This window comes from Echiichthys vipera (genome assembly GCF_963691815.1).
Source record: "Echiichthys vipera genome assembly, chromosome: 10".
Taxonomy (NCBI): Eukaryota; Metazoa; Chordata; class Actinopteri; order Perciformes; family Trachinidae; genus Echiichthys; species Echiichthys vipera.
The window spans coordinates 20,948,505-21,013,134 of NC_139835.1; the positions used below are offsets into that span (position 1 = coordinate 20,948,505).

The 64,630-nt window shown below is 39.6% G+C and overlaps 6 protein-coding genes across 7 annotated transcripts in view; 3 read left to right on the top strand and 3 right to left on the bottom strand.

Annotated features, from left to right (window-relative positions):
* The window catches only part of LOC310952930 (cell surface glycoprotein CD200 receptor 1-B), a 4,347-nt gene extending 3,806 nt beyond the window's left edge, over nucleotides 1-541 (top strand). Inside the window, exon 6 of the mRNA XM_083921775.1 lies at nucleotides 1-541. This exon is cut by the window's left edge and continues 3 nt beyond it. Coding sequence (XP_083777901.1) covers nucleotides 1-87 — 87 coding nt within the window. The 3' untranslated portion in view covers nucleotides 88-541.
* A 2,196-nt stretch (nucleotides 542-2,737) lies between these two features.
* LOC310952733 (uncharacterized protein) lies at nucleotides 2,738-4,595 on the bottom strand. The gene is made up of 4 exons (XM_083921423.1): nucleotides 4,491-4,595; nucleotides 3,822-3,841; nucleotides 3,694-3,734; nucleotides 2,738-3,352 (listed from the first exon to the last, which is right to left on the bottom strand). The coding sequence occupies exons 1-4, from the start codon at nucleotides 4,508-4,510 to the stop codon at nucleotides 3,161-3,163; spliced, it is 273 nt and encodes a 90-aa protein (XP_083777549.1). The 5' UTR covers nucleotides 4,511-4,595; the 3' UTR covers nucleotides 2,738-3,160.
* Nucleotides 4,596-12,160: 7,565 nt separating this feature from the next.
* Nucleotides 12,161-21,363, bottom strand: LOC310952690 (OX-2 membrane glycoprotein). The gene is made up of 7 exons (XM_083921368.1): nucleotides 21,195-21,363; nucleotides 20,483-20,596; nucleotides 20,066-20,386; nucleotides 18,337-18,666; nucleotides 15,782-16,066; nucleotides 15,258-15,359; nucleotides 12,161-13,993 (listed from the first exon to the last, which is right to left on the bottom strand). The coding sequence occupies exons 2-7, from the start codon at nucleotides 20,562-20,564 to the stop codon at nucleotides 13,986-13,988; spliced, it is 1,128 nt and encodes a 375-aa protein (XP_083777494.1). The 5' UTR covers nucleotides 20,565-20,596; nucleotides 21,195-21,363; the 3' UTR covers nucleotides 12,161-13,985.
* A 1,683-nt stretch (nucleotides 21,364-23,046) lies between these two features.
* Nucleotides 23,047-28,424, top strand: LOC310952627 (Golgi pH regulator). Of its 2 annotated transcripts, XM_083921290.1 has the most exons (14): nucleotides 23,047-23,254; nucleotides 24,090-24,149; nucleotides 24,268-24,371; nucleotides 24,449-24,555; nucleotides 24,669-24,770; nucleotides 24,890-25,010; nucleotides 25,154-25,234; nucleotides 25,329-25,438; nucleotides 25,538-25,626; nucleotides 26,834-26,926; nucleotides 27,065-27,160; nucleotides 27,626-27,715; nucleotides 27,826-27,891; nucleotides 27,987-28,424. In XM_083921290.1, the coding sequence occupies exons 1-14, from the start codon at nucleotides 23,213-23,215 to the stop codon at nucleotides 28,191-28,193; spliced, it is 1,368 nt and encodes a 455-aa protein (XP_083777416.1). In that variant the 5' UTR covers nucleotides 23,047-23,212; the 3' UTR covers nucleotides 28,194-28,424. The 2 variants fall into 2 exon arrangements, with proteins under 2 accessions (XP_083777416.1, XP_083777417.1); XM_083921291.1 differs by lacking the exons at nucleotides 23,047-23,254; nucleotides 24,090-24,149; nucleotides 24,268-24,371 and having other exon boundaries at nucleotides 24,536-24,555; nucleotides 24,674-24,770.
* Nucleotides 28,425-29,211: 787 nt separating this feature from the next.
* Nucleotides 29,212-32,726, bottom strand: pdzk1 (PDZ domain containing 1; the record flags this gene model as incomplete). Its single annotated transcript, XM_083921059.1, is given in 7 exon segments — nucleotides 29,212-29,256; nucleotides 30,303-30,617; nucleotides 30,690-30,914; nucleotides 30,993-31,187; nucleotides 31,266-31,606; nucleotides 31,974-32,187; nucleotides 32,520-32,726. Coding segments are annotated over 7 exon segments (1,542 nt in total).
* Nucleotides 32,727-41,415: 8,689 nt separating this feature from the next.
* Nucleotides 41,416-60,496, top strand: cckbrb (cholecystokinin B receptor b; the record flags this gene model as incomplete). Its single annotated transcript, XM_083921209.1, has 5 exons — nucleotides 41,416-41,578; nucleotides 50,291-50,542; nucleotides 55,205-55,466; nucleotides 58,354-58,481; nucleotides 59,952-60,496. The coding sequence occupies 5 exons, from the start codon at nucleotides 41,416-41,418 to the stop codon at nucleotides 60,494-60,496; spliced, it is 1,350 nt and encodes a 449-aa protein (XP_083777335.1).
* Between the last annotated feature and the right edge of the window lie 4,134 nt (nucleotides 60,497-64,630).

Consider the following 64,630-nt stretch of genomic DNA (forward strand, 5'->3'; position numbering starts at 1 on the left):
GAAGATGTGGAGGAAGTGGAGCCCTACGCCAGCTATGTTCAGCGTGTGAACTCTATCTACTGCTCATCTGCAGATTTGTTCACATAAAATCGTGCACATGCATCACCGTCGCGCACACTTAAATGCACATGGCTCCTTGCGAGAAACTGAAGGCTGTGAAGCTGTGAAACTGAGAGATGGTGAAGTTGTAAAGACAGAGGAGAGTGAGATAAAAGACTTCTGATAAGAGAGGGAGGCCTCTCAGTTTAATTCTGCCTGAACTAAAGTTTTGACTGATGGAACAGGGGATATACCTGATGTCACACACTGGCTCTCATGTATGGCATACAGCCCACTTCTCTGTACGTGGGTATCATGGAGAAGATTAATAATAACTACAAATGCAAAGAACCTGTGATTTGGAAAGAATACTGCCTTCAGTCAGATTCCGCGTGCCACGACTACAGAACGTTTGATGATATTAATTAACTGTCATAATGATTATTAGTATCATTGTTACTATTCTTATATCACATATTTATAGATAAACTCATAAAGAGATGCTCGCCTTTTAATTGATTGTCGATTAATGTATAATTATGTAATTACATGCATAAAACTTCCATCTGAATACATTGGTTTCATTCATCTAAGGTTAACACAATTAGAAAGAACACTAAAATAGTACTCAAGAATAAGTAATCAAGTAAAGAGTGTTGTTTTGGTTACATTGGATTAAAATTTTCCATTGCTGTCATTAGTTGCAGTAATGTGACACAAAGTGTGAAAAGTAGTCAGTGGTCTACACCACATTGATTTCCTGCTATGGTTAAAAAAAGACTAAATATCCAGTTGACTTTACATCATTTAGAGACATGCAGTAAACTGATTCTTGGTTGAACGCCTTGTCACCTGATTATCAACACTGGACCATACAAATAAATGTATTGTAGTGAGTTTTGAATTTTGCAAGGGGGGGGGCTGGAAAAAGGGGGCTGTTCTGCCATCTACTGGTGGAGTTCAGAACATAGCCCATCATCATAAGCATGCACTGTATCATAGACCATGTTAAGATGTCTGAATAATACGAATAATATGCAGTCTCAAAATTGTCAGGTGCCATTGAAACAGGTTGTGCTTGCTGTAATAATTTCCAATCATTAAGAGATACCTGCAGTCCCTACGCAGCCAGGGTTCACAATCTTCCCTAGTTAGATTGCTAAAGTGTCTTACCTTCACATTGATTATATAGTTGTGTTCAAATGTATTTCTGTCCACAGGACTTGACACCTTTGCCAATTTCTGATAACACAATAACATGAAAACCTCACTGAAGTTTTGGCCTTTAGTCAAGGACATTATTGCCATGACTTCTTGCAATTTGTTTCTGTAATGCAATCGATTAATACAACAGAATTACGAACAAAAGTGATACTTTGTAAACTTTTTATCAATCAATCAATAAGAAACTTACACCCCTCTACCATTTGCATCCAGTCAAACATAAATAATATTGTAGGTAGATACAGGCATAGACAAAAAAAGTATACATTTTCTGCATGCACATACAAAATATACATCCATCCATCTTCAACCACTCCCTATCGGGGGCACGGGGGGGCTGCAGCCGAAGACTTAAATTTCCATCTGCAGTATATTTGGGTGGTGCACACTGCAGTATTATGCATAATGAGCATAAACCCATAGAAAGTTAAGATGCATGTTCTTTCATCATGGATTGGATAATGTGGCAAAGGCACAAATTGCACACAGATTTTTGCAGTTTTTGATGCAAACAGTCAAGCTATATTTTAAGTTGGGGAATATAATCTCAAAGGACGGTTGAGGCAGCTCAAAGTGGGGTTCTGCAACTGAAACTCTGGATAAAGTCGACGCAAAGCTTTGGCTCTGTTTCAACCAAAACAGATAACGATCAAACTTTTATCTGCAGGAGAAAATCATATAGAAACAGCAGATGTGTTCATCTTCAGTGTTTGCTTTCTGTTGACAGGGTTTCATACAGTAGCAGCTTTTTCCTTTCATGGTGGAAAAAGAATAGGATTAATATTCTTATTCTTATTATTCAGGTGGTGTTTTTAACTAACAGTGGTTTATCAGAAGCCATGAGGTTCACTATTTTAAAACAATGACCTCTTGCATGAGTGGTAAGAATATTCAAGCCCAAACACCAAAGCTATGTCCAAAATTCATGCTACAATTCTACACCCTTTACAGTATTTACTACGTTCTAATCTTCAAAGTATACTCATAGGAACAGGAAATTACACAATACATGTAAACATCATACATCCGATGTCATCAAACTATGACTTTGCTAAGGTAGTTAGCCAAATGAACTCTACGAAGAGAAAGCAAACATGTTTCCGCCAAGATTTACTACTTGTTTTAAGCATTTACACCACCAACCACATTTCCTTCTTTTTACTTTTCATATGTGAGCAAATCATCCATTTCCTTTGTACATTGCATTGAACACATTGGTGAAGCTAGCCTTTAGGGCTTTTTGCCAAAAGGGGTCTATTTTTAATCCAAACCACGATTCTCTAGACTTAACAAACTGTAGATAAGAAATATCTGGCAGAAAAGGCTTTCCGGCGAAAACCCTAAAGCCTAACTTCTACCTTGTGCACAGCACACATTCAACCGTATTTAGTAGAAGAGTTGACTTTATGTTGTGACTTTTCCAATGTGAACACACATACCGCTTAGAACATGTAGTATGAATTTGGGACAGTTAAGTTTAATTTGACTTTGCCTTATACTTCCAGACAATGTGCCAATGTCACACTGTTTCAGGAATCTGTGTGGTGTATACTGTACACACACTACACCAATTTGTTTGGAGCTGTTTGGAGACGTTGTCAAACATGATTGGCAAAAAAATTCTTCCAGCCAAACATTAAGTCCAGTTTCCTTTGACTTAATGATTCAAGATGATGTGCTAATCCTGAGGTCAAGTTTCTTCTGTAATGAGATCAAATGTGATGCAAGTTTGTGTTCGTGAGGAAGATAACAGCGTTCAAGCTTGTTTTTTTTCATTTTGTCATGGTTTCTTCATTGAAGATCAAGATTTGATTTACAGAAACGTTCTCCTGTTTGTGATATTATGTACAAGTCCTGTCCCATTTTACAATGGTCTGAATTAACTTCTCCTTTCTGTTTACCCCATAAGCACATAATCGTCTACACATTCATCTTTAGACGAGCAGTCTGACACACGTTCATGTTGAAGTGCTGTTGGGACTTGAACTGTTGCGTAGTCACAATCATCATCATCAGTGGTGGCTTTGGTTCTACTTGATCCTTTGGCAGTGCTGTGGTCAATAGAGGCATACGTTACATCCTCGGTAGGCTGTTATGAGATAATACACAGAGTGAGATGTAATTGTTGGACGTATGTTACACATCATTAATTGTACTTTTTAATACAGCACTACTGCAACCAGCATTTTTTTTTATGTGGTTAGTGGTTATGACTTCCTGCGGATGAAGTAAACAGCCTCACAGTTTCTTTTACAACAGAGGCCTCACATTAATGTTCACCTAGTATGCAAATCTAACAAGGCAGCACCTCTGACTGGGCTTTTATAAAAGCACAGGGACGCACCCATGTCCAATGAAAAGCTGAAACTGATAACTATGATGATTTATGCTCAACAAAAATAGACTCAACATTGACGTGGGCAGGTCTACCTTATCATCTCTGCTGTTTTCCCCATCTGGTGCAGAATTCCCTGAAAGAGAAAATGCAAATATATTAGATGTAGCAACAGTATGATTTAACTAAATACTATAAATATTATTATAAATGTGAGTTTTACCTTTCTGTTTCCTCTTTACCCTGGCAGCAGAACAAATGAAAGGACACAAACATCCAAGCAAACAAAAAGACTGAAAATGTTAATTTAACTTTTACATCATAAATTATCATCAATAATCATATCAAACATCAAAGAATTTCTGCAACATCTTTTTAGAGGTTTAACCCCACAGCAGTGTTTCCTTGACAGTTTAACATATGACGTGTGCTGCAAGAGGAAACACTTTACATATGCTACCCACATCTGTCTATGACCAACCCTCATAGCGGCGCTTGGAACTTGTGGAACTTTGTTTCTAGGTCAACATCTCACATCACGTTGTAACAAACACATACAGTAATGCATTGTTCTGTAGCCTCCTGCCATTTGACACTGGCTGAAACTAATTCGGTTCTAAATGACTATTTCCTTACTGAAGCAAATGCAGAAGCTGCTTGACACATGGCCAAAATGCAACATTGTTGCATTAAAACAAGTTCTTACAGATCTTATATATACTTTTTAATTATTATTGTTAAATTGTCTCTGCCACATGTCTTCTGATTTAATACCTCGTTTAAATGCTTTCTTTATAAGCAGTACTTGCTTTAGAGTGTAATTACCAACGACTGAAAACTTGCTTTTTGTGAGAATGCTCTCTACTATGTGCATATAAGGATGATTACTTACCCGGAAGTGCAGTTTCCCATGATGTGCCCAGAGAATCTTTATGTCCACACTGTAATTGTCAGCAGGAGGCAGGTACCACTGCTTGGTCACTGTCACAACCCTAAGCTTGTCACTGTTGACAGTGATCTCACTGATCTTCCTGCTGCTGAATCTGTGTGCACACAGGCCAGAGAGAGAGAGAGAGAGAGAGAGAGAGAGAGAGAGAGAGAGAGAGAGAGAGAGAGAGAGAGAGAGAGAGAGAGAGAGAGAGAGAGAGAGAGAGAGAGAGAGAGAGAGAGAGGCATACAACAGTCTTTTTGTGCCATCAATTTTTATAAAAGAAATTGTCCCAATAAAACATGTTGTTGGTAATGCCTGTGGAGTTGACAACTGAAGACTTTTATTCTGAAGACATTTTTCAAGTCTGGGCAGCAGATATCCTAAAACATCTGTAATTTAAACCAAAACTATCTGCATTGCTTGTTAGCTAGTTAGGGTGAGCTAAACCTATAATAGTGTAATGTTTGCTGCTGTTGCTGTATTAACTCATTTGCATGATTGTGCAAATTTGCTGGCGAATATGAGGAAGTTGCTGACCTCCTTTCTTTCATGTTCAGTGGAAAGTCTAATTTACTTTAGACACTGAATGCATCTTTGTTAACAGTAGACTGGACCTATATGGATGTAATGATCATTCAGATATATTCCTTTAGTATGCAAAATGCAGTAAAATCAGATTGGAAAGTCTCAACAAAAGTACGTCAGAATGAGGACGATTCACTTTAGTGAGAGTTTTGATGATATCAGCTGTCAAATAGCAGATTATTGAGATTAGGTAGATTTAAAAAGAAAATTTACACTGTATATTCACAAATTCCAGACTCAACCATGTACAACTATGTTACACTGGAGGGCACTGTTGGAGCAGTTTGGGCCCGCAAGAACATCAGTATACTATCAGGTGAATGTCATAAATGAAATAAAAGATGCTTTGCCATGTACAGTATCAATGTACCACATACCTAGTGTATACACAAGATGATGCAGAACCTTCACATCCCCGAATCATCTGTGAAAAAAACTGTAATTTAAACAAGTAATTGCCATTTAGTTCTTTTTCCATCCAAGCATGATCCCCTGCCCTATGATAAGTGACAAGCCCACACAATAACCTTCATAACTATATGTCTTAGTTTTTTTTTTCAGGGATGACCTATGTGTGTGTTTCTGTAAGTGTGTGTTGCAGAAATAAATTACAAAAATAACACACAACATGCAATTTTTCTGTATGCACATTGTTGCAGATGTGCAGGGTGGTCTTAGAATATATGTGGGATGACAGGAAGTGGTGAGCTTGTCACAAGTGAAATGAGCCCAGGCAGTAGCTACACTTAAAGATAAACTGTAAGGTATCAGGTCACGAGCACATCACGCAGAATGAATAGAGTACCACACACCTATCTGCTTATACTTTGCTGTTTTACATTTGTCTGCGTCTATGGAAGAAGACAAGGTAAGCCTTAACAGTCTTTTATCTTGTGATATAACATTCAAGAGAGCATGACAGAGTGTTTTGAATAGACCTGAGTCATTATTGCCAAAGAGAAAACAGTTGAGAAGTATTGGGTACTTAAATATAAGGGAAGAAGATATGAGTTTGGAGAATGAGGGGTTCAATTCTTTGTGTTTTAGAGGGACTTTAAATACATGGCAGGAACAAGGAATTGCCCAATTGTGAACATTGGGTAGATGGTGTTGATATTGCCTCAACTGCATAGTTTTTGAATTAGTTTCAATATATTTTGAAAATGTAACTATATTTCTTGCATTGACGGTATAAACAAGCACACAGCACATACCCTTTTTGTTATCTTGTAATCATTTCTGAAATAATAACAGTTTTGAGATGAAATAAATGATTCAAGGCAAGATGAGTTTTGGATGAAATGTGATTTTTTTTATTTATTTAAATTTTTTAGATATGACTCCTTCATGTAAAGTTTCGCTGATGGTCCGGAGAGGCACGACATGGAAATCCGTCCCACAACAACGCCTGACAGTCGGCTGTCCTGTCAAACACTGTGGAGAATCGCTAAATCTCACCTGGTGTAAACTGCTTGACACAAACAAATGTGAACAGATTAACCACACAGTCACTGTAGAAATAACACAGAATGAAAAACATGTTAAGGATAAACTGATCTTGTATTTGACTTTCCCACGGATTTCCGTTGATGATGACGGCCTGTATAGATGTCATTTAAAAGGATACAAATTTGAGGAGATCAGTCACATCATTAACATCTCAGTTTCAGGTAGGCAGTTGCTCCCTCGGTGCCAAATTATTGATATATGCTGTCTAATTTCAGGAAATACTTACATATATTTTCTATTAATCTACAGATTTAAACCAAGGATTGAAAAACTCTGATAATAATGCAGGTAAATACACTCAATTTGTTGATTTATACATTTTAATGGATGAAGACTAAAACCGACTCATCTTCTTTCGTAGATGAGCTACCAATTCCTGCTAGTACTGAGGATGTGCCCTGGCTGCCCTATTTCTTCATCTGTGTTGGCATAGCTCTTCTGGTTGCCACGCTGACGGTGTTAACCATCTTGACTTTTTACGGCTGCAAATGTAAAAACATTGAGATGTATTCACGTTCTGAATTACTGCAATGATCTTGCCATCTTACCATCTAATAAGGAAGCATGTGTTTATGTCTTCTTTGCAGGTGTACTGACCTACAACCACAAAAAGGGACAGGTAATGCATATGACGCAGGAATCGTTAAACAGCTTATGTGCTCACTTTCTTTCTGAGAATGAGACAGGAAGATCAATAGGCGGCAGCCACTGCTAGTTAGCTTAGCATCTCCAAAGCCTACTTATTAACACATTCCATAGCTTGAACTCTAAAAGCACTAGCACCAGACAAGAACAGCTCCTAAGCCTCCATTTTCCTAAATAAATAATGCTTTCTGCCGCATTTATCCAACCTTGCCCCATCTACTTCTTCTTCTGTTGAGTTTAAAGGCGGACTGCATCCCTTACTGTGTCTTAAGCGTTGCATTATCACCATCTGCTTGACTGTCCCTCGCCCCATCAATTCCGGCATTTTCTGTGCATGTGTGAAAAGGTGCAAGTATAAATAGAGAAAATAGTCTAAAGACTCTTCAAGCGTGAAAATGGTATGGATCTTCTAAATCTTTTAATTCTTGGAAAGAAAGGCACATTCCCAAAAAGGTTGAACTATTCCTTTGACCCAGATGTCAGAGATGTAATGGTGTCAAGCAATAGAAATTATTGGTTAATTTAATCTTTTTCTGTGTCATAGGAAATGTCCACTCAAATGATACCTGACCTACCCCAAGGAAACACTCCCTCCACTGTCCTGCATGACACCTATTCTCCAACTACTGCAGAAAGACCAGCGTCACAACCTCCCGTGATTACCAATGGGAACCAGCCTGCTGTGGCAAACATTTCAGATGAAAGTCAAGTGTCAGATCGTGCAGTTTATGCTGTCGTCAACCACCGACAGTGTGCCAGAGAGCAGCACAAGGCGACTAAACCAAATAAAAAGTCAGAATATGCTGCCTTCAAAGTTTCCTGAAACACTTTGGATTCATCATAGACATGTGCAGATTAAAACATGGATGGAAAAATGTACACAAGTATGTGGCGGGGTCATGGAACAGGCAAAGAGGTTAAGCAATCAACCACACTGCAGAAAAGGTGAACGGAGGAGGCTTGTGGTCACGCAGAAGCACAGTATAGTCATCTTAGATGAACCAGGCTAGATCAGAAGCAGCATCGAATGTATTCTCTCACACACCCTCGGGTTTATTCCAGGCAATGCTGCTTTCTTTAATACATGTTATTTCCCCCTCCTCAAGTTGTTTCATTTACGTGACCTGGAAGACTTTTGAGTTATTTCATTTTGTTGGCCAAGTTGTGGTGGTTTGTGTAAAAAAAAGCCAGTGGGTAAGTAGATTTGTCATGTGCAGACTCACTGATAACCAATTTTGTATTCTAAGTTTGGCGGTGTCTATATCTTGTTAAATAAATATCAATGTTGCGATATAACCTATGGCTGATCTGTCATGGAAACATTTCGTTTTTGGAAAGGATGAAAAAAAAAAAAAAAAAAAAAAAAAAAAAATATATATATATATATATATATATATATATATATATATATATATATATAAAGAAAGGATAGAAAAAATACTACTTGACAGACTGACAGAACAAACATATTTATGAGTCCAGTGTTTTTCTCACACATTTACATTTACACACACGGCCTGTTTTCCACCAATAAAAACACAGTACCTGGACCGTCTACCATACCCTGTGGTTAGGTTTAAATGTACAGGAAGTTAAAGAGGGACTCAACATATTTTTTGACATCATTTTTGGTAGCAGATGTCTCGCCTCTGCTCAACCACTCATGGTTCAGGGAGATACTGATGTTCGAGCAGTGGTCTTATCATTATGGTGGTCACACATTCAACAGGTTGAATAAGACATTTGAATTTCACTAAAAAAAAGCAACATTTACAAAAAAAAAGGAAAAAAAGGGACATATTAATATTCTCTTATACTGTTATTCATCTCGTGACCCCATCAGATTAATCTTGAAATCCCTTGGAGGCTCTTGACCCATGTTGGGAACCACACAGATGACTATACTGTATTTAATCATTTCTGTCAAGGGGCCTGTACTCAATACAAGTCATACATGTTCTTGGCCCAATACACATCTTTGTGTAATCAGAATTGATTCTGAAGTTCCTCCTATTGTAACAAATGGCACAGAAGGGCTTTATCCACTATCACACATTAGTTGAAAGTTTGAATGCACGCCTAACTCTCTGGTAAGTGTCAAACCTGCTAAAATTATGAAAAATGAAGTCCTTTTCTTCCATGGTTTATTTGTGCTGAAATCTTCCAAACATTTGGGATTACTGAAAAACAAAGCCATGACTGTGTTGCACCCAAGTCAAATAAATTCTGTATACAGGTGAAAAATGTTATTCAAAATCTGAAAGATGACTGAATTGAACAAAATCTGTTGCCCTGTTCACCTTATAAGAGGATCATAAATCAATCGTCACTGCCAATCATGCTGATAACATACAGCTGAAAACAGACTTCATATTGACAAACTGATAATCCAGTTTTCTTTAGATGGTGTCCAGCGGAGCACAGTGTTCCTTGTGCTGTAATCAATTTACAGGCGCTCACAAAAGGCCCTTTCACTAAGACATGGGTGTGGAAAGTATCATGAAATGCTCCTGAATAAATTACTTGGCTTTCATATTTCTTACAGTATACACTCTGGAGAGGAAGGTGAAAAGTTCAAATGTAGTTCACATGCTGTACATGATTCCTGAGCATCATGTGAAATGACTGTATGTGCTTATTTTCTGTATCTGAGTGCAAATTTTTCATCTTAACAGCAGTGTCCGGTAGTTACAGCCCACAAACGTTTGGCTCTCTGTCTCTCTCAGATGCACACAATTGTGTTTTTCTCCAGTGAACAAAGCCTTGGTTCAGGCAGCAGAGAGATGGAGAGCGTGTAGGCTTGTGCGAAGGCAGCGTTTGAGACGAGCCTGATAAGATCGAGCCTGAGGTCATTCAGTGTGTGTGTGGACTCTGCAGCACTGCAACCTTCTGTGAAAACCATCTGACAAGGTGTAGAGGAGTTAAGAATGCTTGTGATCTACAACTTTTCCAAAATCTCTTAAAAATACAGATGCTGTATCTGGAAGATCATTAAAGAAGGAGATCAGTAGGAATTTAAGATAAAAAGTCAAAAGGTATCTTCAATGAACATGTCAACAGCTAACTGGGAAGGCTAAATTGAAGTAAAATGAAATGATTTAATGTTATATTTTAGAAATGTATGTTTCATTTTGATCTAAAGTAAAAGACGTGAGCAGGCAGGGTTTTGCGGTTTGGTTCAAGGACTTAGGATTTATCCAGGAGAGTCCATGTGGAGAAATATTTAATATGTTATGATATCTTAAATATGTGTTTGTCTCCCCTCTAATGTGTGTACAAGGGGTTGTTTTAATATGCTGGTGCCATAACTGATAACAGGACCTTGGTTGTTAAAGGGTTGCGCTATAATATGTGATCTCCTTTTGTTTGCTGGTGTCCATGATCATGGACAGATGTGCCAGAAGCTTTTCTGATCAGATTTGTGTTATTAAACTATACATTTAATATTTTCTTCATCAGTTCCAGAGGCTTGGCCAAGACAGGCAGCAGCATAGAAACACATAGTTACAGACACAAAAGGAGGCTAAACTAAATGTAATTTAAAAAAATCAAGCATCATCAGGCTCTTCTGGAGGTTTAACCTGCAGCCCCAAGCAACAAGATTATTAGTTGAAATGTTTCAGGCGAGTTGTTGTTTCAACTTGTTATTTACACTTCACAAAGCCACTAAATGACCCATTCTCAACACCTCAACACAGATGAACTCGCTGGCTTTAATGCAGAAAATCGATGAGACATGCCTTTCTGGGGAATTAAAGAGATTTCAACGTTGCATTAAGAGGGAATATATATTAAACTTTCTGACACTCACACTCATCACAGACACTCACATACAGTACTATAAAAACACACGTGTGATATAATTGTGTATGGCTTCACTCCACAGCACTGCAGCTCAAAAACCTTTTCACACAAAGAGAAAAAGTGCAAAAGTCAAGTACAACTATGTCCCAGGAGGTGGTACGGCAGTGACAACAGTAATAACACAAGGGTAAGCTCTGGACAGGACGCCAGTCTATCGCAGGGCACATAGAGACAAACAGAGACGAACAACCATTCAAACCTACGGGCAATTTTAGAATCATCAATTAACCTAACACGTGCATGTCTTTGGATTGTGGGAGGAAACCGGAGAACCCAGAGAAAACCCACGCAGACACGGGGAGAACATGCAAACTCCACACAGAAGGGCCGCAGCCGGGATTCGAAACAGGAACTCTCTTGCTGTGAGGCGATAGTGCTAACCAACACTCCAACGTGTTGCCATACAACATAAATATATAGTAAAAATATTAAGTAGAAAATCAATATTTAATAAGCATGGTTGGGTGGTCCAGCTGACTTTATCTTTTTCTATTAGACTTCAGCAGTATGAAGGACTTTTTGTATCTGTTGGTTTTGAGTTAGTGGGTATTTGAAGCGGGACCCATAAGACAAGGTCTAAATGCACTATAGGCTCTATAAATACAGATGCCTGCAAGTTTATAACATGTTATATTTTAATAATCATCTAAATTATATACACACACACTGTAGGTGAATGGTTGTATAAGTGCTGAGTTAAAAACAAACATATATCTAACAGAATTAATAAACACTGTATATTATCCATGAGCTTATGAATACATCGCTGGCATGTGCTGCAGGCGCTGTGAGTGAGACTGTGTGCAGAACATGTGTTGGTTGTTTTTGCTCCATGAGATCCATCATAAACCATCTGGTTTGGGATGGAAAAGGCCTCAAAAATGAGCATCTGGCAGCAAGGTTTGGCACATCAGAAATGACTTTCATGTTTTTCTCTGTGCAAAGATGAGCTGAAAAAGCTGAAAGACTGGCACATTCAATGCATCATTTTTTTTAAATATTTTTATTATTCTATTTGTTGCATTCATTACATCAACTTGACATAGTTGGTCATAATGCATCATTTCATATTTTCTTCTTCTTTTACGGGACTGTAGTTGCTCTGCACAGGCTGAATACTATATGGTAATATTTCCATTTGATTTTAACAAATGTTCTGCAACCACAGAGTTATACTTATGTAAGTTCGGAGCTCATAATAAGTGTTGTATACATATAGCAAAAGTAGGAATGCTGCCTAAACTCCGTTAACCATTAATGGTGAGGAATGTGATGTGCCTGATTGAAGCAATTTGTGTGAAATAAATTGTTTGATAAACTGCATGTTGACAAATTCATATCATATGCTTTGATATACAAGATTATTTCAGCATGAAGCATGCCATTTAAATGCCCCTGTACACGTGAAAACATAATATATCCAAAGAGCCTCACAACATTAAATTTGATGTACAATTTGTGATACAAATATGAGAATGCATGGTTTTAGTTTTTTTGAAGAACACGCAGAACTCTCCACAGCCCAACCTGTAAACTCACACTCACATCTTCACAAACATGAACTCTCCCGACTCTGCACGGCAGCAAGACATGCATTCCTTTCAGGGGCACCAAAAAGGTTTCAGTGTTACTTCTTCAGCGAATTGATTCAAGCTAACAGACTGTGGAATTTAACTTCTAACAAATATGCACACAAACACTCTCTCTCTCTCTCTCTCTCCCTCTCTATCTCTCTCACACACACACACACACACACACACACACACACACACACACACACACACACACACACACACACACACACACACACACACACACACACACTCACAACAATAACAGGCTTGGAAACATGTAGAAAAGTTTGCAATATATATTACACAAAAAAGACATAAGTATGTAGCCCTCCTAGGTGAACAAATAAAGACCCCACCCAGCTTTAACAATACACACAAGTGACCTTGAAGGCCTTGGGCTGAGGTACAAGAAATAATGCTCACTTAATGGTTCCAATTACATATGTTATTTAAAGGATAAGGCTGGCCATATTCTGTATTTTTCCTATTGACAAAAATCCCATATAAATTCTAAAAATATCAAAGCATTAGTCCTTCTCTACAATACTGGCTTGGCTGTGGAGCTACGCCAAAAACACACTTAGCAGCTGCAAAGCGCCGCTCGCTGCAATTACTAAATTTTCCTGCAGCTGTGTTCATGTATTTCAAGCAGTGAGAAATTCTTCTTCAACATAGGTCAACACATCACAGTAGTTACAAACTGTGTTTACTGATTGGCTGAGGGTATTTTCTGGACACAAACAGTTAAACACTGCTTTTCATAGAAACGTGCATGGCAGCTCAACGCAGGCCGCGCTTCACAGCTACTTGGTGTTTTTGGCATTAGTATTTGAATCTTTAAATAAATGGCATGGATATATTTCAGCATGAAAAAAGGCCAAATCATTTCCTAAAACGGCTGGGCAGTCTAGTTTTTAACAAATGTTACTCAACAGTTTGTTGGGGGGAGTGTGGCCATAGACTCAATCAATTACAGAGCCAGAGAGGGGCAAAAAAGTTCTGCTCAACATTTCCTCAATGACTTCATGTGAGGACAGCCTGGAGAGTCAGACGAAGAGGCAGAAGAGCAGAGATGAATGTCGTACAGTTGGCATTCACAGATAGGATTGTATTGACATCCTATAGAAGTGAGTCAGAACATATTCCCTCTGTACCAAGATGATGATGATGATGATGATGATGATGATGATGATGACGACGACGATGATGAATATAATGAAGGGAAACAATGCTGCAAGGTCGGCTCTGAGGAGTACTGCCTCTGGTCTCATCTGAGAGCTCAATCAGCTGAAAAGAAATAGATGAGAATGAGGAGAAGCATTTTACACAAAATGGAAGATTGCATTATAAAATAAAACAAAAAAGGAAGGAAAATATGATTTTGTATCTGACTTGGTTCAGCTATGACAGCATGACAATGCTAGTAATGAGGGTCTGAGAAGAGACATATATAGAAATATCACAGCTGCGGGTCAGTAGCTAGATTCATACTGGTAAGCTTTGTTTATAAAAAAATTAAAAAAATCTGTATACTGTGTACATTGTCTGAGCTTTGACACAATCTGGAGTGAAGAGGTCTGGATCACACAGTTCTAAGAGTATTGTTAGTTAGAGATTTTCTGTGAGCGAATGGAAGAAGAGTATTGTCTCCAGGCACGTGGCGCATCAATTCCTTTTTTTGCCACAAAAGCATAAAATTTAATTTAACTCACTTTTGTAACAGTGCTCAAAAAATGCATAAGTAAATAAATAAAAATCCCAGAAAGCCACAAAAAGAGTGACATTTCCAAGTAATACTGGACGTTTGTAATTTGTATTTTACCATATAGCAAGGTGTGTGGAAAAAAAATGAAAGTAGGATCCAGTCAGCTTATATGCTGTATGCTGTTAAAGATTAGGTGTGTAACATAACTCATCACTTCAGATCCTGTTTCAGTTGTTCTGTCTATTAAGACAAGAGTTTAAGCTCTGCTTCAGCCCAGTCAAAATTACTTCTTACGGGAATGACGGTAGCGTGAATGTAAATCTCTCGACCAGGGCTCTGCGACCTTATTGATATGAAGTGTCATTTACATTTTCTTGTTAATCAGTGTACCATGTTAACATTACGTAAGCCTTTCATCATCTACCGAGCCCGCTCCAGCTGTGTTACCCCCACCCCCACCAGCGCAGCATTCTATGAACAAGGCAACAAGTACTAGCCAATCAGAGGCAGAGAAGTGCCAGTCTATGTAAAATGTGCATGGTGAATGGGTCAATCATCTGCCAATGTCTGTGAAAGAGGTCATTTGGCAAGCAGATGAGAGAGCACTTCAATATATTTCCAAAAAACTCTCTTGCACACTTACTTGTGTGTCAGTGGTTAAGCTACCGCGTGCCAACGATGCCATGCATGTCTAAGGTTGCTAACCCGGGCTGTAGACATTTTCCCAAACTTTCTTCTGCCCATCTGTATCTTAATGGCCTAAACACCATGCAGATGCCATGATAAGATAATTTGTTTTCCCGTCATTCTTGATATAAAGCTTGACACTAACAAACATGATCTCACCTTCCTTGTGCAAAAAACACTTCCAAAGGCAGAAGCAGAGGGACAAGACCAACAGGGCAGCCACTGTGGTCACTGAGATGAGGATGGTGAGAGCCGTCCCAACTAGGAGGAAGAAAATCAGAGAGCTGATCAACAGTTTATTATCTTTTTTATATCTATGTAAACTACAGTGTATAAATCTTAGCTTACAGAAACCACATTAGATACCATGACGTGTTGGTATGTGTGTCTGTGTACTATGAGGCCTGTGCTAGTCTGGACACTGCTCCCCTTTTATGAACCATCAACGATTAGATTTGACATTTGATCTATGGTGTTACAGTCTTATTTCTATAATGTGTGCACTCCTGACCCATGAAACCAAGGTCAACTAAAGATTACCAGCACACTGAAGTTGCGCATATTACGCTTATGTCCCAATAGGTTTAATTTAACAGAACAACATTTTGATCTAACAGAGATTTTCAGGTATTGTCAAATAAAAGTCACAATGCAGAACAATCTATATACAGTATACAACTCACTTTTAGTGTTCATGGATACAGCAATCGGTGACTCAAGCCCTTTGTGGTGCACCAAGCATTTGATGGACACGTCTTTCAGCAGCCCTGATTGGACGGTCAGCGTACTGATGACTAGCGTGGTCCCATCGCTCTGTGGGAGCTGTGTTGTCACCGGGGGGCCCATGGTGCGGTTATCCCTCTCCACGTTCCACACTATCTCCGTCGGGGGGCGCGACACTGAGGTGCAGTTGGCTTCGATCACACCTGGAGAGATGGTCTTGTAGCTCACCTGAGGTTTGGGCAGCACTGGGAGAAACAAATGAAAAAGACAGAACACATTTACACAAAAACTAGCTCATATTTGGGTACAGGGCACATATGAACTCCACTGTGCCAAAATATGAATTATTCTTCCTTAGTTCTCTTGTGCTGTGTGTAAAATACACAAGCAAGAAATGATCAAATACTGAGGAGATCTGGCATATGAAATGTATTATTTTAACCCAGAAATTGGCTGAAATTCAGATTTTAGTTTAGTTTGTATTTAAATAACTTCAAGATGTCTTTGGGTAAATTGCTAAGATGATTCCTGGGTAAAGACTTGAAGCCCTTGGATCAGGTAAGGCATGTGAATTCCTGTACTCTTAAGATCCATAAGTAAATCTCTGGCTGTTTTCAATTCTCTGTTCTCAAGGTTGAACGAGGAATGTGATGTACTGGAACAGAGAACATTTTTGTTGGCAAGAACACATTCAGCCACAGATATTTAGCCCTCATAGTTTCAGTGCCTTCTCAGAGTTCTAGGTGGAGAACTTTTACCGACACCCACCATCGCTCAGGATTATATCAGATTTTTGGGGCGGGTCAAACCACAACAATCTTTACAACAATCCAAACCATAATGACCTGGTGTAAAATTTGACTCTCATCTCAAATTAAATTCCACAGTTTTATTTCACTATAATTCTCACAAAAGCTCCGTAAAGCCAAAGGTAGCTACAGATTCAGGTGAGAATTTCCTGTAGGTTCATCACTACTTGTGACCTCACTTTCACATTGTCATTTGATGCATTGATAAATATATAAAAAATTGACTTAAACTGAATATTTTTTTTATTTTTTTTTTAGAAATTTAGAAATTCAATGATATTTTGTGGCTTTGTAAATTTAATTCTTAAACATTTTGAAGACACATTCGATTTTTATGACTTAGTCCAGTTGTAAATTGTTGTTAGATCATGTGCATTAGCTATCACTGTTCATGGACAGTATGTGTGAGTGGGTGTAAAGGAGGGTGCACATCACATCATCCGGGATGGGATGAGAGGGGAAGATTGTTGGCAGCAGTTGCAAGAGAAAAACATAACATTAATGCTAATCGTGCTTCACTGCTAGAAAAACCTACTGTACTGTACAGTTCAATTTCAAACAAAAGCACATCTGTTTGTTGAGATAACTGTGAGAGAAAGGGAACGGGAGAAAATGAGCAAAGAGAGAGAGACAAAGCATAGAAGGAATCACTGTGTGCTGCAAACACTGACACAGTCATGCATCAGAACCTCACTCCCTGCCTCCATCATTCTTTCGAACGGTCCATTCTTCACATAGACACACTGTTCTGTGTTTGTGTGCTAACAAATCAGCCGACATCTTAGCCTCGCTATATCATGAAGACATTCAGTAGCTACAATCTGGAAGAAAAGGGCAACATTCCTGTCTAAATCCCAGGGGTACCTGTCTTCCCTGCAGACACAAAGTCTAAGTTGAGGCTCTTTGCGCTCGCACACATGTCTGAGTCCTTCATTTTTTCCCACAAGATGCTGTCTTCACACTTTAACACCTACTGTAGGACATATTCACTCACAAATGTAAAAATGTGCCCCCTTATTTTTCTTTAGAAGAGAACAATTATGCCAGTGAGTGAACACATAAATGACATTATAGTAAAGAAACCTGAAAAAGACAGATGACTGTAATAGCAACAATAACATTAGCAAACACATGTATTCATCTGCCCTAAATGTAAGGTTTTTAGCCATTTTTGCAGCATGACTTTTAAAGATGAAAATCTGGGTCAGTGTATTGGCCCAACACTTGTGAAACGGGTCCAAAAAGTGAAATATGTACATTTGATGGATTGCCATAAAATGTGGCGTTTAATTATGAACAGACATTCAGTAATACTTCTAATAACTTTGTTGACCCTGGGAAATTGCATGTAGTGCTACCTACAGGCTACAGGTGGACACTTCCAGTGAAAGGAGATCACAAAAACTGACAAATGATCCCCAAACTATTCTTTTAAGAAAGATTTTTTGCACTTGAATTATGAACATTTGAGTTGAACTGGGAAGAACTTCACAGCAAGTATTAACAGGAGGAATGATTACAGCGACGAATAACTATTTCAGCACTCATATGGGAATGAGAGCATGTGTAATTATTTAGTAGATATTGTATATAACTGAGAAGGGCTTTCCTTTTGTGTTCTGTTCTGTTTCTGGATGGTCTATTATTTTAGGAAATGTAACACAAAATAATCATGAATAATGGTGGGTTGGGAAGATGATGCTTACCATAGGTGGCGAGGCAAACCGTGGAGCTCTTCGGCCCGTCAGGATGTGTGTTGTACAGGCAGGTGTAGCAGCCCTCGTCCTGGATAGTAACGGGCTGGATGGTGAGCTGACTGTCGGACAGGGAGGCACTCAGCCAGACTCTCCCTTGGAACGGTGGCTCTATCATGGGGTCGCTCCGCTTTGCAAAGGAGGCCACCTCTGTGGAGTCTCCTTGTGCAGAAGTGTGTCTCCATATGATCTGCTGCACCTTTTCAGGTAAACCGTAGGAGCACGAGAGGGAGGCCTTCTTGCCATTCACTGCTGTCTTGTTACTTTCAACGGTGACTTGTGCTGGAAGTAAAAAAAGAAAAGATAAGGAAAATAACAGGGCATGTATACATTTATACAGGTATATATATATATATATATATATATATATATATATTCAGAAATATGAGGCACCCAAACAGAAACCAGTCACTGGAACCTGGAACAGCTGTTTCTGCTTAAAAAACGAGCCCTCATTCCAGAGCTCTTTATTAACATGATGGCTGAGCCTCAACAGGCTTGTCAACTTGTGTTCAGAGGTTAGGGGTGCTTAGGGACATCTGTGTTCATATTTCCTCTGTAAATCCCCATAGCAGGTTGATACTGAGGTTGTAGGGAGGAGTAACTTTCCCTGGAGTCTACTGGAGAGTTCGTTTTGTTATTATTTTAAAGGGCGGGTGCAAAGGGCGAGAATCCAAAATCACTTATGCCACAATCACATAATGTTGTTATAAAATTATGAGTGGAAGAGTGGGAAAAACGGGCCACGGCGGCCTCCAAATTATGCTTCAGACTGACACCGAGATATCTTCCACAGTGGGAAAAGTGCTACAGAGGTGTCAACAAACTGTTGGCAATATAGTTTCCCCTCTTAATGCTTGGTGCAAAAGTGCCCCCTCCGATGCCCCTGTGGTAGATACAACTTGAGAACAATGTCCTATAAGGTAAACCTACAGAGAAAAATGTGCCCTCTCGGGAAAACATAGAGTTGAGCAAAAATGATGCAGCTGGTACCGTTTTTATTCCTTTTTTTGCCCCTGCCCCTCGGACAGCCTGAATCCGCCACTGTTGGTATTGCTACTTTTTGTTAAACAATTACTCAAACAAACTTCTCAAATTCAAGCTAAAAAATGGATTGATGTAAATGGTACGGCTGCTGTATCAAACAGAGAGCAGATCTGATTCAGGAATCTGATTCTGAACTCCTCAGCTTATATGTAAGGGTGAGATCTGGCTCCCTTCTGTGTGTTTAGTCACCATGAGCATAACTAAACCTGGCCTCACACGGAAGCTTCTCCTACCTGCAGGTTCAGGTTCATGACCTTAATAACTGTGTCTTAATAGCAGAGTCACTTACTGGGTTGTAGCATGAGCTAAAGAAACTCATTTATCTTCTAAATCTCTGTCAAGGTTGAATTTATCAGAGAGCCACATCTGGATGTGTTTGCCTCATCGCTGCATTTCAAGTTCTTGAACAGGCCAGCAGCTCGTTTTTAGAGTCAACAATATTAAGATGACAGGAAAGGTAATTTATATATCTATACATCACACTGCATGAAGCTGAACTACAGCCACCACATCGATACTATGGACTCTCTGGAATAGATATACATCTTGTTAATACTGTAACACAGCTGTTCTTCTATTCTCAGAAATGACAACAGTTTCTTAACATCAATCCATCATTAATGGGCTTACTCACAGGTGACAGTGAGGCACGTCTGTCCCTGCTTTGATCCAGAAGGATGCATGTCAAAGATGCAGGTGTAGCAGCCCTCATCGCGGAAGCCCACCCTGCGGATGGTGATAGACGAGGAGTCTTTCGGAGAGGAGGCGAGCTCCACATACTGCTGTCCACTCACGCTGTCTCTGTTGCCTGGTTGGTAGCTCAGCAGGGTTTGATTCTGACCATCCAGCCAACGCACCTGCCTCAGAGACTCACCTCGGTCCCGTGAAACGCTGCAAGTCAAAGTGAAGGGCTTCTCCACTGGAGCTGCCAGGCGCTCAGGTGCTGTCACCCTGCCTGAAACATTTACCAGTATCAGAAAGCATCAACATTTGGTGTGACTTGAGTTATCTATTTAAGTTTTCCCATGTCTTTTTAGCATGGCAGACTCACCCTGAAGTCTTCCCACCATCAGTAGGAGTAAACACACCTGCAGACCTTTCGTACAGGTGGCCTGGATCATCATCTTCTTCATCGCTCATTTAACAGGGAGGAGGAACAGCAGTACTGAGATGTGGAGAAAATTCACAAGTTATCGTAGTCAGCCCAACATGAACTCAAACACTCCTATCATTACTACAACTGGTGACCCAGCAGGGATACAGAAAGCAATCTGAAGAGCTTAATTTTCCCTACTCACAGAGCCAACTCAACTCATGTGTTCGCCAAATGCTGTCCAACACTTTTAATCGCATAACAACATCCAGAAAACCGGTCAATAGGATGCAACTCGGGGGAAAAAGTCTACAAGTGTATGTTCATATGATAAATAGATCAGAAATGAGTTATTCTTGGTCCACATGTTATCAGAGCTTTTGAAACATTTTAACAGATTTTTTCCTGCCACATTACGGACTTCACCGATTCTTCAAGTTAAACACAGCGACTTGCAATGAACTTAATACATAAACAAAAACAAAAACATTACAAGTACACAGCGAAGATACACAGTAATAACATAACATAATATAAAATTCCCCTTTTTTTTTTTACTTCATGAAATACTCTGTATTTAATCACTACTACGAGAACTAAATGATCTGACATATATATATTTTCTATTCCCTGTCATATACATTATAGCCTTCTTGTTTGGCACACTCACCTCTACTTATCCTAATGCAAAAGGTAGAAGACTCCAGTAGAAATCGTTCTAACTCTGCAACATTTTGCTCGTCCTATGACCCAACAATCTTTTGGAACATCACTCCAAACCGAGCGAGGAACTATTTTTACTCCTCCGTGTGTTTTCTATTGTGCGCACCAGCAGCACAATGAACACCAGCCGGCGGCAGCTCCAAACTTCAGCTCATTGGATGCAGTGTGGAGATCTCAGTGCACGCAAAGCCACAGTGCAGGTTGGCTCACAGCGCCCTCTAACGTCACTCTATGTGTATTGCTCTGTGGGGCAGGTGCAGGGTTGTGTGAATGTTTGATTCCACGACTCCCGTTTCTATGCTTTAAAAAGTAGCTTGGAGTAATTGTTTTGTTAATTATGTTTTCATTGTGGATAAATATGGCATCAGGAAAAGCCAGGCTCATGTTGCATTGCAGGATAAAATAGTGCATTATAGGCCACTAAGCCCTGCAACTTTCATTTTCAACTTTACCTTCAATGCATGAAAGATGTTAGCAAAATCTTATTGTAGGTAGGCCTACGTAGCCCTGTAGGCTAGTGTACTTGGGTAGTGCCAATTATCTCACAGATAACAGCTCTATCAGGTGAAATAATCAAAACATAACTAAAAATATTATCACTTGAACAGAAAATGCTTTTTTCGTGTAGGACTCCACCACTCATAAAGGGGTTGATTAAGAAAATTAGTTTTCATTGCCTTCAAAGACCAAGACAAATATTTTTATAGTGACATCATGAGCTAACTGTTAATCTCATAGACTGTTAATGCCATTAATGAGTTAAAGATTGAATATATAGATTCTTCATTAAAGACTATATTTTAAAAAAAATAATACACCCACTGGGCGTTTTGAGGGGTACATAATGAAAGTATGGCTTTTCCATAAAAATATACATTTATTCTGAATTATTCTATATATAAATATAACTTTTTTTTACAGGCTTGACAACGACTTTCTGTCACGTTCTGTTTCCATTTTACCAGCCAATAGCGTTGGGCATTGCGGGGTTACAAGGGTTGTCTGTTGTTGGGCGCAGCTACTGTAGGCTAGCACTGGGTGAAATGGAGTTTACCAATCTTGCAGCTGCTTTGTTATTTTCTAAGTGACCGGAGACGGGCAAAAACAAGAGTCAATATAGGCCAATCATTCACTCCTCTGCAATACTTGTTTTTATGGTGCATTTACCGGAGGCGATGGGTTTAAACAGGCTCAAACAGACTCTGGTCTCCTGTAGGCTACTGGGCCGGGTCTGACCAACCTGGCAACCTGGGTGGTGGAATTATTTTCTGTTGTTGCGACTACAATCTTGGTGGTGGTAACACTAGATGGTGTTGTTCTACTCAATTTTACTTTTCAACCTTTAAATAAAGTTTCTTTGAACTGCATTGAAATAAAGTATGCAAAGCACATAATTATTATTGTTATTATTATTGATATTAATAATATCAATAATAATAATAGTAGAAGTAGTAATTGTATTGTATAGTTAGATTGTACTATTATTATTATTATTATTATTATTATTATTAGTAGTAGTAGTAGTGGCTAATAGACAAAGTAGTAATAGTATTGTATCATTATATTTTATTATTATTATTATTATTATTATTATTATTATTATTAGTAGTAGTAGTACAGTGGTGCTATTCTTGGCGGTGGTGACTCTATGACTCAAAAACCCCCAAACCCATTTAGAAATGCTTCAGATTTTGAAATCCACGAGTCACGTGACTTACTTTTTGTATGACGTCACAGTTTTGCGACGGAAGTTTTGTCGGATTCGTGTCGGTGACGAGTCACCATGCGCCACCGTTGTAACTTGACAGCCGAATAACAAACGCAGCTAAAATGAGCTCACTCGCAAAAAAAATCGACACTTGAGGCCTGATAGAGTTTGTTTTTTTTATCTCAACATGAAGTGAAAGTGTCCTCTTGCCTGCTCATTTTATTCTGCGGACTAAAGGCTGTTTAACAAACATCACCATGTCGTTTCTGGTGGACTCAGTCATCATGTTCACCTCACAGGTAACCATGAGTTTATAAAGTTAGATAGTTGTGCTACTATACTTTCCCTGCATATCCAGCGCATTGCCTAAGAACTGCAGCGTTCTTGTTCTTATGATGAAGACATGATGAAGTGTCAATGCGTCTTTTATCGATATTGAAAACGGTTGAACACATCAGTCAACATGGTGCCACTTTTTATTTTATCCATCATTTATTGCACAATCAAAAAGGCATACATCATGATTTGGGAGAATGCAAATTATATAAAATATAAGCAACCGAGCGAATGACATCGATAACAGATAAAGAAAACCAAAATAAATAAATGACCAGAAAGAGCTAAATAAAATAGAAAATAAGAATCAGTCAACATACAAGCGGTCAGTCAGGAAATAAGGTACATGGATAGTAATCCAGATGTAGGGCTTTTGAAATATCACAGCATTTTACACATTTTTTGTATAATTTTTAATTTATTAATACATCAAAAATATCATCGATTTAAAATAGTATTTTGCCAAAATAATGAGATTATTGTTACAGAATTAGTACAAGGTACCAGGACCTTTAAGCAGCTAAATGGCCTTCAGCCGTTAATATTAAAATGTGTGCTGTTCCGACTGTGCCATGTCAGAATGTTCTCCCTGATAAATGTCACTGCAAAAAAAAAAAAAAAAACACTGTCCAAGTTCATACACTTGAGATTTGAGATAAGATGCAAAGCTAATTTGGTTTTCCAACATGTCAGCTTAATAGTTATTTTTGTATTGGGTGTTTTCTTATCAAAACATATGACAACATGATCTTCCCCTTCTCTCCTTCCTCCAAATACTTCCCATCTCTGTCAACACAGGTGCTGTTCTTTGGATTTGGCTGGTTATTCTTCATGCGGCAATTGTTTAAAGATTATGAGGTACAGTGGTATCACAAAGCATTTATTGACAAATGACCGCTAGGGGTGGATGGGGTTTAAGGCCTCCCTGGAAGTCCTCTGTGCTAACAGTCTTGAATATGTTTGTCTTTGTTTGCAGGTGCGGCAGTACATTGTCCAGGTGGTTTTCTCTGTCACTTTTGCTTTTTCATGTACCATGTTTGAGCTCATCATCTTTGAGATTCTGGGTGCCTTAAGTACTAGGTAAGTACATTATCTGTTACTGTTTTATTGGTGCTTATTGCGGAAAATTAATTTTAACCCACATGTCTTTGCTACAGCTCTAGGTATTTTCACTGGAAGCTGAATCTGTATGTGATACTCCTGGTGCTAATCTTTGTGGTGCCTTTCTACATCGGTTACTTTGTTGTCAGCAACATACGCCTGTGTAAGTATGTATAGTGATTATCTGGGTGTTGCAAATAGAATACTGTAACTAAAAATGACTGATGCTCTTTGGCAGATGCTGTTTCACACACTGTTTTCTTTGTGTCTGTGTAGTGCAGAGACAGAAGCTTCTGTTTGCTTGTATGGTGTGGTTTACCTTCATGTATTTCTTCTGGAAGTTGGGAGACCCATTCCCCATCCTGAGTCCAAAACACGGTCGGTGTTCATCCTTCTCCTCTCTGGGCACCTTTATACCTTGTTTATACCTTGTTTATGCCTTTTTTTCCCTCAAAAGGTGAGAGTCCTTTATCTCTAGTCTGTTGTCTTTTGTTTAGGCATCCTGTCCATTGAGCAGCTTATTAGCCGTGTTGGTGTGATCGGAGTCACCCTCATGGCTCTATTGTCTGGGTTTGGTGCAGTCAACTGTCCCTACACGTACATGTCCTATTTCCTCAGGTAAGGTCAGCTGTGGACTTTACCTTGAGCAGCCATATCATACAGCCTGTTCATCTGAATCTCCTTATGCATCAGACATAACTATCCTGAATCACATCCCTGTTTGACATGAAATATGCTGCCATTTAATGCATCTTTTACAGAAATGTAACAGACAGTGACATCCTTGCCCTGGAGAGGAGATTGCTCCAGACAATGGACATGATTGTCAGCAAGAAGAAACGGTGAGTAAATGAAATTGATAAATATTATTATATTTAAAAAAAAACATTTAATAAATAAGTTATTGTGCCACAACAATTTGTTCTGTGTGTGTAGAATTGCCATGACACGGAGGCAGATGTACCAGCGTGGGGAAGACCTGAACAAACCGACAGGATTCTGGGGCATGATCAAGAGTGTTACCTCCACACAAACAGGCAGCGAAAGTATCCTTATATTGTAGTAGCTTGAAGTAGCTTCTATTGAGTATGACTGCAATTGTCTATCGTATTTGTAGTACGTCAGCCTTGACTTCTGCCCTCCAGACCTGTCTCTGATCCAACAGGAGGTTGATGCTCTAGAGGAGCTCAGTCGGCAACTCTTTCTTGAGACTGTAGACCTGCAAGCCACAAAGGTAACACATGTGCATGCACATACATACATGGACGCAAAAGCCCACTATACTCCACTTAACTATGGAGTAACTTGGATCAAATTGAAAAACAAAAATAAAGTAAAAAAAACAAGCTATAGCTTACTCCTTGCAACTTTGCTGTTTTGTTTTACTCTCACCATTTTTATAGTGGTGTATTAGGCAACAGCAGGCATCTGTTCTGTGTGAAAAAGCTCTAAAAAACTATTTATACTACCTGCTCACCAGCAGACAGGCAGCAGACCGGCTTGATCACTGTCTTGTTGGTGAACAACGTGGAGCATTTAGCAGCTAAAGAGCCAAATATTTCCCCCATTTCCTTGGTGCAGACCAAAACCGAGCTAAATGAGGCTGAATATTGGACTAACAATCATCTGGTGAACACAAACATGACTAAAAAGGAATGATAATGCTGCTCTGTAACTGCTAGATGTGTAAATAAGTAACGGTTTGTTAGAAAGTTCGCTATATAAACGTCAAAAGTTCATGATAGATTAAGGTTCACAACTTGTTTCTGCTGCTCCCAAGTGTTTGAATGCATCAGTTATAGGTTTAAGCATACTTTAATTGTTGTATGATTCTTAATCTGCACAGCTGATAGCTCTACTCTATTTTATGACTCCTATAAAGTTTTATCTGTGGTGCAGTTTCTTCAACTACCGAGGACTGTCTGTCCCACCTGGGGACCCACAATTTTCTTTTTACTACATGTTATCAGTTATCAGTTTGGAGCTTCATCAGCTGCTACAGCTGCAGGTGTAGATGCTTGTTTGTGTTTCTCTTTAGTTGTTATCTTATGTTGGGATGAAGCAGTCAAAAATCTTAGTCTCTGTCTTTCTGTTGGGACTGTGAGGGTCGTCTTTTACATTATACAGTCATTTCATTCAACGATAATATCAAAACAAAGCAATTTCCTTGCCTATGCCTAAACTTAAACATCTGCAATGTCATATCACGTTCTATTTAACATGTCCAGACCTTTGTTATACAGTCTATGGTCCAGACATTCCAATTTTGTAATTTGAACTAGCTTGATTGCCCCTATTGCCACATCAAATGCAGCATATCACCACCTGCCATTGCAGACAAACCTTTATCTGTACACACTACGCCCACTTTGATTACCCCTTTTGCCTATATATGATAAATGATTGGCTAATTCTTTACCACCACCTTTCCTTATCTTTAGGAGAGAATTGAGTACTCGAAGACATTCCAGGGAAAATACTTCAATTTCCTCGGCTACTTCTTTTCCATCTACTGCGTTTGGAAAATCTTCATGGTGAGAACATTCACAGATGTATTCAGGCATCTGGCTATGTTCAAGTTATTTGATCACATTTTTGTGTTTTTTTTATTGAATTAGGATGCAGTCAAGTACCTTGATATATTTGAAAAATCCCTCTTCTCTCCATCATAGGCCACAATAAACATTGTGTTTGATCGAGTTGGAAAGACAGATCCGGTGACAAGGGGGATTGAAATTACAGTAAACTACTTGGGCATCCAGTTTGATGTAAGACACACACACACACACACACACACACGCACACACACACGCATACACACACATGCACACACGCACGCACACACGCACACACACACACACACACACACACACACACACACACACACACACACACACACACACACACACACACAAACACACACACACACACACACACACACGTGACTCCATCATCATCTGTCACATGTAAAACTGCATGAACTCCTATAAAGATAAGTGCTCTCCCGTTATCATCTCTGCAGGGAGACCGGTCATGATCACACTTTCAATAGTTTCCCACATAGACAATTATTTGATTGCGTCATATAGCCCCCACTCACAGAACATGGCAATATGTTGAAGTTAAAATAAATAAATGATTTGTTGACAGTTGTCATCCTCTGACCCTACTCTCAATTCCCCTTTCATTACTTTGTTTTTCATATTCTTTTGATCTCTTTCTCCCCCTCTCAGGTAAAGTTTTGGTCCCAACACATCTCTTTCATTTTGGTGGGAATAATAATCGTTACATCCATTCGTGGCTTACTCATCACCCTCACTAAGGTAAAACTATCAAATGCCATGGTACACGTTGAAATGGCTACAGATTTTGACCCTAATACATCTTTGAATGATACTGTGTAACCAAAGATTTAATGCGTCTTCGTTTTTAGTTCTTCTATGCAATATCAAGCAGCAAGTCCTCCAATGTCATCGTGCTCGTCCTCGCTCAGATAATGGTGAGTGTGTTGCTTTATAGTTGTTTAATAGAGCAGAGCACAGCCTACAAACAACAGATAAACCACAACTTTCTGTCTTTGTCTCGATCCACTAGGGGATGTATTTTGTATCATCAGTATTGCTGATGCGTATGAGCATGCCGCTGGAGTATCGCTCCATTGTGACAGAGGTTCTGGGAGAGCTGCAGTTCAACTTCTACCACCGTTGGTTTGATGTCATCTTCCTGGTCAGCGCCTTGTCCAGCATCCTCTTCCTTTATCTCGCCCACAAGCAGTCACCAGAGAAACACATGTCCCTCTGATCCCCTACATCTCTTCACACCTGGATGATGTGATTCCTGACCCCTGGGTGACTTTGAATCTGAAATTTTAGGATATGCAGAAATCAGGTCCTTTTTATTCAGGACATAATTATCTGCACTGCTTGTTCCTGAATCAGGAATGGCTCATTGTTGAATGCAAGCGATGGGGGACTGTTGGAGCATATATAAAGTGGACATTCTTGAATTAAACTATTTGCAGAGCAAACATTACTATTTGGAATTCAATTTTACCTGCAAATGCAAACAGTTTGTTCTCTGCACTCTTAAATTCACATTATTGTGGTCAAAATGATCTTTTCCTTTTCTTTTTTCTGAACACACTGGAGCTGTACTGTTCTCGGCACATCCCTGCTTCACTCCTGAGGTGTATATGGACTACTGAATATGAAGGAAACATTGGGATGTCACTCATGATCTCCATCCTGAAGCAAAATATGTAATTTAATTGGGAACAAAAACAAATGCCCATAAAGTAAGCTTAATTCAGATAGTATGTGTTTATTTGTGTTCATGGAATTTGCAATTCATGGTTTCAATTCCTTTTATTTTAGAACTGGGAACAACAAAGTTTAAATTATTTAAGCATTAAATAAAGGCAGTAGTTTTTTCATAGAGAAAAAGGCCACAGTATTTACTGTAAACATTAATAGTGTTATCTTAAACTCTGTAGGCTGTAGATATCTTGGTACCTCAGTCTAGGAGAGATTGCACATTAGTCAGGTCATTGTACAGGCTCATCTACAAGTATTAATTGTTTACATCAAAGAAAGACAAAAGTATTCAAGAACATGTTTTGTTCTCAGCCCTTTAATACATGAAACTATCCTGCTATTGACAGTGCATTTCAAAAGTCTTTACTGTCCCTTTTTTACCCCCTGCATCTCTTTCTCTCCTGTGATATGTGTTAAGCCCTTGAGTTGATTGTTTAAAAAAAACGATGGCTCGACATCAGATTGACAAAGGCCAAATCAGGGATCTCGTTCTTTTTGGTCGCCTCTCAGAGTCTCTCATCGAGACTGTCTTGAGATAAAGCCGATATGGTCTGGAAGAGAGAAGAAAATCAAATTACTATTATTTTAGACATTAAACATTTTCTCTGTCGGCTTCTGGTTGAAAAGATTAAAGATTAATTATACGTGCACTGATTTTAGCCCTCAGTAAAGATGCTGCAAGTAACTAACTGGCCACCCATAAACAGGACTAAAGCTGGGAATGTACTATCTGAGTGTGTAAGCTAAGTGTCAGATTGGTTTAAATGTATTCATCAGAGGGTTTATGCATAGTCTGTGCAAAAATAGAAAAATGGATGCTGTGTTTGACTGTGAAGAGATCTGTCAGATTTCAGTGTATAGGACAAATGGGAGAAATTCCAGTCAAATATTATTATAATTATATTTCTTGAGCTTAAAACAATCTATAGGCAGGCTATATAAAGAATGACACTAAGGCATGTAGATTTATAACATTTTGTATTGAAAAGTAGGCTACTTTTGCTTATATTGCTTTCCAATATAAGTCCTGTCAATAAAATTAAGTTCACAATAACGCTATTTTAAATATAAATTCAGTAATATTTCATAAAAAATAGTCACAACCATTAAGCGTGGAAACAAGACGGGGTCCGGGTTTTAGGACGGTCGAGTGGATTGCCAACATTGCTGCAGACCCCTGATGCACTGAGGACAGTCCCACTACCCGCATCACTACCATTCATGTTTAAAACAATATAAAGACAATCAAAAAGGCCGTCTATTGCGCAGTTGTGAACCACGTCCTCTGTTTGTTGAACATTTGATGTGTTTGTGGTGTCTAAGCTGTCTGTGCGTGCCGCTGCTTGGGAGTATATTAAGAGCGTAAGAATTTACAGCCATGTGTGAAAGTACTGAACCAATTAAAAGTTTATGACTTTATGATGGTGCTGAAAAACCAAAGTTCCAATTCATCCCGTTGGGGATATGCATGTCTGTACAAAATTACATGGTAATTCATTTAATAGTTGTTGATATTTTTGGACCAACATTGTCACCCCCAGAGCCATACATCTACGCTGAAAACATAACCTGTGAGCATTTAAAAAGCACCACTCACCCTCTCTCTTAATGGTTCAGTTGGGGTTTCGGATCTGACCTCATCATGTCTCTCTACTTCATCTGGAATGTCTGCGGTGTGGACCTGAGCATAAGACGTTTCTCTGAGGAGCAGGCGTGTGACGGTCACTCCGTCATCTTTGAGTTGGTCATAGATGCTCTTTTTAGCCACCAGCATCTCCAGAGAGTTGCCACTTCTGCGGATCATTTCCACCACCTCCTCGTGGCTGCTCTGCTCCACGTTTTTTCCGTTCACCTCCACCACGATGTCATCATCCTCCAGACCCGCCCTGTCAGCTGCGCCACCCGTCACCACCTGAAACAACGTGTGTGTCATCACTTTGTTTTTAAATTGTTTTGATTAAATGACTGGAATTCCTGTTCTTACTTCTTTGATGTACTGTCCAGGTACCCCCTGGATGCCGTTCAGGTGGAAGCCAAAGCCAGCTGCGGTCTTCTCCATCCTACACAGTTTAGGCTTGAGATCCTCCGTCCTCCCCTTTACAGGTGTGGATGGTTGGCCAGGAGCAGGTAAATTTAGGGCCTCTGTATAACTGGGTGGTGAGTTTGAACCCATCGTCTCCTCTAAGAAGAGCGTAGGAGACACTTTCCCCTGTGTGGGACAAAACAACAACATTATTTAGACTGTCTGAAGTCTTTATTAAAGTTCGACAGTGGTACCCTGGCTCACCTGCTTATACATTTGGTCCGTGTCTTTGTCAACCACTAGGAAGCAGCATTTGCTGCCACTCAGCCTTATCTTGTCCACCACCTGTTCATGGCTGCAGCCACCCACGTCCTTTCCGTCCACAGCTACTAGTCTGTCCATTTCCTTCATTCCTGCTCTTTCTGCTGGGCTGCCTTTGTCTATGTCTTTGATGAAGTTTCCTACATGAAGTTAATGATCACACTGTTAAAGACAGCCTTCTCTTCATTGAAATACCAGTTATTTGTAATATTAACATATAACCTTGCCTGTTTGGTTGTTCTCCTTGAGCAGGAAGCCATATCCATAACGTCCTTTGGTTATGTTGACAACTCGTGGCTTGTGTGGGAGAAATTTGGTCGTGGCTAACCATGCTCCTATCTTCATACGCTTGTTCTGGTAATGCTTGTCTGTTTCCTCGTCAACCAGCAGAAACATGATGCTGTTGCCAGCCAGCTTTATCTTGTCCACTACCTGATCATGTGTGGAGCCTTCTACGCTCTCCCCGTTGACCTCCAGAAGACGATCTTTGACATTGACCCCTGCCCTGTCCGCCACGTTTCCTTGGATAACCTCTGTCATGAACAATCCCTCCTCACCTAGAAAGGATGTTATCGAAGGTATGAAAAGAACAAAAATTCGGAAACATACATATATTTCACCTGATTTTTACCCTCCTTGTTCTGGAGGACATAAACTAACCAATTTCAGATACAAACCCCAAATTTGTTCATATCATTACCTTGTTCCTTATGTATAAAGAATTAGAAAATTATTATAAACATTAATACATCTGTTAGTCACAACCTATAAATCCTGTATTGTCATCATTCAGCTCCACCCACATGGGTAGATAAATTAAACAGGTATATTTGTATTTAGTAATTCAGATTTTTTTTTTTAATTATTATTATTACTATTAGTTGTCCTAAATTGTGATTCCCTAACCCTGCCCCCTAAGCTCACCTTTGACTGAGCGAAGGGAAAACCCATAGCCTGAGCTGGACTTAACCAGGTAGCAAAGTTTGGGTTTTAAAGCCTGATTGGCCACACCATTGGCAACTGGTGTACTCTGAGGGTTGGACAGGTTCACTCCCTGTGCTTTGGCTTGCACGTAGGAAGCTTCATCCAGGATGTGGAATGTGACAGATGGTCCACTGTCTCTCACCATGTCCACCACCTGTCCCAGGAGAACACATACATAGCAAAAGAGGTTTCAGTAACATACCTGTCACAGCATAATGCCATCAGGCAATGGAGCCCCCGGAAGTGACAAAATATACAGGTGTATAGAGATCTGAATGACGGTCAAGTTCAAAAATGGGTTTGGTCAGAGCAAATTTATTGTATCAACTGAGTGGATGTTAGAGAAAAAGTGTAAAACATTATATTTCCTTTTACACTCCATTTAATATATTACCTTTTATTACATTTTGTCATTTCCAGGGCTCCATATTAGTCTAGTTTTATTGATTGAATTAATCCATGGCAGTAATTCCACATCCTACTTACCTCTGAATGGGACAATTGATCGACAAATGTTCCATTGACCCGGAGGATGCGGTCTCCATCTTTCATTCCAGCCAGTTCAGCTGGACCTCCCATTTCCAGGCAGCGGATCAGGTGACCCTCCTCATCATGCTCCACTCTCAAGTAGAAGCCAAATGTATGACCCGGCTTCTTGGTTAAAGAAATTACCCTTGGCTTGTACCCGGCCATGTCCTAACATGGAGGGGAGGGTTAACAATATACACACAACATAATGTTATGTATCAGGCATTTTTTAACTAAAGTTAAGTATTTGATGTTCATAGTTATTACGTTTACCTCCAAATATTACCAAAGCATATCAATTGCAAAATCAATGTAATGATACAGAAAATACTCTAATATACAAATATACTGACTTTAGACTATTGAGACTGTGACATACAAAGATAAACAATACACTAAGTGCTATTTTCATTAATGTTAATCTAACTTCAGTAAAGGAGTAGCTGAATTTATTGGATTTATTTATAACCTTTTGAAAAATCTGTTCTCTCTCTCCTCCTTTTCCTGTCACTTCTGTAACCCTTTATACTATCATTTAATAGCAGATAACCCTAGACCCAAAGGAGCCATATAAGTGCCGATAGCAACAGATGAAAAGTTAATTTTCCATCTCAGCACTCTAGTGGCAGTTAATGTTTGATAGCAGGCACATAACGTGACACAGCTGACTGTGAGGAGAACTCACCTGTAAAAGACAACCTTGAACAGTAGGACTATCACTGTGATCTAATCATTTCCATACTAGGATCATAAAGGATGTGTGTGTTGGTATGTGACCAGGTGTGTGTGCCCACTGACTGACAGTTATTGTAGGATGCTGCATGTTCTGTTTTTGTCACAGCTCTTCTAATGTTCTGTAGACAGCTCAAAATGACCCAACAGAGATGAAATCCAAACAATTTGTGGTCTGGAGTCAGTTGTTTCTTTTTAATTTATGTAATTTCCCAACACCTAATGGAATAATTACAGTCTGAGTACCTTTCATCAAACCTTGTAATCTTAAATCCTCAATATTCCCCTAAACTAATTGGTTTAAATTGTCCTATATATAAGCAAAATTCAGCCACATTGAGTGTATTTGTGTCTCTGGAAACATCAAAACCTAAAGTAGAATTCGGTGGGTTAAAACAGTGCTTAGCAGCACCATGCAAATTTGTAAAGATACACCTAGAGGACATGTCAGAGATTATAAAGTTAATAGATTCAGTATCAGAATTAATAAATAACTTAAAAGCTTGCGATGAAACAAACACACCTCAAGTGAACTACTTTGCCTTAATAAAAGTCCACTCATCCACTTCATCATACCGTAGAACGATGTGTATTGTACTGCATGTTAGTGTGACCCCTCCAAAAGAAGCTGATATGATAATGGTATGATAAACTATATGCATTATAGAAGGGTGTTTTGAAATTAAACTCACCTGCTTGTCTCTGCTCAGTGTCCCAGTCCAAAGGAGGAGCTCACCTGTTACTGCTCCGTTGTTATCTAAAGTATCTTCAACCTGTCCTCCCCTTCCTCCTCCTCCTTCCCCTCCCTCCTTCCCCCTCTCCCTCTCTCTGCAGGGACTTTGACGGGCCAAAGGTGAGCCTAAAGGCTGAGTTATTTAACAGTGTCTCGTGTCAGGAATGTCTCAGGAGCCGATGGCCCTGTGCAAGCCATGAAGCAGTCATCTGTTTGCAGGTCAAAGGTACATGGCGTGGGTGGCAATAAGCAATGTCAGTAATCACGTACATCACAGTCAGCATTACATCAAGGGAAATGCAGTATGTGTACTCATTTGCATAAATCTTGTTGCTATAAAATATCGGACACATCTGTGGAAAAAAAACAGTATGCAAAGTTAAATACTGTATACAGTATATTGACAGTGTCATTTACTTTAAACTACTTAAATAACATTCCCTGTTTCTGTCCCTGCCTTGGATTATTGCTTTAATATTTTGACACCTGTACGCTCAGTTGCCAGTTTATTAAGTACATCTAGCTAAAAGTGATGCAGTCTAATTCAACATCCCTGCAATAAACCCTACCTTGAAGGTTATAATGTTCAGGTTTTGTTAAACTGATTTAGTGAGGTGATAATTCAGTTTTATGGTCACTAAAGAGGCTGTCATTTCTGCTTCTGGTGAACTGCATTGTATTTTACTGTATGTTTAAATTAGATCTTTATTGACTCCCAGGGGCAATTTACAGTAATTGCAGCAATGTGTGAACTAAAACAACTATAATGCAACTCAAAAGCCATAAGAACAAAAGCACTACTCTGTTTTGACAGTGTTTCTCCTAAAACATGGGCCTTTAAAGCCCCTTGAGACATCATGTAGGGCCAAACTAACAATGACACATGACACTTTGTAAACAGTGGTGGTCTTCCATATTTTAGTCACAAAATTAATCTGAAACTTATTTTGATAAGATTTGCACCTTCATTTCCTCACAGGTAAAGTCTTATGGCCTTTGAGCATCTCTTGCAAAATACATTTTCCATGATACATCAGTAAGAATAAAAGTCTACTTGAGGAGAACTAAATGGACACGCATTTGTAGAGAAACATCCACAAAGTTCAGGACACTGTTTAGTTCTCCGTGTTTATGGTTGTTATGGTACGTAACCATGGGAGAGTCCTTTAGTTATAAAAAGGTTATAACGATACTGTTGTTTTTCGTACTGGACAAAGGTGACAAAAGCTCAACCAAAGCCAAGCAAAACAAATCTGAAAACTGTAAAAGTTAATCTATTACTGTGCAAGACTTGTTTAATAATTGTAGGCTACTCTGAATTCAATTAACAGGATTCTGATATTATCCTTCCAGCAGCCTCGGGCGAATGTGATTCTCAGTTATGATAAAGCAATAATTTACACAGTGATTATTAACACTTTATGGTCCACAGCAGGTCTTTTCCTGCCCTTTATAAAAGTAATTAGAAATCATTTTTCAACATTAAGTCGACAGACAACAAAGACAAAACTGCTGTGGACTGAGGAGACATAATTAAGAGACATCATTTAAAATCCCACAAGATGACAGTGTGTTGGAGGTGAGAGACTGGGTGCTCTGCAAAAACGTCTTGATGCCATCTACTGTTGTCATGAAGATTATTTCTGGACTTCTTCCAACAGTGGCTAAAAATATCATTATGTTGGAGACGTGCCATTTATTTACTTTGTATGCACTAATGCAACACATATTTTGTGTGTGATGATGCATGCCTTTTTGTGTCTGTATGTGTTTAGGGGATTTACAGGCTGTGTGTGTGTGTGTGCGTGTGTATATTAGGTCTGTGTGAGTGTTCAATGGATGTAAGTGCTGCAGTAGGGGAAGTGTTTTCCTGAAGTGAAAGTAGCTACAGTACTTCACAGTAGATATACAGTATAGCAAGGAGAGAGCAGTAGGTGGGGGCAGGGCTACATGATATTTTTTTTTGATTGTCAAAGTGCTGTCAGGTTACAGTGAAAATTTCAGCAAGTAAAAAAGAACATATTTTTATGAGTCAGGCTATTTCTCTCCCAGGCAGATACAAAAAAAAAAATATATATACATGCCTTTGTCTTCAGCATGTTGTACTATAAATTAGATTCTGTCTGGTGTATCCAAGAAAACTATTGATCATTTACAGCTGGTACAGCACAGCACACAGCACTGCGTATTCTGATGAAAACCATGAAGAGAGCCCACATTGCTCCAATCTTAAAATGGTTACATTGGTTACCTGTCTTTCACAGAATTCATTTTAGAATCATTTTATTGATTTTGAAGTCATCGAATGGCTTTGCCCCTTCATATCTGTCTGAGACGGTTAAGACATATGTGCTTGTGAGTTCCCTCAGATCCTCTAATTAGAACTTCTTGATTGTTGCTGTGGTCAGACCTAAAACACACGCAGAGGAAGCCTTTGTTAATTACGCCCCAGAACTCTGGAACAGTCTGCCTGAAGATCTTTTGCTTTCTCCTGTGTTTTTAGCTGATGGTTGTTTTATATTTGCTTCTTGTGCTGTTTAAACTAAATTTTATTTATTTACTTTGTTTTTATTATCTTATCATAAATGCTTTGATTATCCATTATTATTATTATTATTAGTATTATTATTATTACTATTTATATTTTTTTTTAAAAATGGCTTACATCTCTGAGACCTAACAAAAAACTAGCACTTGCAAAGCATTTTAGTTGATGCTTGGAGACCTGCATTAGTTGCACTTTATTTTATCCTCCTCTTTTCTGGCACACTGCTACCTTTCAAAGCAAAATGCCAACAACGGTAATGTATGTTGACAGATATGTGTAACTGCTGGTGGAAAGATCATCAGATATCCATTACGATCCTCTACAGTCTGCAGAAATAGGCTGCCCCATGCACCTACAAAATAAACAGTACGGGATCCCTATCATTCAACATCCCTTTACAGCACTCCATCTTTAAAGCTGCAATCACAAATTTTTTTTGCCACTTGGGGGCAGCGAAAAAAGCTGTAAGCAGAGCATTGACTTATTTACACATCCAGTCACTGAGCAATATTATCATTCAATTAGTTGTGTTTTTGCAAAAGTGTAGACTATTTGAGATCAAAATGAAGGCCGAGTTCAAAGATGGATGTGGTCAGGGCAAGGGCTGCAGAAGTAAGGGGGTCGGAAGTTAGGGGCCATTGCTCCACCACTTCATGCCCCAGGCCCGATTTAGCACCGTGGCTGGTGTCATCCCATCACAAGATAGTCTCTAGATCTGTTTTTGGTCTCTCCTGAGGAAAACTTTTATCTCTTAACCTGCTAAATGTTTACCGGCTAGTTGCTAACTACCCTTTAATATTGAACAGGTTGTGTTCATTGGGATTTTGGAGATTCTTTCCTGAAAGCAGCTTCCTGCGGTGGCTGGATACTATGCCATAAGAGTGGTGAGAATGAGCCAAAAAAGGAAATTTGTGGACCAGACAGCATGACAATAAGCTGCAAACTCCCTATGAAGCTCTGTAAAGCTGAGGAGAGCTGTAAATTGAAGTGATAATTATCTGATGGTTCATCACTATGAGCAACCACTTTCACATTGTCATTTGATATATTATAATAAAAAATGTATCATAGCCCCTTTAAGAAAATACCAAATCGAGTAAATGCTTTACTCTCATGTGTGCTTTCACCAACAGCACTCAGGTGAAAAACATGAGGGTGCAGGACTGTCTGCCACAAGTCGAGAACAACAGCAGGAAATGGCAGAATCTGTGCAGGACTGAGGGCGTCAGTCTCCATGCTTGAACACACAGACACACACAGGTGTATGTACCTCCAGAACAGGCACTTATGACTGATGATGGTTCGGTGCTCTGAGCTCCACACACATACACATACCTCCATCTCTGTCGCCACTGCCGGCCTGGAGCAATGTTTGAACAATCGATCCCAGGGGTTCAGTAGGCCGACCAGTGGAGAGATGAAGTGAGTGGAGGGAGACAGAAATTGTCTTCAGGTTGACTTAGCACTGACACATTCTCTATCCATTACCCTCAGTCATCACCTTGTGTTTGCCAGGAAAAAATACTTTAATGTATTTCTGTGACACTGACTGCCTGAATTTGATGAATCCTCAGTGCTGCAGTTGTTTATCTGATCTAATCTTAGTGGTGTTTACAGTAACAACAGAAAAGTATGCATATACTGTCACACCAGAGGATACAGACATGAGTTGCAAAGTACCACCCCAGAAGTGATTATCTCCAACCTGTCTTCATCAGCAGTGGAGCATCAGTAATCAACACGCCATGCAGGTTTGTGATTACCACACTCAACTGGGAGCACTAGTCTCTCTCTTCATCTTGATTGGCATTATCACATGGCTTGTTTATCTGGGGTAAGTGGCCCTGCACATGACCTGCCAGAGCCAGCTAATTAGACCAGGAGAAAGATTAGGGGTGGGCCGCTTCAAATAATGGCCCCTTCTTTTTTTCTCTCTGGGAGTCATTTGAGCATTCAGAAGCCAAGCAGACGGTCCCTGCTCTCCACAGCAATAACACGCTTCAGAGAGCAGCGCGTTTCAACCTCCCAAATGTAGGCTACAGGTGGTACGGAAGAGACAGTGTATGCTCATCTCCGGCTCAATATAGCACAATGCAGCTGGACTAAAAGGCATTATCTTCAAGCTTTGATTAGGATGATGGCTTTACAAAAGGATCTAATCATAACGATAATTTACACTCACCAGCCTTTAATAATGCTATTCGTTTTGCACAGAGCAGTAGCAACAGTATGTCCCTAAACATTATAAAGAATTTCAAACATTTTACAGATTTTATACATTTTGTTCTAGAAGATAAAATATGCCAGTCTATGCCCTACTCCTGAATTTTGAAGCTTGTATGTGGCTACAAACATCATTGTGCTGTACAAGTGAAATCGGTTGGAAGCTAGTGTGGTGTAATTTGATTACAGCCTATCGCTAGCTTTTTTAATATTGGTGTCCATATGTGAAGATTGTCTTGCTCAACAAAACGTTTAAGTATCATAGACTTTTGTTCACTACAGAGCTTATTTTCTGCAATAATGCAAAATCCAATGGAAAAGCCCCATTGACTTTTGGTTGAAGAAGCCCAGGGCAGTACTGACTTCCAGGTCACATTGTAGTGGCATTTTCTACCTATATATATATATATATATATATATATACAGTAGAGTTGTGACTTCACAAACATACGGCTCAGTTCAAAAGTTTTTTTGCGTTGTGTGCTCTATCACTGCTGACATCTCTAGTAAGAGTACTGTACATGGAGGTCAGTGCAATTTCTTGAACTTTTTTTATACCTTTATGTTGAAATTGGACAGATTACAGTGAGAAACTGCAGTGAACAGTATGCCAGTGCTGGTCATAAATGTCTTAATGGCCACAGTAATGGAAGTGCCATAAATATAGCAAAAAAAAAAAAAGCAATAGTAAATCAGAACACAAGGCTATTAATAATAATATTCATAGTTGACTCCTGCAGCTTCCCTGGTATCAATGGTTAATTTAATCTAAACACCATAACAGGTTGTGTGTCCTTTCTCTCCAAAATGACACATACACCTTTTATCAATTTAATGCTCCTAACATCGGGACAAAATGACATGTAACACATATCTGTACTGATCATTAGGCCCCAAGAAATGAGTTGAGCAATGATTGCGATCATGGTTATATGAAACAAGCCTCAATTGTTTGTAAAAAGACAGAGCATCCGTAAACTGTTTCTAAGAAAGCAAGTGACTCATGGTAAAAACACAGAGAAAGGATGTGCAAGAACAATTGCAGACATTTTAATATTGGATTTAATTAGTTTCTTCTAGAGGAGGAGTTAATGGGGTAATGATGATAATTTTGATCATAAGCTAGATATAATAACCTTCTCAGATGTTTACTAAGGGCAATGATTCCCCCTGTTTAAGCGGTTTCAAATGACTGAAACAAGAATGTATTTATAGATTCTGCAGAACCTTTTCCCATCAACACTGCTCTGTAACAACATGTTGATCCTTCACCCAAAAGACAGGAAGTGCACTCACACACCACACGAGGGCAGTGGTGTGTATGTAAAACCACTACAGGCGCCTTTAGTCATACATTAAAAATCATGAGGTCATCGATCCATCCATTAGTTATATCTACTTATCCTCGTCACTGAGAGGCTGGAGCCAGCTGTCCCTGGGAGGCGGCCTACACCTTGGACAGGTTGCCAGGCTGACACCTAGACACACACAACTATTCACATTCACACCTACGGGCAAATTAGAGTCTCCAATTAACTTAACCTGCATGAACAATGCCTGAGCACGGTGTGTCATTCTTCTCTTTACACAAATATTATCTCTGAATTCTCACAAATCCTGTTCATTTACAATAGATCCAAGGCTATTTTTTTTTGTCTAAAATCGAAGGGATAAATCTTAAGGCCTGTCACTCTTTAGATAATGAAGCTTAACTGGACTCATGGCAGATAGTGATAGGGTTCTCACTTGAAAAAGGCATTAACTTATTATTCGTTAACATAGTGTAACTGCACATACTGCTTCAAGATCATTAAACTCCTTGATTACTTTTAACCTCCGCCTTGCTATCTGTTTCTTTTTTTATAGGCTAATCTGAGAAATTAATTAACTCTGCTTGTGAATGATTTGATCGTTTCATCCGATAATTCATTGTTCGCAAAGAGCAAATGGTATTTTGTATAGGCTATATACGTCCTCATTACTATCTGTAATTGTGCAGATTATTTCTATACATATCTGCCATAGAATACCAGTGGTGTGACCTGAAGTATTTTAAATCAACAATGTAATGTGACCATAACTTATGACGAGTGTCCCCAAACTGACCAATGCGAACGCACGCACGCAAGAACGCACACACACACACACACACACACACACACACACACACACACACACACACACACACACACACACACACACACACACACACACACACACACACACACACACACATACACTATATGACACTCTCCCCCTGAACTCTGCGCTCACTCGCTCTCTCCAATGCGTTTCACTTGGCAAAGGCGCAGTAGTGCGCCGCGCTCCTCCTCTCTCCGCCACCAAACCTTGATTAACGCGTGTGATGCCAAGTGAGACGCATCTACAGCAAACGTGGATAAATAAAAGAAAAATAAGTAACCTGCAGTTATTTTGTTTGTTTTAGAGGTTGGAAAGGACAACTTGCCTCCATCTCAAGTGAAGGACTAAGGATGCAGAGTCTAGTTATATCACCGCTTTAAAGGCTCTGACGAAAATTGACTAAAGGTATTGAGTCGAATTTTGTTAATTTAGGAAAACATTATATATATTTCTTTTTAAAAACAACAAAAAAAAACATGGATTTTTATGCGCGAAATGAGACATTTGCGTCCCCGGAGTGCGTCGGAGCGCAGACTGATGCGCTGCAGAACGGAGCGGGTAACGGGAGCTTGGAGACAGCAAACATCACCTGCGGCAATGTTTCTACACTCCTCATACCTCAGCGTGTGAGGCACAACGGTGAGCGGACACACTGAGTAAACATTTATGTTTTTATTTATTTATTGTAAAAAGTGCCAATATGACGAAATTCTGTATTGAATGTATTTCTGCTACGGAAAGGTGCTATATTACTGACTTAACAACTTGCCTCTAGCTGGTGATCACAAGGAGACAACCATTGTTGCTTTCCTTTAAAATACTCTCAGTTTTAACGTTTAAAGTTTAGTGAGGTATGAGGCTAAAATGATGAGGCTGAAAGGGCAGATTATCTCTGAATTGAAATGGGGATAAACTGACTTCACAATTTTGTATTCCTCTAATATAACTACAGATAAAATAAGACTTAAGGCTCATCATAAAACATGCAACTTTAAAAAGCAATAGTTCTCTTAACATCATTAATCATTCTATCATGAAAGCAGAATAGGCTTTTGCGGGATATGACTCGAAGGGATCTTTCAAAGTAAGCTTGTACTGTTAGGTTATTTCGTTTTACTTGAAGGGGAAACTGATAGAAAAAGGATAGAATAATAAAGCTAAACCTTTATTAATCCCCAGAATGAACATTCAGGTGTATGGTGAAATGGGAGTCAGAGAGCAGAGAGAGAGAGATAGTGTGTCACAGTCAGGAATTAAATCCTGTCCACACATGGGATTTATTAAAGAAAAATCATGTCATCTGGACTGTGACGCAAGGTCATGCTGTTGCTTCCTGCTGTTTTTATATTTAACATATGTTCCTATTTTATAATATGATGCCAAGCACTTTATTTAAACTGAAGATACAAAGATGTGTTTGGGTGTTATATGTATGGTGTACAGATTGTAAAGCCCTATAAGTCAAATGTGTGATTTGGGACTATATCAATAAAACTGACTTGATCGGACTTGAGCTAATGAACAAGAAAGAATATTGAAGTGCGTCATCTGTCTTGCAATTTCCTCTCAGTCTTATCTCCGCCTGCTATTTTATCAATCAACACTTGCTATTTTCACCCCTTAACTGTTGTTTGTTTCCATGCGTTCACAAGATCTGTGTGTGTGTCTGTGTGGACCACGTGTGTAGAAATCACTGCAGAGATTGAGCGCCTTCATTATGCGGCTGACTGTTGAGTTGACAGTTCTCCATAAGTGGGAGAAATGCAACACATTTTCACTCCATTAGCATGTTCATCTTACATCTTCTACACCTGCTAGTGGTGAGTAAATGTCGAGAATCCATCCAGGAGCAGATGAGCTTAATCAGTACGTTGGAAATTATGAACCCATTTTCGACACCTGTGACAAATGCAGATTAAGATGATCATGATCATGTCTATTGAGAAGTGCTGTAGCGCGTAAGTTAGGAGCTTTATCCATTTTTATGCTGCACCATTATGTTATTCCGCCCACTCTCTCTGTCACTCACAAACAATCCATTCTCTTCAGTTTGGCTTTACACTGCCTTATTTCTCTCTTTATAGCATTCCCACTGTATCTTCAACAGGACCAACAAAACCCTCTTCTAGAGAAAATTGAGGATGTCCGACCCTGTAAAGCCACTGTCACCCTAAATACTCACTCAATCACTGCAGTTTGATTACTTCTCCACCCCTTTCACTCTCTGTCCATCAATTTGATGCTCTGTGTTTATGGGGAAGATTGAGTTGTACGTCTGCCCTTTACAATGTCACATAGAAGCGTTTTTTTATCTGATACCACTCTCATCAGGACAACATCATTCATCTGTTCCAAAGCCAAGCAAAAATAATACGGTTTTATGATGTCACAATGCTGTTTGAAGACAAAAATAACAGCATCGTCCCATGTAACAAAGGCATAGAACAAAAACACATTGGCTATAGGTTTAGCGAATGATCATGGTGGTTTGGATTAAAATTACTACTTCGCTAAGGTTAGTGAAATGTTATTGTCATACAATCATACTCACATGGTTATGGTTAGGGCATGATCGTGGCCACACTATCGGTAGGAAATAGATATTTCCCATCTTGAAATCTGACGTTTGACTCCTCCATTCATTCCGATCTCCTTATCACTGCCCAATCCAGACCGGAAACAAGATCTGTTTAGCCCCTGTCTCCTGAGCAATGGGTTATCATGAACCTAACCATTCGAGGTCAGTGCCTAACCTCACCAATCTTCGCGTAGGCATAGAACAAATTGGCTTTTCAGTACGGATTGGGCAGTCACCGTCCTCCCTACGCATATTTGTTTGCTCTTTATCATCACCTGACTTCCTCCTTTGCTCCCAAAGAACTAATTGCATTACATTACACTTGCATGTAAACATCATCAAGTTTAAATCTGTAATGTCTTAAAGGGATTTCCAATGTATATACATCAATATAAATTTCCGAGTAGATAACAATAGGCTTAGGCTCTGAGATTACAATTTATTAAAGGAAATCCTACATCAGAAACTGGCGATGTAGAGTTTGAGATATGTTTACCAGAGACGGAGGGTCAAACATTGTGTTTGAAATATATCTGGAGCAAGTTCGTAATTTTTATGGAAGCGCAGCAGTAAATCACTGGAACACCAATTTAACAGTGTGAAATGCCCCCCATAGGTTATTGATATCTCTGTGCAACATTTAAGTGTTTACATACGTCTTTGTTAAATACTGCTTTGTGCGACCATGCGCTCACCATGGATACAGGCATCCACCCTTGACACAATGCACCAAATAAAAGCCAACACATCACAAAGCAAGGTTAATCCTTGCCCACTGAAGGGAACATATCGCTGGACCACAATGTTTTTACATCGGATGCAGCTCAGGTGTTATTTACGATATGGAAGATAAACCTGCAGACTCTCCTAAGTGCTTCATGGCACATGGTTTGACACCACTACAGACTTGATATTGGCTATGGTGACTTTAAAAGAAGCATCAGGTTTACTGCACAAGACACAGGTGAATGACATTTTTTTTAATACTGTAGAGTAAATGAAAATATTTAGTAGTTATCAAGGATACTGGCTGATTACTGGGGAATTTGTAACTATGTTTGAGGTGATGGAGGGTTATCATTTACTGCCAGGAACGAACCACCATTTTTAATTCCTAAACATAAAGCAGTCCCTCACAAAAGGAGTGAGTGAAAAAATATTAAACCCGCCACTGCTTTTCATTTCCCTCTTCACTCCTGCCACTTCTCTGGGAAATCCATCGTTCCCATTTGGGCGGATTTCACTATCTTCATTGCTCACACCTTCTCATTCTCACTGCCTGTTGAGAGCTGAAGTGTTTAATACATGCCTGCATAGTGTGGCAAGTAACTAACATGTCGTTTTGTAGTCGGACTGCTGTGACCAGGGGCTCTGCGGATTGTGTGTCTGTCAGTCAACAGAAAGTGGTTTTGTTCAGCGCCTACATCAACTGTTCTGGGGTGCAGTCGGTTAAGTGACAAGGCTTAGATGACATTTGCTATGCTGGATTAGCTGCTAGTTGTGACATTTACCAATACCTCGCTCTTACAAGCGCAGAATCAGCTTTTCCCTGATAGGTGCAGCGACATGAGGGCCAACTGGGATAGAAAGTGACACACTGCATATGTATGAGAATGAGAGGGGGAGTTATTCATAGTCAGTATAATGCCTGACATGCCAAATGAGAGAAACAGATAAAACCTTAAATATTCATGGATGGAATATGAACCCCATTATTAATTCATTCACTATTTCACTGCATATCTAATAATAGTCTCTGCCACTACAGTTAACTTTCCACTTGAATTATTTTAATGTTATTGTTCGCAGGGCATCTGTTCACCAGCCTTTCACATCCAACACTTTGTATATAACAGCAATAACAGCAATGATGTGTCCATCAAGGTAATACAAGATGTGTAAAAGCTTTAATGGAGATTACACGTGAACAGCGTAAATGAACTGTGTAAAATGTGTAACAACACGTATGTCCAATGCAGCAGACAGGCTGTGTGCATGTGATGCAACCAAATAGAGATACATTACTGAGACACTATAGGTGCAGGGAATGCTCACCAATAAAATTGCCTGGGTCCATACCTTAAAATCTGCCCTCTCCACAAGTTTGTGACATGTAACAGCAGTTTCTCAATTGAAATAGCAATTGATTACTAATGGTAAGGCAATCAGGGGTGGGACTAACACCACCATAGCCGTCAAGCTATTGTCAAGCTGTGTTGACACAAGTAGCATGTCTTCAATATTGCCTGATATTGTAATTAGATTTACTTCGCCCTTCTCCAATAAAGGGAAAATTTGCTGAGCCTCAACCAGCTCTGTATCATCAAAATGTGGGAGATACATGCAGCTGGAAAACCGTTCATCTGCACACACTGCAATGACATAAAGCTTGATTGAAAATCAAAATTTGGAGCCAGCGTCAAGTGGCCATTCTAGGAACTGCATTTTTTTGTACTTTTGCATTGGTTTCATTTTTCAGCACCGGAAGTTGACTTGATACATGCTATCCATAAAACTACTATAATAATTATTATAATTTCTCTGCCAAGTTGGCTGTAACAGGTGGTGAAACACTAAAGCTAACAGCTAAACACCACAGTAAGTGTATTTTTCATTATACACCATCAGGAGCACCTTATGCAGCACAGCTGTGCAGACCAGCGCAAATAAGAAATTCCATCAGAGCCAGAGTGAAACCACTGAACCTGAGGGAAATATCTAACTCTTTAGCTGCTAAATGCTGCATATGTTCCCCAGCTAGTCATTAAAGTCACCTGGCTGCTGTTTAGGTAGTGTGCTGTGTGTTCATCGGAACGTTGTAGCTGTAAACTACTGCCAGATGCATCTAGAAAAGATGCAAATGTGAGACAAAACAACAAGGTGCTAAAACGTACCTTCAATCAGGCTTATCTGAACCCTAATATAATATATATTATGTATTTGTTTTATGTTTTGGAGAGTAGAACTATAGAGTAGCAGAAAAAGGAGGTAGTCAAGTGAAGTATAGTTAGTACCTCCAAACTACATTACTTAAGTAAACATACTTATTCCACCACTGACACTCAATGTGTACACTGTTGTCATAAATGCTCACAACCCGGAGTAGCTTGTCTCTTTAAGAAACATTTAAAAGAACTACTATGATACACGCCACGCCACCATGCTAAACATTAAGCCTCTAGAGAAACTGCAGACCTGTCGGTATATATTATATCAACTGTACAGCTTTGTATAAAATGGAACATTCTAGCTATAGGCCTATGCCAAGAATATTCATTTCAGGATGCAAACAGTTGTAGTATCATGCATCAGTATGAATCTGGCCAGTGAGGCTGTAGAATTACAGAAAAAAAGTGCAGGATTTCATAATGCAGAATACGGTAAATCATGTAGGCACAGCATTGGTAAGCAAAGTAATTAATATAAATGCTTCCGCTCTACACATATGAGCAGGAGCAGCTTTTGGAAATGATGGCCTGAAGCAAGTGATAAATGCGCTGAGAGAATTATCAGTGTTTTTTTGCACAGCCAGTGAGCACACTGGCAAGCTAAATGGCTTCGATTAGGCAGAGGCCAGTGTAACATATTTCATTAGGTGAGAGAGGGCGAGAGACACACACACACACACACACACACACACACACACACACACACACACACACACACACACACACACACACACACACACACACACACGCAAACACACAGAGTAATAAAGAAGAGGGTTGGTTCCTCTCTCTTACCATCGTCTGTCTGCACATTTTCATTCATATGCTCATCTGATCTCATCTTCAACTGCTTATCCGGGGTCGGGTCGCAGGGGCAGCAGCTTCAGCAGGGGGCCCCAAACTTCCCTTTCCCGGGCCACATTAACCAGCTCTAACTGGGGGATCCCGAGGCGTTCCCAGGCCAGTGTGGAGATATAATCTCTCCACCTAGTCCTGGGTCTTCCCCGAGGCCTCCTCCCAGCTGGACGTGCCTGGAACACCTCCCTAGGGAGGTACCCAGGGGGCATCCTTACTAGATGCTCGAACCACCTCAACTGGCTCCTTTCAACGCAAAGGAGCAGCGGCTCTACTCCGAGTTCCTCACGGATGGCCGAACTTCTCACCCTATCTCTAAGGGAGACTCTAGCCACCCTGCTGAGAAAAACCCATTTCGGCCGCTTGTACCTGCGACCTCGTTCTTTCGGTCATGACCTAGCTTTCATGACCATAGGTGAGGGTAGGAACGAAGATTGACCGGTAGATCGAGAGCTTTGCCTTCCGGCTCAGCTCTCTTTTTTTTCGTCACAACGGTGCGGTAGAGCGACTGCAACACCGCTCCCGCTGCTCCAATTCTCCGGCCAAACGCACGCTCCATCGTCCCCTCACTCGTAGCCATGATCCCGAGGTACTTGAACTCCTTCACTTGGGGTAAGGACTCATTCCATTCGATGATGCCATCAGGACCACATCATCTGCAAACAGCAGATGTATATTCACAAACAAGCCACAATTAAAAACTTTAGTTCCTGCCATTTGCAAGCCTGTCATGGTTAAGAAACTCTGATGTTCTGTCAGCAGAACAGAACCCAGTATATTAGAGGTTACTGCTTTTTATTTGCATAGGAGTGTGTGAGACAGATGGTGAAGCCTTGTGTCATTAGATGGGAAGGCTGTAATTGTGTGCATTTCTGAGAGAGAGAGAGAGAGAGAGAGAGAGAGAGAGAAAGAGAGAGAGAGAGAGAGAGAGAGAGAGAGAAAGGACTGACTTCTGCTGACCAAGCTGAGCCTGAATCCATCGCTAAGCTTATTAAACAAAAACGTTTCAGAGTGGCTGGGTGGAGGCAAGGACATTCAATTAATTAAGTGACATTCTGTCATCCTTTACATATGAACACCATATCTGCCCATATGGAGTTCAACATTTCAAATCCTGTTTTTGATGGTCCTCTTTAACTTCACAGCAGCTCTTTTGTTGCAGTGTTCATATTTTCGCATCTCTGATACATGAATTTAACGCTGCTTTTTGCCACAGCTTATAGCCAGCTGTGCACAATTATATTTACATCCTAGGTGGATTACTATAAATCAATATGACTCAGGTTCAGGATTACTTTTAACAGACGGGACACAAGCCAAGGGAAATATGGGTATTATATTTTGTGTCTTCAATATATTCGTTGTGTTCAGAGTCAGTGAAGTGTGATCGCTATGATCTTTAAAGAATAACCTTGAGGGTGCTGATCAGCGAGAAAACATGAATCAATAACTGCAATCACCCTCTGATTCTTAACAAGTAAATGATTCAGTTGTCTTGTGGTCTAAACAAAAATCTTACAAGCTGAAAAGATGTTTTTTTTTTCAGACATTTTGACAAAAATGTCATTGGATGTGAGTTACATAGCTGTGTGGCTGGCTATGCTGCTACAGTATGTTGCTGTATTTTGACCTCAGGAGGTAAAGCGGTCATCTAGTAATCTGAATGTTCAGTCACCAGCTCCTCCTAAGAGAGTGTCGAAGTGCTCCTGATGAGCCTGATGTGTGAATGGGTGAAGCACTTTTGAGTAGTCTGTAGGCTAGAAAAGCGGTTTATAAATGCAATACATTTGCAGTGAGGGAACCTCTCTAGATGTGTTGCAGATTTCAGTTTATGTAATTTACAGTTCCAGTGCCTTCAAGGAACTGTTGGCGGTGTATTTTCAGGGGATTAGGTCTCGAGTGTGTTTGGTTGCACATGCCTATACAACTGTCCCGATAAAGTTTGGGTTTATGCATGTGATGTGTGTCCTGCGGATGTGGTGCATATGGGTGCCTCTAATCCTCAGGATACAGACGCATTAGGGGTAAAAAGTGTGAAGATAACAGCGAAAGCAGACATGTGCTTCAAGGGATATGATCCAGTGAAGCTACTAATAGCTGAGGGCACAGACACGCTTTGGGCTGTGAGCTACAGTATTTTGTACTTTGAAGAATTTTTTAAGGTGGAAAATATTAATGTTATTGCCCGAATTTGATGCACAGATAATTAATAGTGATTGGCTATGGAGGGCTGCTCAGAGAGTGAACTACAATTGCATACAAAATGATAATTGAGTTTGCCTCATTGTACTGTTTGTAAAATGTCAGAATTGGGCTACTTTTATGATAATTGGGCAGGTTCTAGGCTTTGATATTTTTTCTCACTCAAACCTGGCATCACTGGTCACAGCTAATTGGTGGCACACCATGCAGGCAGAAGCATTTATGCAACAGCTATCAAAAACAAGCTATAAGCAGGCTCATTTTGTCCCAGGCTGGTGACAGCTGAGATCTAGATGGACAAAAGTTAGTAGCAGGTAGAAGCGTGTCAATTAAGTGTGTAAATCTGTTTATAAATGTCATATTTTGTAATGTCACTATGATGGAACACCTGTGCTTGCACCCCACTCAAACCAGATTGTGCAAGTTAAATATAGACTGTAACTCTTGAGTTCAAGAAAGCTTAGCTGGACTCACCACAATCACCTTTTCTATTATGTTACTGTATTTTTTATTGAAGTGTGAAAAGGTGTGATTTTGCAAAGAAGTCAGAGTCTTTTCCCATGTTTCTGCCATTCAAGAGAGCAGTTAGTTTGTAAGCTAACAGTATTTTTTTTAGTAAAATAAAGAAATAGCACCATTTGCTGGAGGCGGTCAGGATCAATGAGGACATTATCATGTTGATCATCATGTAAAACAGAACTGCTAGTCCATTAGACAAACATGTTCACACTCTAATATATCCTCTACTCTTGTCTTTCTCTGCACCAGATGACGACCACACACTGCGGATCCTGCTCTACTCAGTCATCTTCTTCCTGAGCGTGTTTGGCAACGTGCTGATTATTGTGGTGCTGACGGTCAATAAGCGCATGCGCACAGTGACCAACACTTTCCTGTTGTCACTTGCCGTCAGTGACCTGATGATGGCCGTCTTCTGCATGCCTTTCACCCTTATCCCCAGCATCCTCAAGGACTTCATCTTTGGAGCCACCATGTGCAAGATAGTGTCCTACCTCATGGGTGAGAAACAGGGGAGTAGTGACACTCCCTGTTGCTTTTGATGGAGGTTAGAAGTAAATCTTCTGACAGGGATTTCAGTCCAGTTCTGTTCCATTATATGAAAATGTGTTTTCAGAGACATTTATAAATTCAGGATAAAATATACAAAAAGACCTGCTAAAATACACTGAAAGCACATTAAAACAGGATGCAAATAAATCACTTGGATCTTGGATCTCTGTCAGTTTCTAAATCAATGTAATGCATTTGCCATTGTAGGTCCTTGGCACAGCTTTCAGATTTAATCAGGCTTTTATGTATCAACAAGAAAGAACAAATCACCCCTACCCATGTTTATTCATTCAATATTTATTCATGCACTATCCTGATGAATTAACATGCATGCATATTTCAGAGAATTATGAAGACCCCTTACATTTATTCAAGAAAATCTACAATTAAGACTTCCATATCTCATAACTATGACTTCCCATCTTATAAGAATTATAATCAGTGCACCATTACTCACATAATAATTATGTGGCATTTTCATATTCACATAAATGTGTCATATCATTAGTATACAGTCACACAATGTGCCAGCAGCTAACTAATGAATTTATATATATTCTGGCGAGCTATGACGTAACATTTATATTAATAGCCATTTAAAAGTCATTGGGATTTGGCTTAAAGCAATTCTTACCTTTCTTGCATGTCTCTTAGCGCCTCCCTCCAAAGGCGCTGAGAGAAAGAAAATTGCAGATTACAGAAACCACCCACGGTTTAGTCTAAGATGCAAACAACAAAGGCTTACATCAACTAGTCTATGCTTGAATTCCACTATGAGAGGGCACAGAGTGGAGAAAATCATAGAAAAGGCTCAAAACCAACTTCTCAGTGAACGAATAAGACAGGTCAATTTCACTATTGAAGGGCTTAAAGAGAAAGCCCAACTATCTTAACACAACAAAAGCAAAGAAAGACAAACAAAGAAATTTCACAAATTATAATCCCGGGATATTGGCAAAAACACAGAAATACTCACTTGGAGGCAAAAAAAATGACAATCCAGTACAGGAAACACAAAACAGATGGGTTAAGAATTTGTCAGACAGAGATCTTACCCAACAAGAGAAGGAGGTCTTAGCCAAGGGCTTGAACTTTGCCATGACAACAAAAGTGGTACCCATAGGGGAGTTAATTACAGCTACAAAATCAGCTATAAAGAAAAACAACCTTACTGGAGCTGCGTTGTCTCAAGCTAAGGTCCCCCCATCTAACCTCACCACTGAGGAGAGAAAAGCAGTAGCAGCACTGAGCAAAGACCACAACATCACAATCCTTCCAGCAGACAAGGGTAGATGCACAGTTTTTCTCAATACAACTGATTACCAGGCAAAGATCTCTGCACTACTCAGTTACTCTAACACTTATGAAACTCTGAAACGAGACCCTACTGGCAGTTACAAAAAGAAGGTTATAGAGTGTCTACAGCAACTACAAAAAGAGGGAGTCATTGTCAAATCACAATATTACAGGCTCTATCCCCAGGACTCAACCCTCTGCCTATATGGACTCCCAAAAATACATAAAGAAGGGGCCTCGCTCAGGCCCATTGTCAGCAGCATAAACTCGGTCACTTACAACATTGCCAAGCACGTTGTCAATATCCTGGCAAACCCCAAACCACATCTAAAACTCCATAGACTTTGTGAACAAAGTCTGAGACTTAAAAATGGATCTAGATGAAACCATGGTATCCTACGACGTGACTTCCTTGTTCACCTGCATTTCAACCATGGAGGCTTTGGCCACATTAAGAGAGCGGCTCACACAAGACAACTCCTTACACAACCGAACAAATCTCAAACCAGACCACATTTGCCAACTTCTGGATTTGTGCCTGAATACTACATATTTCCAGTTTAATGGCACTTTTTACAGACAAAAACACGGCTGTGCCATGGGTTCACCAGTATCCCCTATTGTGGCAAATCTATACATGGGGGAAGTAGAAGGCAAGGCTTTGAACTCCTTCAAAGGAGTAATCCTAAGCCATTAGTTCAGATATGTGGACGACACATGGGTTAAAATCAAATCCAATGACAGAATTTACAGAATAACAGGAGCTTCCACATTGGGGTATACAAAAAACCCACTCACACAGATCAATATCTACTGTTTGACTTTCACCACCCCCTGGAACACAAGCTTGGAGTTATCAGAACACTGCCTTAGAGAGCTGATAACGTACCCACCAGCTGACAGGCCCAGGGGGAAGAACGCAAGTACCTGAGAGGCGCCCTCACAACTTGTGGCTACCCCAGCTGGACCTTTGTGAAAATGGTAGCTGCTTCAAGAAAGAAAACCAATGTAGTTGAGAAAGAAAGAGAAAACAAGAGAAACAACATAGTCATTTCGTATGTGGCTGGGGTAGCAGATAAACTCAGGAGGATCTTCAACAAACACTGCATCCCTGTGTATTTCAAACCCAGTAACACAGTCGAGTACATCCCAAGGACAGAACACCACACACCCAGCAATCTGGTTTATGCTGTCCAATGCAACAAGGAATGCAAAGATCTCTATATTGGAAAAACAAAACAACCACTGCATAAATGCATGGCCCAACACAGGAGAGCTAACTCCTCATATCTGGACCCTGCTGTCCACTTACATCTCAAGGAGAAAGCCCACTCATTTGATGACAACAGTGTCCACATCCTGGACAGAGAGGACAGATGGTTTGAAAGAGGAGTAAAACAAGCCATCAATGCAAAAGTAGAGAAACCATCGCTTACCAGAGGAGGAGGTCTGAGACACCACTTATCTCCAATTTACAATGCTGCCCTTTCATCCCTTCCCAGGAGATTCAACAATCTAACCTCAAAGAACAACTGTTCACAAAAGCCTCCTGTGACTCCAACGACTGTTGTTAAGACTCAATAGAGCACTAACGAGGTCGAAACTTACTTCCCACCAACGACTGTCACTCTAACGACGGTCGTTGGCACTTGGAGCACAAAGGGTTCCAGTGACATCATCGGCCTTGTGAGAGGTTAAATACCTGGATCTCCACACCAGTTAGTTGGACCAGTCCCAGCCTGGTCAAATGTGTACATGAGCTGATGAAGCCTATTGGATGAGAGGTGAGACGTCTCTTTGGACAAATAACCATGTCCAGTTGCTTTTGGCTGAAAATGCTTTGGGGATAACGATGACCTGAACAAATGAGAACATTCACAAGCGTATAGGAAGCATTGCATTAAGGAAAAAGGAGAACATGCAATCTTCTCATGTACAGACATTAATTCCACAACTGGTAAAGACACAACTTCTTGGCATACTAAAACATCAAGTGTCTTTTAGTTTTTGGTGAATCAATATGGAGCTTCCATGTTTCTTTTGTATTACTTTCATCAGTTTTCAAACAAAAATCCCAGTACAAACCTGAAAAAACTGAATCATTGTCTACTTAATTTTCGTGTGTAATTTTCCAAATTACATTTCAATCTGATTATTGTGCTTATCCCAAAATGCCTTGAGAAAAGGCTGACTGGCATGCAATATAAAATGAAAAGAGGGCTACAGCAGCTGGTGGGTCCTCTGCAGCCCATTGATTTACTACTTCAATAAAACTCATTCAGATGCACCCCCTGTATTGATTTTTTTTATTTGTCATCCTGAATTGCAACCACCAGGGGAAACAAGCAGAACTCAGGAAGTTAACAGGTTCTCTGCCCTCTTGTCCATCATTTTACAAAAGGTATAGATTACTATTGAACAGTATCACAGACCATTTTCAATATATCCCCATTTGTTGGAGGTTCTTTGATGAGTTTAAGTAAGAAAAGGGTAATTTTCCTAGTTCAAATCAAGGAAAATACCCTGCCTGATAAGTTCTCTTCTTCTTTATCTTCTTCTTAAAGTACAAAGATAATCGATGATGTCAGAGACAGAGAAAGTGACAACAAAATGTTTCCAATTGAGTAAAAGTTAAGAGACAAATAAAAATAACAAGAAAAGGAATATTGTGTTGACCCGGAATACAAAAGGTGGATTAAATAAAGCAGATGGCCTACTGTTGAAGAGCCATCATCTTCATGCACAGTGGACAAACCCAGAGCTGATTGTTCTTTGCTTCAATAGGATCTGCTCTAAAGCTATCAACCATCAGACACAATGTAGTATACCCCTGGATCCTCTCTCTCTCTCTCTCTCTCTCTCTCTCTCTCTCTCTCTCTCTCTCTCTCTCTCTAACACACACACACACACACACACACACACACACACACACCGAACACACACACACACACAGAGTGGAGACGGATAAGAGAGGTAAAGAGTAATTTCCCGTCTTGCCCTCTCAGTAGGGAGATGGCGGATAACATCAGTGGTCTAGGCCAATGTGATTTCTTCTACCAAGACTTAGATAACCGTCCCCATCTCCCATCTCGCGCTATATTCATATGCAAGCACAATTTCACAGAGGGACACATTTTGTTCTAAGTTATTATTGCAGATATTCTGCGTACATCTACAAACATGTTTTTGTTATTTTTTATCACGGGCTGAAGCTCTATTCTGAGCACATAGCGGTAATTACTATTTTTTTATCAAAATAAAAGATAGCATGTTTGTTTACTTACTTTTTAAACAATCTGTTTTATTTTGCTACAGGAATATCAGTGAGCATCTCCACATTTAGCCTGGTTGCCATAGCGATCGAGCGCTACAGCGCCATCTGTAACCCTCTGAAGTCAAGGGTCTGGCAGACCCGCTCCCATGCCTATCGGGTGATTGCTGCTACGTGGGTGCTAGCCTTCATCATCATGATCCCCTATCCAATCATCAGTCACTTGGAGTATTTTCAACGTCCCGACAACACCACTGCTCACCAATGTCGCCACAAGTGGCCCCTCGCAGAGGCGGAGCAGGCCTGGTGAGTGTTAGGGTTTGAGATTGTGTGCCCTTTTAGCAATTCCAATTCTTTAACACAGTGTTACGACTATGCTCAGATTGACAGTGCTTACCTGCAACCATGGGAAAACAATCTTCTGCTTTTTTCATCCATGCATTCATCCATCTTATGTATGTACTGTATGACCTGGATACCAGATCCCAAAATGGTGTCTAATTAATTCAGCGAGAATTGTTCACCTGGCATATATGCCTTTCTAGGCTTCCAGTAAATGCAGCAGTAGTGTTTCTCCCGCTGGCCCCGCCTGCAAGTTCCTCTTTGGGTCATAGACTTGATGTCACAAGCTCGGGGAAAGCTCTACAAAAACTCAAAATGTCTGAAAGGCTGAGTGGCAGCGCCATATCCAGGTCTTATAATGCATCCATGATCTATCTATGGTTTGCTAACATTAGCCTACATAAGCTGAAGGTCCACATACCACATAAAGTAAGGCTATATAGAGACAAAAACCTTGAACAGACATTTGAACATGTGTTGAACATAGTTTCAATTTAATGGTATATTAGTTTATTTCTGGATATTAAAGTCCCCCTCCACTCAGAAATGTGTTTTTCTTATGTTTATGTCCTCCAATATATCTGAAATTGACTATACTGACTTGTATCTGTGCAAAGTTTGTAACTAGAGAGGTGTTTTCATTTTCCTCTCCTGAAGGAGAAGATGTCTGTGCACTTCTCTAAAATTGAGATTCAGACGCAAGCAATAGGTAGATACATCAGTAATCCAAAAACCAATCCTCACGAATTTGTGAAAAAATATTTGACCGGGCTACGAGTTTGACACAAAACTGGCAAATGAACCTGAAACGTCCATCTCAGAGTGGACTACCAATACAGAGAGCAGAACACAAACTGCCATCATAGCTGTCAGCCACTGACAGTTACAAGCTAACAAGCTAACAAACAACAGAAACAAATAAAAGATGCTAAGTACACTTACTATTCTGATATGTCTGTTTTAGACTACTAACATTCTGTCCAGCTCCATGTCCGTCCATCCACTTACAGGGCTTCACTAGTCCCCCCAGCCATACTGCAAGATGGCCATCTGCCATCATGAGCAGGAGGGGGCAGTGCTAGGGCAGATCCAGAATTTCTCAATGAGAAAGAAAGATTATGTGCTTCCAGCCCCTTCTCTGAGTTGTTGTTTATTTTACTTTCTATGGAGAGAAACCATGTTAAACCTAATATTAGTCAATATTAGTTTAATAATATTAGTCAACAATAGAGTGCCTTATGCATATGCTACATTGAATATTACAATGTATGGTGCTAGACAGAAAAGTCTGACCTCTTGGAGGCAGCATCATTTGTCATTGATCCTCTGGAAGGACATATAAGGACATATCCAATTCCCAGATAAAGGTACAATCAGTTGGTAATGAATACTACGGGCAATTATTTTTCACTCTCTACAGGGTGATCTGCCATCAGGGATAGACAAATCTCATTGAAAGCACAACATCAGTACAAGTACAAATAGACATTAGTGAACATGTCCGAAACCACATACTGTAGGCTACATGCACAGTTTATTCAGTGTCCATTACACCACAATGATTTTTCTTAAGGTGTTTCCATTTCTAAATTATCTTTTTATAATGAGCAAAAGGATCAATTCAAACACATTGACTTAAATGTTACACACACTCAATGTTGTCGTTCATCAGATACATTTCCAGTCATCTAGCACACAGCAGCACATGAAATACAACTTAACATAAAACTTGCACTCATCCATCTTGGTTGTCATCTGGACAATGTGCTGTTTTGGATCAAATAAACTTTGGATGACCTACATCTGTGTGTGTGTATGGGTGTGTACTTTCAAAAAGGCACACTACATTAAAACATCTCATTTACTTCCATGTTTGGAAGCCTGTTTTTTGCATATCTGGCTTTCTGTCTGTTGGGTGTTTTTTTTGTGGCAACATTAGGGCAGATGAACAGACGGTTATTTCAGTGTGTTTTGGTTTTGGAACAGGCTTTGGGGTAATTTCAGTCAAATCTTTGCAGATCTCTGTGTGTATTTTTTTTAATACATTTACAGATGTTCTCAAGGTATTTACAGATTATGTGAATACTAACCGTCTTGATAAAAGAGTGCTTTTTAATTCATTTTTTATTGTTTTGCGGGGCAAATAATGTCTTTATTAACACACATTAACTCACATCAAAATGTTACATAACTACGTTGGCCCAGAGTGGGAAATGTAGTAGTTTCACAGTAACAGCTCTAAAATTGTGAGATTTTAACATTTCTTTTTTATTAATCCCTGGGCTTGCATCCACATCATGTGACTGTCCAACCTGGAGGGAGGGAGTGAGACAACTCCGTCCAGGTTCACTTGAGTAATAACATTTAGAATTGGTGTTCATGGTCAGCATCTTTTGGCTCCAGTGTGAATTATTTACTGTCCAGGACACGGGAAATGACTTATTGTACAATGCAATAAAAATATAAACATGTTATTTTAAATGAAAATCAAAAATATACACATTTTTAATTTTGATTCACATTACACAAGCTGAGCAAGGGTGTATGGCATTTCTGGCTACAATTTTTCCTTTAAAATAGGAAGAGACGGGTTACAAATCTCTTATTTTGGAGTACTGGGGATATCCTCAGAACAGTACATTTTGCTGATTGACATGCTGCCAGTTTTTTTTTATTTTTCTGAAAACATCAACAAGAAACAAAAGAATGCAAACTAACAATGTTTCGCTCAATGACTTGAATGTACAGGTAATGGTTATACATTAATAAATGAGTGGTACAAAGTGAGGCTACATGAATGCCCGAATGCATGAACATTGGGATCTTTACGTCTCTCATGTGTCTTTTTTAGGTACATTCTTCTGCTGCTTGTGCTGTTTGCAATCCCAGGGTTGGTGATGATTGTTGCCTATGGACTGATCTCCAGGGAACTTTATAGAGGCATCCAGTTTGAGATGGGCCACAAAAAAGACTCTACTGGTGAGACCATGTACAATACAACATACAGAAAATAGTAGGGTAAAGCTTTAGGTGATGTCACAGAGGGCGAATTGGCTCACAGACAGCAGCCAATGAATTCATCTTAAAGTACATAATCAAAGATAAGCGTATCATCCAGGATAGTTATTAATTATTTTTGTAGTAAAGGGGTGGGTCAATCTATGTGAACTGATATGATCCCCATCATCAGAGGAAAGAAAGAATGTAATGATGTTCGGAAACAGAAATAATTTTCAACATTTCAGAAAATATTGTAAGATTTGGACTGCATTAAAATGTGAGGGGTGCTCATGAAAGAACTGTACATGTTAAAACTGTAATAGATAATTGCATTAGATTAAAATAACTCTAGGAATCCCCACAGGGGAGTTTGATCACCCATGCACAGTGACAAAAACAAAAGAGACACAAATCAGAAAACAAGCAGTCCATCTCTGACTTTAATCAGGTTTTGATTGCAATGTCATTGAAAATGACTGATTTAGTCAAACTGTGTATCTTGATAAATGTCATCACACTATATCCAGCACCCACCAACCAGACTCTAATGGTAGCATTAGACATTTTTATTTATATATGTGAATAATGAGAAATTTAATTTTAATCACAACGTTTTCATTAGCACTACAATCATTGTAATGTGTTCAGGTTAAGTGGAACATAACCTTTTGTGGGCATGTGAGAGTGGGTCTGGGATGATAGCAGCATGGAGTGTATTTGTCAGTCCTCCATTAGAGGATGGAATTGGCTAGCAGCTGCGGGCCTGGACATCACCATCTGTTTGTTCTCAGTCAGAAAGAGGTTGAGAGATGTAGCGCATGGGATCGAAACACAGGAAATAAGGATAAAGAACTTCTAAAATAACCTCTTGGAAAATGTGTTTGCTTTAATAATCCAGGACTGGTTTCCTACCAGTTCCAGCTTGTATATGCCTGCTTACTTCTCTTATTACAGCATTGAGTGGACTTTGTCCTTTTTTATTCATCAATAAATTGCATTATCCCTCTGATGGATCGTGGCTCAGCAAGAATTGCTATTCATTCTTCTTTCCAATAAGGTCAGCTGCTGCTCTTTAAAGAGCTATGGTTCACTCAAGTGAAACCTTACAAATGGGTGCATGCAACTCACAGAGTTGTGGTGCTTTGCCTTATTTGTCTTTATTTATTTTTTTTTATTAACTGGCTGCAGAGCAGTCATAATTTCCCATGTCAATATATTTTTAATCATATGCCAGAAATATTCCTTAAACAAATGAAAAATACTCTATTAAAAGGGAACTTTACGAGATAAAATAGTATTTATACTTTACGTATTGAGTATCTTTTCTTCATCAATGTCTGCAAAGCACAGTAAAAGCATACAATCTCACAAAATGGAAACATTATTTGCATATTAGGGATAAAGTTTTACACAAACATTTTCTTTTTTTTACACTGCTCTCTCATACAGATGCGAAGAATGGACTGACCTCTACTGTGTCTAGTGGCAGTGATGATGGAGATGGTTGCTATGTTAATGTTGCCCAGAGGCCGCACTCAATGGAGATGTCCACCATGGCTGCATCCAGCAGGGCAGTCAAGGCAGAAAGACCACGCAGCAACACATCTGAGGCCAAGCTGGAGGCCAAGAAACGAGTAATTCGCATGCTGGTGGTTATAGTTGTCCTGTTCTTTCTCTGCTGGATGCCTATATACTGTGTCAACACCTGGAGGGCTTTCGATGACATCTCTGCTATACATGCCCTCTCAGGGGCACCTATTGCTTTCATCCATTTGTTGTGCTACACCTCTGCCTGCGTCAACCCGATTATTTACTGCTTCATGAACACACGTTTCCGCAAAGCTCTGCTCACCACTTTCTCGTGCTGTGCTGCACCTTGCCATCATCATCGCCGTCGCCGTCGTGGGCTGCGGGACGAGGAAGATGTTATGGCAACGGGAGCATCCATCTCCAAGTTCAGTTACACTACAGTCAGCACCATGGGAACCTGCTGAGGCAGACGGATGAAGGCACAATCCAGAAGAAACAGTTACTACGGCAACACAGCACCCCACATCCTTTGTCTTTCAGCCAATTCTGTACTTATAAGAAGAGTAATGTGGAGTGGAAAAAAAGGCCATATAGTGTAGCAGTATATACGTTTCACCAATGGCTGTGAGTAAAGTTATTTAGTCTTACAGTGTAAATACCTCCATAGCTATATTAAAAAAAAGCACAAAAGAAACAGAGTGTACAGTTATCTCGTGCCACAGTGGGCTAAGGCAAACTGTTTGCTTAGGTGTTTACTGTGGTGTGTGTGTGTGTGTGTGCATGTGTGTGTGTGTGTGTGTGTGTGTGTGTGTGTGTGTGTGTGTGTGTGTGTGTGTGTGTGTGTGTGTGTGTGAGAGAGAGAGAGAGAAAGAGAGAGAGTGTGTAATAGTAGTAGTGGGCTGTATGATATGTGAGGGAATTTTGCTGTCAGTTGTTTATCTGTGTTAATGTTTGTAATGCGGTTGCCTTGTGGACTACATAAGTGCCTGGTTCTAAATACTATGTTATATTTGTCTATTGCTGATTCGTCTCATTCATCGTGGGCACCATAATCACAGACAAATTCTAATGTGAAGGGTTCTGGAAGTGGAGTTAAAAGACTCAAAAGATCGTCTAAACAAACTGAAAACACTCATTAGGAGATAGGAATGTCCTTCTGATGGGACCTGATATATGAGTGGGTTGTCAGTTCTACATGGCTCCACAGTTCACAGAAGACCCTTAATTGGTATGAACAGCTTAGATGGGCAGTGATGACGCCTTGTGTTATGGTTGTAAACTGTAATGCTAGCCATTTTTAAAGACAGATCTTTCTGTGTATGTTCTAATGTTTGTTAGCATTGTGCCCTTGCAGGTGAATACAGCAGTAAATGTAAGAAGGGGGACTTGACACTTTGACTTGTGTTTCTTTTTCATATTAGGGCTCTAGTTTAAGAGCAGTGCAAACTTGGCTGATAAGTACCTATCACTTTGAGAGCCTATTTAACAGTTCCTACATTATTATATTCCCAGACTATCCTCCCCCAAAGCAGCTTATTAAGATCTATATTTAAGTCTATAGTGGTGGCAACCTCTAGTGGTCACAGTAATGAGAGCGAAGGAGGAAGTCAGATAACGTAGGATCCCGGATGAATCCAAGTCAGCATAGTCACAACTTATTTTTACTTACATACATAAGTTAGCTTATAAGTTACTTATAAAGCTACAATATGTCGTACATCAAATACTTATTTACTTAAGTTAAGTGGTGGTATAGTTGGATGAATGGGTTGGCGGACTTGTTGTATATTCCCAGTACCATACTAAAGTACAGCAGAAAATACTGTATATTGATGATGACAAAATATACAATAAAGTTAGATAAAGCCTTCAGGAGTACGCTTATAACAAACAGTAAATGGTACTAATCTGTTATATTTGATACCATGGGTGTTTGGCAGCACAACAAGGTGTTTTTATGCATAATAAGTTCACTGCAGCCTTACAATAAAGGAGGTAACAAGAGGATAGAGTAACTACAATTTATACATATAAGTTTTAGTAATTGGTCAATGACTTGCAGTCCCTGTTGAGTTCACCTGCAGGCTATAAAATGGCAGCCAGGTTGCAGAGGTCTCTGTTTGTCAGGCCCTGTCTAGTGTGCCTGACTCTGGCTCCCTGGCTCACCTCGCCTAATTGTGTTACAACCTCAACCCTGCCAGGCTGAAGGGATGGGTATATTTCACTGAATGCACCAAAGCACAATGCTGTCAGCCTCTCAACTAAAAGATGTATGACCTGTCTTTGTGAGCATGTTTTTGGGGAGATTTTAGATTAACCTTCAGTTTTTGTGGTTTATGTGTGCACTGTTCCCTTTGAGTTTAAAATACTGAATAAATTATGTGATGCCATACTGCGAGACAAAACTACATTAAAACAGATCATTTTATCAGACATACCTCAATCTGTGTGATGAAAAACATAGCAAATGACAATTATGTGCTAATCAATTTAAATGGATAGTTCAGATTTTTGGAGGTACTTATCCATTGTCAGCAGATGGAGGTTGGCATGCCCCTCAGTTTGAAGAAACAGACCGGAGTCCTGACACGGAAGCTAAGCAATGTGCTGTTGCATTGTAACACCTGCTTCGAAAGCTGGGAAAAATGTAATTTGACCTTGGTGCCTCAATCGGTTGTTTTGTTTGAGTCATGACTTTGGTGTTTTAAAGGGTTAGAAACTAAAGACAAAGTGACAGCCAGTAAATGACCTTGTACTTCCCCTTGGCTCACTGTGCAAACTCAGGCTCCATCATCTTTGAAACACATTCGTCTAACTAATGAGAGTGTATTTGGGCTCGATGGCCCTATGCTGATTACAACCGGGGTATCCGGCAAGTGTATGTATGGCTCTGATCCTAAATATGTACATACAATGAAACCAAAGTAAGGCCATGGTAAATAGAGTATGTTCTCAAATCAAAAGGCCAATTTCATCTTAAAATCCTGTTGTTTAACCTGGGAAGAGCAGGCATTTCTTACAGTTAATTAACTTTTCCTGCAGTAGACAGCAGACAGGGTAAAATAATGTCTGCTAGTAGCATTTCCCAGAAAGAGAAATAGTGTAATGCCACCATCTGTGTTGCTGTTTGTGAGTGACAATTGGAAAGTGTTTTTTATTTCATGGGGAGCTGTGTGAGGCTGATTTCCCTGAGGTGTCATAGAGACCATTTGACATTATGATTTGCTCCCCAATCCACCCCACCTCATCCATACGCCACAAACACACACATACATGGAGTACTTCAGCTAAAACCGGTTATTATGCACTTGCTCACAACCAATTACAAACAGATGCCAATAATTAATTATTTTTCTCCCTCACAAAATTAATACTGGCCATAGAAATTAAAGCTCAGTATAAAAATAACTGTGATGACAAATATGCAGTGGGTAGTGGTTGGATTGCTAAATAGCATATTCCATTTATGAATAATTAAATGTAAATGTGAACAGAAGTTCTAAAAGAAACTGTAAATGTCATCTTCAGTTTTCCGTTTAACAATATAACATTAGTGATCATGTTGTATTCTTCAGAAATGGTGACAGCTTGAAATACCTTTTTCCGAATTATACATAAAGGAAGGCCATGGAATTGAATTTGGTCAAGGACATAATGTTCAGATGCATATTTAAATGTATATTAAATAGATATGGTGAAAAATGACAATGTTTAATAAATTTACAAATCTTACCTACGCAGTATCTACAGACTTTTTATAGTTGCCGGTTCATTGGAGTTATAAACATTGTCCATACTGTGCAAGCGAAGCATGTCAATCTTTGAGACGATTTAGTGAGACAAATGAGACCTTTTAAGCTCAGGGAAGAGTAAAAATGTCAATTTAAATGTTTACTATTATAATTAATACTATAGTTTGTAAATAAACTATAATACTATAGTGTAGTATATAATACTATATACAACACATTGTAAGTATTCACTGATTACTGTACTTTCATGGGTCCTTCTCACATTTACACAAGTAATCAATCATGTTCAGTCAAGACAATAAGGTGGCCTTTTTAAACTGACAAGTCCTCACTCATTCTTGTGATTATTATGTCCTTGCTGCTGGTTAAATTACTCTCTCCTCTCCACAAAGACTACACAAATCTGTTTCTGAATGTGTTGATTGATTTGTCCCTCCAACACCTCTGTCTCCCCCTTCCTCTAGCTCCTTATTACCATGTTTGACGATGGCATCTCATACTTTTAGCATTATGTGTGCCCATATATCAGTGATATGTCTGTTGGTCTCCTGTGGTTTTTATTGGATTGAAACTCTCACTGTTGCTTAGATTGCAGAACCCTTGTGAACAGAATTTGCTCCACCAAATAAAAGTGTAACCATTTGTTACAATAAATGTTCCTATATTCTTGGACACAAGTGTCACTGACAAATGGTACAGCTGTGCTCAGGGGGAGTGCTGTTAGTGAAAGATACGGACACCGTCCACAGGTGTTGCAGAGGGAGCCTCTGGGGCACAGGTGTTGGCAGGGTCATAATTGTTTGATGTGAGCAAAGCTGATATTTGAGGATCAAAATTGCCTGACTG

What these genes read in the sequence shown, in the direction of transcription:
- LOC310952690 (XM_083921368.1), bottom strand. Translation starts at nt 20,564, where the DNA reads ATGAAGAAGATGATGATCCAGGCCACCTGTACGAAAGGTCTGCAGGTG. An exon ending in GGTTTGCCTCGCCACCTATG is followed by an intron (nt 16,067 to 18,336) that starts GTAAGCATCATC and finishes TGTTTCTCCCAG; the next exon opens with TGCTGCCCAAACCTCAGGTG. An exon ending in TGTATCCATGAACACTAAAA is followed by an intron (nt 15,360 to 15,781) that starts GTGAGTTGTATA and finishes TCTTCCTCCTAG; the next exon opens with TTGGGACGGCTCTCACCATC.
- LOC310952733 (XM_083921423.1), bottom strand. Translation starts at nt 4,510, where the DNA reads ATGGGAAACTGCACTTCCGG. An exon ending in ATGGGAAACTGCACTTCCGG is followed by an intron (nt 3,842 to 4,490) that starts GTAAGTAATCAT and finishes TTCTGCTGCCAG; the next exon opens with GGTAAAGAGGAAACAGAAAG. An exon ending in GGTAAAGAGGAAACAGAAAG is followed by an intron (nt 3,735 to 3,821) that starts GTAAAACTCACA and finishes TTTCTCTTTCAG; the next exon opens with GGAATTCTGCACCAGATGGG.
- LOC310952627 (XM_083921290.1), top strand. Translation starts at nt 23,213, where the DNA reads ATGTCGTTTCTGGTGGACTCAGTCATCATGTTCACCTCACAG. An exon ending in CTGGGTGCCTTAAGTACTAG is followed by an intron (nt 24,372 to 24,448) that starts GTAAGTACATTA and finishes TCTTTGCTACAG; the next exon opens with CTCTAGGTATTTTCACTGGA. An exon ending in TCGTCCTCGCTCAGATAATG is followed by an intron (nt 27,892 to 27,986) that starts GTGAGTGTGTTG and finishes TCGATCCACTAG; the next exon opens with GGGATGTATTTTGTATCATC.